Here is a 72089-nt window from a genome sequence, read left to right on the forward strand (position 1 = left end):
CATCAAGGTGGGCCCCATGGTAAGGGCTATAGTCTTGGGTGAGGCGGGGCCGCACCTAATTCGAATCCACACACAAATTTGTTAAATCAAGGAAATGTGATTTTCCACTTGCACAGAAATTGCAATTGGAAAAAGCATGCAGTCCAAAAGAACACTTGGATGGAGCCCATCAACTATAATTTCAGTAAATGGTACCAACAAGTCCCTATTTGAAACATCTCAGAGACCCATTCTACATATATCAAAGCCAATTAGCCCATGGGGAGAGGAAAATAGGACCTGACTAGTGCATTTCTAGAATAAAGGAAAAAAAATAAAAGGGTGGGGTGCAAATAGGTTGAGTTGGGTCAGGGGAAGTTTCAGGTGCAACCCATTTTACAATCGGGTCAAAACGTTGGCCTTATCGATAGTGGATTTGTTAGGTTTTGTCCAATTGAATAAAAAAATAAAAAATAAATCCAAATAAGAGCGCTTTTTTAAAGAGTAATTGATGTCATTTTTAAAGATTACAACAACTCCATTATAATAGCGATCTAGACTGTTGTATCAGTGGATCTCATCATAGATTGGCCATGACCCCTATGGCAAAAGAATGGATGGCTACAATCTTCATGTTTTAAGACATTTGTGCAATCCATTGTGTTGGACATTGGATGTGAATCATCTATCATTTGGAGCCCGCCTTTGAATGGATCGTCCATCATGTGAGCCAAACCTTTAAAGTGGGCTGTCCATCATGCAAGGATCATCTTGGATGTGGACCATTCATCATTAGGGGTTGACCTTTGACGTGGATCGTCCATTATTTGGGGCCACTTTAATGTAGGTCATCCATCGTGTGGGGCCCACCATCAACCTTTATGTGGGGCCCTCAATGTCCACTACCCATCACATGGAATCCACTTGATTTCCACCATCCATTGTGTGGGAACAATGTGGATCATCCATCATGTTGGGCCATTGTGGATATGGGCCATCCATCATGCGAGACCTTGGATGTGGACCGTCCATTAGGTGAGGCCCACTTGATGTGGATTGTCCATCATGAGGGGCCACACTTTGATGTTGGCCATCCATCATGTGAGGTCCACTTTGTCCATTATGTGAGCCCCACCTTCAATATGAATCATTCATCCCTTTGATGTCCGCTGTCCATCACGTGGGCCCACCTTTGATGTCCATCATCCATCATGTGGGTCTTACCTTGGATGTGGACTGTTGATCAAGTGGGCCCCACTTAACGTGGATGGTCCATCATGCTGGGGCTGCACTTTGATGTGGGCCATCGATCTCATGGGCCCCCCTTGATGTGGACCATTCATCATGTGGGGGGCACCTTGAATATGGGTTGTTCATCATGTGGGCCCACCTTTGATGTCCACCATCCATCATATGGGCCCCACCTTTGCTATGAAATGTCCCTTGTGTGGGACCCACTTGATGTAGATAGTCAATCATCATGCGGGGCCACATTTTGACACGGGCCATCCATCATTTGGGACCCACCTTTGATGTTCACCATCCATCATGTGGGTCCTACCCTTGCTATGGATTGTCCATCATGTGGGACCCAACCTTCAATATGGATCATTCATCATGCAGGCCCACCTTTGATGTCAACCTTCCATCATGTGGTCCCACCTTCAATGTCCACCATCCATCGTGTGGGTCCCACCTTTGATGTGAACTATCCATTGGGTGAGGGGCCCACTTAATGTGGATTGTCCTTCATGTGGGGCCCACCTTGATGTGGAACATTCATCATGTAGAGCCCTACCTTTAATATGGGTTGTTCATCATATGGGCCCTCCTTAGAGAGATTGTAAAGAGGAGGGCAAGATGTGAATTACTAAAACAGTTTAAGGACAAGTCAAAAAAGTAGTAAAAATTGTCTATTGCTCATGCCAAATAAGCTCTTAAAGAAAAAGAGTCACTTATTTTTTAATATCTTTTTTGCTAGTTTCTAAAAAAATAAATGAGAAAATTGGAGCTTTATCAAACAGTATTTTCAAAATAAGAGCTTATTTTTTTAAGAATAAGCAAATAAGCTCTTGTTACTGGAAATGCTAAACAGCCCCTTAAAACAAGGTCTAGGTCAGGTCAGGATGTTAACCTTGATAAGTTCTAGACCTAATTGATCTAGTAACTTGGGTCAAACTTTCGACCCATACTGGCTCAATGGGTTGAATCTTTAGATCTCAATCACACTTATTGCAGGTGGGGTCCAATGACCTGATCGGTCATCTTCACCCATTTCCACTTTTAAAAGTGACTGCAAGGTTTCAATGATGTCATCAAACCAGTTGCCTCTTGTGAGATATAGAAACCTAATCATGTAGCACTTGCGCTCCACACACCACACCCACTGGCAATAGTTTTCAGCAGGCTGCTGTTGAAATAAAATGGTCCAGATAGCCGTTACAAACTAGGCAAATCAATGGGGAAGACTAACACCAAGACCGCCGGAATCACGCACATACATACACATTTGAGGTTAACTTGAGCCCGCATGCAGCTCCACAGAAACCGACCTGGCATGTGTGGATCGCTTGGGCCTTGGAACCACAGCCTGCTGCATAGCAAGAGTCAGTGCCAAATCTCCTTCTTGGCAATTTCATAACCCAAGATTTTTCTTAAGATTTCCAGCTTTTGACATTTTACCCCACAATGATTTTGCAAAAGTCTTGCTGAAATTAAATAAAATATTGAAAAAAATTTACTCTAAATTACCCAAAAAAATAAAATAAAATTTGAATATAAAGTATATACTAAATTATTTTTACTTCTAAATAAATTTTCCAATAAAATTGCACAAAATTAACTGCCTAGATTTTGAAACTCTCCCAACATTATTGTGATAAGCAGTAATATTGTGAGATTTTCAAAACCTCAGCAATATCTGTCACAATGGGTAGACTTTGTAATGAAGCTCAAAATAAAGAATCACAGCATTAACATAGGACAAACAAGAAAGACGCAAGCATTTCCACATTTGAAAGCTAAAAACATGTTTATCAACCCAACGGATAATGATCCATGTCAGTGAAGTCTTCAAAGGTCCCAGCATTTGCATGATTTGAGCATTCAAACCCGAAAAGAAAATATGGCATCCATTTGAGCTCTCCCCCATAAAGAAGAGTTCCAAAATCACAGTTCATGAAGTGGTCATGTTTTCCATACTTTCTTCCACCAAGAAAAGATTCCAAAAACAGAGTGAAAAAGAAGAGGAAACCACATACACAACTTCTATGATTGTATGGATCACTCCACTGATTTAACTGTCATAGCCACCATCAATATCTGCTGCACTCCGTTTCTTGCTGTCCTGCTCTGAGGGGTTCCCATTTAATTCCTCTGGGTGCTGGTTGTGGTGGCGATCATTTGCATGGTGCTGATGGTGTCGATGGTGGTGTCCATGCCGATGATGACACCTCTTATGCTTTCTTGGTTTGCTTGAGTCCTCATGGTTGTCGTCTGATGACTTACCTAGGGACCTGCTCCTCTGCTTATGCCTGTGATCCTCAGAATCTGATGATGTGAAGTCTTCCGCGCTTGATCTGTGGTGGTGATGGTGGTGGTGGTGGTGGTGATGATGTTTGTGGTGCTTCATGTGATTTTTCCTTGGGATTTCACCATCTTCATCGCTTGAGGACTCCAATGAGCTAGAATCTGTTCTCGATGAATGGCGGCGTCTTTGTCTCCGCCTGTGGCTGCGCTTCTTCCTCCGGTGATCTTCCTCCGACCCACTTCCATATTCATCACCGCTGCTATCACCACTTGAGCTGGAGCCCCATTTCTTCGATTTCCACCTAGATTTTCTCCTTTCACTGTCATCAGAGTTGTCGGAGGGGGCATGCTTCCTGTGTCTCTTGTGGGTCCTTTTTGTCGCCTTTCTCCTCTCATCACTGCTGTCACTATCACTATCAGATTCTGATGTGGACTTCTTCTTTTGCTTTGCAGCTCTAAGCCTTCTCTCTTTAGCTTCAGCATCAGCTTTTGCCTTGGCAGCAGCTTCAAGTTTCTGTTCCCATTTCAGGGGGGCCTCTTTCTTCTCAAGAGCTCTCTTCTTCTTCTCCTCGACCAACTGCATGAACTTCTTGCTATCCATTCGGTGATAAAAACCAACTTAATACCTGCTTTTGGGTAAGATGATGCCAGGAAGTGCATCTCACAGAAGAGAAGAAACAATGTTAGCTCTTCTATCATCAATTTCCCTCCCTGCCATAGTAACAAAAAAGACATACATGCAAGATACACGATGCAACTTTTCACACATTTCTACGCCTTTCGAAAATTTGTTCCACTTTTGCCCATGAAAATATTTGATACTTTTCAAGGGCAAAGTGCTTTTGAAATGGGTGGTAGGAAGCTAGCCTACAAGCAGTTGTAGGTGATGATAAGTTCTCTTCGTCAGCACATTCACCATTTGCATATCGTGTTTCCCTAAGTGGTTACAGGACATTAAGCATCCAAACAAGTCCTATTTGTGGCAACAATGTGGATTCAAATATGAATGGAGCCTTCAATAAGGAATACTGCAAATCTATTGGGTTGACAAAGTGTTCAATTACTTCAACTTATTGGGCCTCCCATAAAGGCTGAGAGACTGAGTGAATATGGATGAAAACTCAGTAATAAAGTCATCCACATTTCATTTTTATGCCTGGAACATGGTTATCTACCATTCCTTAGTTGGATAGATCTCAAAGGAGCATTAGTTTATTTAACCTGTCACAATTTATGATTATCCATGGGATTATAGTCAACATCAATGCAATTGAGAAGAAGTGGCAAGGTAATTACATATGCTTCCCCCCTCAGAACATGGTCAAAAGAAACGAGCAAGAGCCATATCAAAACTAACTACATTAACAGTGAAAGTCACCATGGTTCTGGGTTATCAGATGATGGCCACAAAATAGCATTCTATCTCCTTCCACAATGATCGGAGCAGCAAAATCTACTTTGAAGATTCTTAACCCTTCTCTTATCACTCGGATTTGAACTTCCCATGGATACCACGCCTGAAAAGATCAATTTTGATCTCATCATGATAATTTCTAGCTACTTCCCAACCCCAAACTTGCCCATGTTAGCCATGAAACTAACATCAAATTAATTTTCTGGCATCTGGTGGAGACTTTATCCACTTTAAACTTGGCTTTTAACTTCTTCCTTTGGAATTTGGCTAATCATAGAGTTAAAGAGTCTATGACACTTAGGGTGGAGATTGATTCACCTAAATTGGTTGATGCATCTTAGGGTAGAGAATAGATTGATGCATGCTTTCCTCAATTGGTGGGCTTTGCCTCACATTCCAAGAGATGAAGTAGATCCTCCTCTCCTAATATGTGGGTTGGACTCAAAAGTGTCACTTGAAACATGCAAGGGTATGTGTGTTTTAATTTGAACCTATAAACTTCTCCTAGAAAATTTTTAACCCTTGAAAGCAGCCAGCTACGCCTCATTGCTCTCAAAGAGTCATAGATCCAAGACCCAAGGATCACCACTCGTGAAAAGAATAATACCTATGAATCCAGTAAAAGAATTTCTTTATGTTTTAAACTTTCACAGTACAAAAAAGAACAATTTCTTTTACAGTTACATCATGCTAAAACCTCAATTAAGTACATGCCATGTACTTTGCAATCATAAACTATTTGATAGCAGTTTCCATCTTCAATGACATGTTTCCTTCCAACCTTTCGAAAAAAAAAAAGAGGACATGTTTCCTTCCAATTTTTCATTTACAGAACATGCTAGAAAGGAATGCGAGGCAAACAAGTTCCTAGTACCCTATCATTGATGATTAGGAGATTGATTCTGCTTTCTTACCTTATGCAAAAGTTTGAAATATGTGAACCGGACCCGCCTTAAAGCCCAAAGAGAAATCTCTCCTTTCTTCCCAATTCAAATCTGGTAAGTCATGCCAATAAAGAATACAAGAAAAGAAGATTAGGTAAAATGCATAATAGTAGATAGCATCATGAAGAGAGTACAAACTAAGAACATAGCTCAACAACAACCGAAACATAAAACACAATTGGTAGACCCTTGAGTATGGACACAACAGAGTAGGAAAATGTGCACTGTAAACCCTACAAACCAAAATGGATGATCAAAAGAATAGACTGAATAAAATAAATGCTCGCATTACTGAGGGATGACAGTCTTAGAAAAGTTAATCGATGCTACGAGTGTAGAAACCTACAATTTCTTTTGAAAGGTAATGAAATATTATTAGAAAAAAGCCAAAAGGAACCAACCATAAACAACAACCACACCCTATTTGAAAAAGGGGAGATAAGAAGCCCACTCTAGCATGTCAGACTTAGCCCGCCAAAAGACCCCTGTGGCTTAGCCGCCTTGATCCCAAAAGCACTGGTTGTTCCTTTACCCCTAGATAGCCCATGACCGACCAGTCAACAAAGACAACCTACATAAAACCTTGCCACTTTTCCCAACACCTCTGTCATGCCGGGCTAAGAATAAAGCCTCAATGGTTCCTAGCAGCACCCATGATGTATTAAAAAGGCCAAAAAACTCTCCCACAACGAGTAGGCAAATGGGCAGTGGATGAACAAGTGGTTTACCAACTCCACGCTGCGCAAGCACATGGAGCACATGCTATGAATGATCCTCAACTTTTCTGAAGAATATCAATAAGGAGAACACTGTTCCAACCAACTAGCCATGCAAAGGCCACGACCTTAGGAGGAGCATCACAGTGCCACATGGAGGCTTTCAGGCTTGAGAGTGCACTTGACAAATAGAGAGCTTCCCATAGAAGAACCTGACCGAAGAAGTCTTTGGTAACGAAGATATCTATATCATCGACATAGATAGGAGCACTGCTGCCTCTTGTGAAAAGGAAGCGGATTGTGTACTGAGTAACTCAGTACAATTAGCGTACTGAGTAAACTTTGTGAGGTTCATCATGATTTATGTATTTTATCCACTCGGTTCATCCATTTTATGGGATAATTTTAGAATTCTAGATCAAAAATGAAGTATATCCAACGCTCAAATGGGCCACACCACAGGAAACAATGTGAATTGAAGATCTATCGTTGAAAAATTCTTGAGGCCACAGAAGTTTTGGATCAAGCTTATTTTTATGTTTTCCCTTCATCCATGTCTGTAAGATTGTTTGAACAGTTTGGATGACAAATAAACATCACCGTGGGGCCTAACAAGGTTTCAACGGTGGAAATCATTATTCCCACTGTTTCCTGTAGTATGATATGCTTGATCTTTGGATATTCTTCAATTTTGGGCTCAACGCCTTAAATTATATGGAAAAACGGATGGACGGCGTGGATAGACTACATACATTCACGGTGGGGCCAACTGAGTTTACTCAGTACGATAAGAGCGTACTGAGCAATCCGATTTCTTGTGAAAAACTCTCCAAACCATTTTTTTGTTTGATTCTTCTCTAATCTAAACACATTGTGGGTGGATTTTGGTCCATCCTTTGCAATCTTTTGGGAGTAAGAGAGATTTCAAATCGGAATCAAGGTTTTTGCAGATTTGGGGTCGGTTTTCATTCAGTGAGTGATTTTGCATTTTTATCCATTTTTTTTTTTTTGTTTAAATCATACAAAATCAGTGCCAAAAGGTTAGAAATTCCTGATTCTCCATGTTTTGCATGGAAAATCAAGGATTTCAACCTTCAATTTCGAGATTTGAAGGTAGGTGGTTTGATTTGAGGAAAAATTTGAAAATTTCCCAATTTCTCCCAAATTGGTTGCAATCATACACTCAAAAGACAAAATCTAACATGAATTAGGCTCAATCTACTGATTCATGATTTTTTGGAAAAAAAAATTTTAATTAAATTTTTTTTTTGAAATTCCGTTTCTAGTGGCAGTCAATTGAGTCCAATTTCACAGTATGTAGGAATGTTTAATGAAATCATCATTACATACACACTAATTTCAAAATTTAAGGGTAAGTGGTCCAATTTGGGGGAAATTGGAAAAATTAAAAAATTCCCTAATTTCTCCCAAATTGGTTGCAATCTTACACTCCAAACACGAAATCAAACATGTATAAGGCTTGATTTACTGATTCATGCATTTTTTATTTTTCGAAAAAAATAATTTTTTAATATAAAAAGAAAAAAATATTAAAAATATTTTGGCCGAAATTTCTACTTTCTTCTTTTGCTTTTGATTATTTTGGTTGTGTTTCCATAAATGTCTTTTTACATTTATAAATGTTATGAATTCACTTTGACTATAGTAACGTCAGTTCAGTCAGACAACGCATAGCTTAGGACCCTATACAAAGTAAACCTATTATGTGCACTTCATTTTTGTGATGTTATGATTTAAAAGTGTGTATTAATGATTTTATATATATATATATAAACAATCCTTGAAGTTTTATTGAAAAATTCAACCAATTTCCCAATGTTCCTCAAAAAGTGAGATATATTACCCGATACAAGTGTTTCCTCGGGACATATGGGACCATTACAAGTGTTTCCCAAGGGTGTGATATGTAACGCGATATTGATACTGTAAACACTACCATTGACAAAAGGGAGATAGTGAAAACATATGAGAAGATATCAAAGTTGAAATGAGTTTACACTTTAAAGTACAAGTTTAAAAATAACGATATACAAGGGGTGATTTCAAGCCCCAAAGCCAAGTCAAAGAAACGCCAATCTAAATCTCCACCATATATAACAAGAGTAGCCAGGGGCAAAATTTTGTACCCACTTACTCCTCTTAGTTGCTAAAAGGATATGGGAAAGGCTTTAAACAAAAGTAGATGGCATTTAAGTAAAGTTAACTAGATGAAGCCTGTCTGGTAACCAAAGGTATCAGTTAAAGAGACTTCTCCACAAAGAGTTTGTTTTGCCTGTGTCACAACTCAGGCATGTGTTGCACCCATTGGGGTCCATATGATGACATGTTCTAATGGTTGGAACCATTCGTGCTTTGGATGCTAGTCTATAGGCGTCCATTCAAGGTGTACCAACGAAGAAAGCGCCAACCACAAGTGCCGTCCTTGTGGATAGGAGAATATTGAGGAGCTGAAGACCTTTCACATGTGATTGGACATATAGAAGACCCCACTTAGGGAAGACACATGTGAAGGAAGATTGGAGAAAGAGGACCGAGCGCCCAAACTTTCCCGTACTTATGTTATTTGCACGTTTTTGACTTAGTTAGCGGTCTTTTAGTAATCTTATATCTTTATTTGCTTATCCTAGGGGTATTTTAGTAATTTTATGTCTTTATGTGCTTATTTAAGTGGGGTAAAGCCCTAAACACGAATTTCAACTATTGATGAATGAAAAGCAAACCCGTTGGTTGCCTCCTTCCTCTCTTCTCTCTAATGGTGCTTCTTGATCTTCTTCTTCTAATTTCTTCTTGTGCCCCTCCAACTTCCTCAAGGTAATAACTTTCTTTCTTCTATTTTTTTGTTTTGGCTAATTCCTCTTCGATCAAAATCTTGAGAACCGATCTAAACCCTAAATCCCCAAATTCTCAAATCCCTAATCCGAGAAACTTCTTGGTTCTTCGGACTAGTGATCTTCATTGATCGATTGGGTGTGACCATGCAAGATCGGGAGGTCTCATCCTGACGGATCCAACCTAAGTAGTAATTGAATTCCATACTCCATGGTTGTAGTGATGGCCCGCTCCATTGCATGTTTCCTTTATGATTTTCTCGGTTATGATGATTATTGTTAGAATTTTAGATCATTTATTCCTTTTATTTCCATATGATGACATGTTCTAATGGTTGGAACCATTCGTGCTTTGGATGCTAGTCTATAGGCGTCCATGGGGAAAAAATTACATTGAATGGATGATTCTGCCATCAATTTGTCAATCGATGCAAGATCATTTTCAAAAGTTGAAATTCAATTCCAAGAGTCATAGGTCTAAATCATTATTGAAGCATTATTTTTGAAGTGCTCGTTATAGTATCAGCATGTGAAGTCCAGTCAGGCGACACATTTCGTGATCCCAAGTACCGACAAATGTAAAACAAACTCACAAGTGACTCTCCACTCCTCTCTCCCACATCTTGCAAACAACTTCCTCTTGGTCTCGCTCCACGTGCACTGTATGCAAGGTTTTGAATGTCAGTTACGTTATGGCTGTACCAGCCTGTTATGTGACTGTATCACTCACCCTCGTTACATGATACAGGGGTGAACCGAGGTACCTTAGAAAAAGCCTGTAACAGCCCTGTATTGGCCGATACAGGGCTGTGAGCCTGTAACATTTTAAGGTCCGTAAGCCTGTAATGGTCACGTATGTCCTGAGGAAACACTTGTAGTGGAAATAACAAACCACCTTTGCCTTTTGGAGGAAAGAATTTATAGGGAGAAAACCACTGCCTGTCCTTCTGCCAATCACAGGAATGATGCAACTTATAACCTTTATGAGTTTGGATGCTAGGAATCATAAAAGGGTCCCAGGAATGACTTTTCTGGAAAAATCTCTGTAAAAAGATTCTCCTTGCCTTGTTTTGGTGATAGGAAAGAGAATCAATGGGGTCGATATTGTGTTTGACTTGAGGAAATAGAATTGATGGTTGAAACCTTCAAGTTGAAAAAAAAAAAAAAACCAGAAGCCATCAGTAAGTTTAAGGCTTCACTTAAACGAGCAAGACACCTAAAAAAAAAAAACATTTTATAGCCAAATTTGCATTGAAGGGAAAGCCTCTTAGTAATTTACAACTTCCATCGAAACTGTTTACCCAAACACAAAAGTCACTTTTTGGTGTAAGTTGTTTACAACTTAAAAGTTATAGGCATCCAAACGACCCCTATGTTTCACAATTGTCCATTGATTAGTCTCAATGTTAACAATTTATTCACTTGTGCACCCAAACATGGCCTAAACATGAGCTTCTCCCATAAAATCCATAAAAAGTACGAGTTCAAGTCCTAAAAACCCTAAGGGCCTGTTTGGATGCCTGTAAGTTGGGTTAGTGGCCAGTGACTTCCAGGGAAGTCACTTGCAGGAGGTGTTTGGGGGATGAAATTCACCTGTAAGTCATGACCTGTAAGTCACTTATAGGCAAAACTGCCAAGAAACTTCCAGGGCTTGGGGGTGAGAAGTCACTTCCTTGTAAGTGACTTACAGGCCAACGGTCTAATTTTTTAAGGGGGGGGGACACACCTCCATTACAACAAGCTTCGGCCATTGAAGTTCCAGTAAGCTCTCTCTCTCTCTCTCTCTCTCTCTCTCTCTCATATTAGGGCCACCGTGTGCCCTCTCTCTTACCCTCTCTCCCTCTCTGCAGTTAGGGTTACAAGTCATTCAGTGATGTAGTGATAGTGGGGCCCACCTTAATGTATTTTTGGTATATCCATCTATTTTGCCAGCTCATTTTAGGGCATGGGTCCAAACACGAAGCAAATCCAAATCTCAAGTGGGCCACACCACAAAAATGGTGATTGAACATCGATCATTAAAAACTTCCTAGAGCCCACCATAATGTTTATTTTCCATCCAACTTGTTGATAAGGTCACACATACCTGGACAAAGGGTAAACACGAATATCAGCTTGATCCAAAAATTTTGTAGCCCACATGAAGTTTTATTGGTGGCCATTCAATCACTGCTATTTTCTGCGGTGTGGCCCACCTAAGATTTGGATTTGCTTCATTTTTTGGCCCAAGCCCTAAAATAAGCTGGCAAAACTGATGGACGGCGTGGATTTGGAACTTGGCCTTCTTTCTTGTAGCCATTGGTTTTCCAATCTATGGATGATATGCTTAGGAGCATATCATCAAAGGGATTGTTTACAACCATAAGCAATCAACTATGGTTCCTCCAAATGGATGTTTGGAATTCTTGATTAGACCTATTATTTCCATAAACAATCTTTACCATCCATTTTCTGCCAATTTTTTGGCTATTGACTGGATGGGTACAATCATTTGACCAGTGCGATTTTTTCTAGGTGGTTCATTAATTGTGGGCTGAACTTGATTGAAAGGTTCAAATCAAATGATTAAATTTTCCATGTGTCCCTATGCAACCTTTTGTTCTTGAAGCAATTGATCTTGTCTCATTTTACATGCCTTTTACATAGCCCCATCTAAGTGGGCCCCACCAGGTCAATAGTCTAGATCAGGGAGCCATGAATTCTGGTAGTAGCATCTGCCCATGTAATCTAGCACTATTGTACAATGTTTCTCCTCTTTTGAATCCGTGGGCCCATTTTTATGACCCATTTGATGATTGGTTTAGCCTAATAATTGGTTTAAATATTCATCTAGACGGGCTTAACAAAATAACATATTTGGTGCCAAGATTTCTTATGTGATTATAACATTTTGGAACGATTTCCTACTCCAAGCTTTGCTTAGTGTGAATATACAACTTTTTACCTGCAACTAACTTACGGGTTACCCAAACACAAAAACCAACTTACTTGTAGGTGACTTACAACTTACATCCAAATAGGATAACCTGTAAGTGACTTTCACCTGTAACTTACCTGTAAGTCACAACTTAAAGAATTTACGCATCCAAACTGGCCCTAGAACAAAATCTCAAACGCAAAAAGAAAGCCCAAACACAATATTCTGCCATTAAAGAAGTCCCAATACTACAATCTCAATCAAGGCAATCTCAACCCTTGAAAGCCCTAGATCAAATAAACAGTAAAAAAGAATCAAAGAGAAGGAATCCTATCTCTTACCACTTAAAAAACCCTAATCTCGAGATTTCACCATAAAAAAGACTTATAACTCACGGAATCGATACATAAAAGGAAATCTCAAGCCCTAAAAACCTTGAGAAAAAATCTAGAACATAGAAATCTTAGCTTCAAGAGATAGAAGCAGGGCATGATCTGGCAACAAAGAGTCCATGATTTATGAAAAACCCATGCACTGGTACAGTTTTAACGCCATAAAACCCTAGATCGCAAAAAAAGAAAAAAGAAAAAAAGGAATAAAAGAAGATCTTACAGTGATTCGCAGCCGAAGATGCCAGAAAAAAAGTCCTAAATGCAAGATTTCTAAGAAAGACATACGAAGGGAGAGAGAAAGACAGGGAATTTGATTTCGTCGAACCCTGAGAGTTACAGAAACCCTAGAAAATGAAAGGGAGAAGGAGAGAAGGAAAATACCTGCGCGAGAGAGAGGGCCAGAAAGACAGATCCGCTCAACACGCTTTATTGCGTTTCTCCTCATGCTTAAATATGGCTGAAATGGGCCGGGCTGGACATGGGCCGAGTAGGCCATCGGATACTTATGAGCCCGCCCCATGAAAACATGGAGGCCCAGAAAAGTGTCGAATACCGGCCCGACCCAGTTCATCGGCCAACGCCCAACGCAACAGTAGCAGCACAAACGTCACTTTGAGACAAGCATACGACTATTGGCATGATCAACGAGGTAGCAGCCCTTTGCGCTGCCGCCGTCCTAACTCGAGGTAAGGCAACAGAGTAGGCAGTCCGCCGCTCGGAGCAACGGAAGGAAGAGATGGGGCTGGAGCCCGGCCAATGGCATCATCCGCATCTGAAAGCACGCACGGGTGCTGCGAGCCAGGGTTTAGGGTTTAGGTTTCTCTACCGAGGATAAAGGTATCATTTAAACCATTCGATACGTAGGGTTGCCAGTTGGGCAGGTTGGGTCGGCTCAAGGGTCAACCCGAGCCCAACTCCAACCTCAAGCGGACCCAACCTGCAACCTTACCTGACCCAAATTCCAATCACCGGTGACTGACCAAACCCAACCTGAATTCCTTTGTGCACAACCTTAAGCCGACCCGACCTGACCCACGACCTAACTCAGCCTGAATTTGCTCAACTCGAATCCAACCCTATGGTGTGAGTGTGTGGGGGTGTGTGTGCGTGTGTTAAAAAAAATTAAAAAAATCCAACCCTATTTCAAATTAGGTTAGACTTTTCCCACCCTAAGCTGATCAGATGACCCTAGCAACCCTACCGAACTCGTGCAGATTGACGCAAACCAAGTTGCAGCTTATTAATACATATCGCTATCTTCTACGAGGAAAATGACTATATCAATCCCAAAATGGCTAGATGCAAGGCAGGTCCGTATTAGTGGTGAATGATACGATACCTGGTGCACCGATTTTAAACCTTCATCAGGACTCAAAGATCATGCCCAAACCCAGCCCAAGCGTGGTGGGTCTTTATGCAAGACAAAATGTAGCCTGGAATAAGTTAGTTACCGGACCTCAAAGGTCACACCAACTAGCTACGCTTCTGGCTGCAAAGTGGGCTAGATGAAAGTTAAGCGGGAGGGTAGCCCAACGTCTTCCTTTTGTTGAAGCTAAAGGTTTATTACGTGGGCTTGATGATTTTTGAGGTCCAATAAGCAATTCACCAGGCCTTGTTTGAATCATTTGTTAGCATTGGCGTGCTTCCCACACGAAAAAAAGGACGGCCAAGGGTTGCTGAATGGGGAGCGTACTAGGTGTGGCCCTGGCCTCACCCAAACACGTTGATGCCTTGATCATGGAGCCCGCTGTGATGTATGTATTGTGTATTCATGCTGTTCGTGTTGGGGGACCGCGAAAGTACATAGAGCTGAAATTAAGAGAGTAATCCAATTGCACTAAGCAAACACATAGATAACACAGTAATTTAACGTGGAAAAACTCTTTTGGGAAAAAAATTATGGCACAAAGCGACAGATGATCACTATGAAAGTAGAAATTATAAAGAGAGAGATTATCTGATTCGAACAACCTCGAATCTCACCCTTACTATACCATTTGAAACCCTTGGACGAATTAGAAACCTTATAAATACCTCTCAATCTTGTTTACACCCATATTTATAAGCTATAGAAGAATCCCACACAAAATTAGAAATAAATCCAGCAAAATCACAACTCTGCGAAAATTTGCGTGGATACTGTCGATGGCATTGAACGGTCTTCGATGTCATCGAAACTAATCCTTCGATGGCATTGAAGCCATATCGATGACATCAAAATAACACCTCAATTGTCCAGAGACAAAACATGATTTTTAAAAAATTCTCGATTGCATCGAGTCATGTTCAATAGCATCGAAAGAATGCCTCTGTAGGGACCACCTTGATGAGTATATCCGCCGAATTTACGCAGGCGTGAATTTTCTCTAGAGTTACGCCTCATTCCTCAAGCACCTGTTAGATAAAATTGTGACGAACATCAATGTGTTTAGTATGTGAATGATAAATAGAGCTTTTAACCAAATTAATAGTGTTCTCACTGTCATAATTAACTATAATGCTTTTTGTCACTTTGTGTCATATTTTTTTCCCGTAAGAGTTTTTTCACGTTAACTTCGAAGTGTTTGCGTTGTGCTTGCTTGGTGTGATTTGATTATTTCAGTTGATTCATCTATGTGTGCTTCCACTGTCCCCCAACATGCTGGTCTCACAGCTTTAATGGGGTGTTTTATGTTTGCAACCAGACCTAAAGGATTTAAGCTTGTGGGAACTTCGGTGGATTTGTTGAATATAATCTTTGTTGTATTAAAGAAAAAAGAAATTTGTTAAGTGTTGCAAGGAAATATGGGGCATGTTATCAGGAAAGATGGGCTACTTGATAAGTCATCATACAACTAGTTTTAAGTGATCCATTATCATAGTAACAATATATTAGAACACAACAGAAATATTCAAACCAAATAACTAGTACAGCTAATTATTTAACTAGGACTGGCTGCTTCTCACTCACTGGGAGAAGTCTCTCCATTATACAGGCCCTTAAAACACGGTACTATCACAGTAGCATGTGCCGTTTAAGAGAAGGATCAAACCCTAAGACACCTTATTAAAATTCCCAAGAATACTTCTTGAGAAGATAAGCTAAGCTTTAGATATATAGCTAACGACACCGTTCATTTGCAATAGATAAAATGCAAGCATCATGCAATTTGAGGATCTGCTTTCCGCTTGAGAATGACGAATAAGGATGGCAACAGGACATTTGCATTCTTAAACAAGTGGGAATTCTCCATGATCTTTTTCTCGCCTCTTTGGTAAACCTCATCAACAACTTCGTGGCCAAAATGCTTTCTGACCATGTCTTCTGTCGCTGCCCTTCCGTGCATTGCCAACATCTTCGGGTCTATAGCCACGTCGCTACTGCGGTCAGAATCATCTCGTACAAGTTCTAATTTCTCAATGCTGAAATATCCATTGCTTTCAACCAGCTTTTGATACTCTTTGGCAGTAGGGGTAAATATTGGTAAGTTGAAGGAGTCTACTTTGGCTTCCTCAATTGTACCCTACAAAATAAAACAAAAATCCATGTTTTAATACCCATAGATGACCTTAACCTATTTTTAATAATAATAATAATAATATCAACAACGGTAATAACATATCCGATCACCTTAGCTGCCATATCCATGAGCACAGATCCTAACACACCACCGATCACACCAATGGGAGATTTAGCTTCAGCAACTTTATCATCCCTGCCAAGAATTATAAGACCCATTATCCCTCCACTCACCATCTCTTGTGCTCTCGCGCTGAGGAAGGCCTCGACATCCCTTCCAAAATGCCTTGAAAAAGCCTCAAAAACCTCCCTAGGCCCTCCCAAACAAATAACCCGTCCCTTATTCCATGCCGGAGAATTTCTATCTAGCACCTCTTTTGGCACCTTAGAGAGCCAATGAAGTGCATAAGAAGAGTAGGCAAAATGCAGAGAGGCCTTGGGAAACAGTCTGCCATAGAATGACCCAGGAACGCCTGTGGCGAAGTATGGCCTATTTGGAGGGAGGGATGCAAAGAGGGTGTTGAAATCGTTGGATGAGTGATCGCTAAAGAACACTTGAAATTCAGGCATACAAGAACTAAGGCCTAACGATGCACATTTGTGCTCTAGAGCTTTTACAATCGTTTGCACCGCTAAGAAAGTGTTGGGTCCAACAGAACAGCCTAAGTCTGTTATGTTAAATGTCCCAACTGAAGGGAACGTATCAATTTCAAGCTTTTCAGCTACAGCTTCTTCTATCATCGTCTTCACTAGATTCGCCCCGTCTCTCTGCATCAAATGAAAAACAAGTCAACCAACACTCAGTACCATTATCATCTATGTTTTTACCTGAACATTGAGAATTGTCCATCTTTCGGTTGCTATTATAAATGGTTCTTTATCTCAAAACAACACTAAATATGTGGACCTGACTTTTGATTTTACTTAAAGTCGAATACAAGCTATTGAGAATTTTCTTGTCAATGGTCAACACTCAGCTGCACATAGTACTAGAGCTGGGCATAGAGTTGAGTCCGACCGAGTTATGGCCGACACTACTTGATCCGGTTTTGAAATAGACCTGACCTGAACTCGACCCGACTTGGTACTGAGTTCAGCATGCTTGACCCGATCTGAGTCGGAGTCTGACCTGGACCAATCCAGACCGAGTTCGACCGCTCACAAGTACTAAGTTGGGTTGGGTGCTACGGGTATCCATGGGCTGAAATCACAACTCAAAACCTAAGTGCGCTTACCAAAATTGCAGCCTTTCCATCAGCTACATGGCATGTCAGATCTGGAATATCTTAGTGTGTGTGCATATGTCATGGCATCTCAGATCGGAACGTCATATCTTTGTGTGTGTGTGTGTGCATGTGTGTGTATATAATCTGGTAACATATGGTCTTAGCAAAGATAAGAATAAAATTAGCGACCTGAAGCAAGGAATTATTAGCATAGCTGTTTGTGCCATGACCGCCAGTCATGGACACGGCCTCGAATTGTTGCTGCATAGCTTTCTCGTCCCTTTGATTTTGTGCAGAAAACTTTCTGACGTGGAAGCAATATGTGCAGATGTACTCTATATATAACGAAGGAATGGATGGTTCGGTCCACTAAAATTAAATGCGATACAGGTTCTAACAGTGAGGAGGCTCTCATGATACACGGAGTGCCATGTTCCAACGATATATAGGTAATGTTGCACGTATTACCTGCTGGCATTAATGAGATTTTTAGCTACTGACTTGACACAGTTCAACTGATGATGTGGATGCTTAATATATAGGAAACGTTTTTATTTTCTTTCCTCTCGTGCATGATGCTCTCTTTATGGGGAGTGTTGTCTATATAATGCAAATGCATGTATGGTGGATATTTGTTTTGATGAATGCAAGAAGCCTTTCATAAAAAAAAGGTAAAGGTGTGAAAAGTGTTTTCCACATGAACCCATCCTAATTTGAGCAGTGGTTGTAGTTATTTTATGTGGGGTACAATGTTCAGTGATCCAAATCATAGATGCTATGAGTTGCACTGTAAATGCCTCATGGCCAAAGCTCTTTTATATAAAAAATCTTAAACCTTATAATAGGAAATCAATAAAGAAATGGCTAATAATGAAAATACAGATACAATTCCCATCCAACTAGTAATAACTAAGGGACTGTTTGGCATCTCTACTAATAAGAGTTTATTAGTTTATTCTAAAAGAGTAGGCTCTGATATTAAAAATATACTGCTTGATAAGGTTCTAAGTTTATCACTTAATTTTTTAGAAACCAGTAAAAAAGCTCTTTAAAAATAAGTGATAAAGAGGTTACCTGTTTTTTAAGAGCTTATTAGCTTAAGTGAACATTTTTGGTTTATTTTTAAACAAGTTTGTCCTTAAAGTTTTTAAGTGATTCCATATTGCATGCCCTCTTCTCTGCTTTTTACAATCTTTCTAAGATGGGCCCACATGATGATTGATCGATATTGTAGGTGGGCCCCCACATGATGAATGGTCCACATTAAGGCACCTAAATACGGCACGGTGACATCAAATGTGGCCCCCACATGATAGATGACCCATATCAAAATATGACCCAACATGATGGACAATCCACATCAGGTGGGCCCCACCTGATGGACCATCCACATCAAAGGTGAGACCCACATGATGGATGGTGGACATTGAAGGTGGGAACACATGATGGAAGGTTTACATCAAAGGTGGGCCCACATGACGAACGATCCATATTGAAGGTTGGGCCCCACATGATGGACAATCCACATCAAAGGTGGGCCCCACATGATGGATGGGGGACATCAAAGGTGGGTCCCACATGATGGATGGCCCACATCAAAATGTGGAGTATCCATATTAAGTGGGCCCCACATAATGGACAATCCATAGCAAAGTGGGACCCATATGATGGATGGTGGACATCAAATGTGGGATCCCATGATGAACAACCCATATTGAAGGTGGGGACCCACATGATGAATGACCCACATTAATTAAGGTGGGCCCACATAATGTACGGTTCACATCAAAGGTGGGTCCCACATGATGGATGACCTACATCAAAGTGTGGCCTAACATGATGGACCATCCACATCAAGTGGGTGGGCCCACATGATGAACGAACCATATTAAAAGTGGGGCCCTACATAATGAATGGTCTACATCAAGGTGGGCCCACATAAGGGACGGAGTGGGACTCTCATGATGGATGGCCCACATCAAAGTGTGACCCCTAATGATGGACAAGCCACATCAAGTGGGCCCCACCTAATGGACAGTCCACATCTAAGGTCTTACATGATAGAGACGACACATATCCAATGTGGCCGAACATGATGGATGATCCTCATAGAAGGTGCACCCCACATGATGGATGGTGGACATCAAAAGTGGGCCTCACATGATGGCATGCCACTTCGAAGGTGGGGCCCACATAATGCACTCATCAAATGTGGACTCCACATGATGGGTAGTGGAAATTAAGGGATCCCACATAAAGGAGCATTGTTGGTGGGCCCCACATAATGGGCAGTCCATGTCAAAGGTCAGCCCCTAATGATGAATTGTGCACATCCAACACAGGTCTCCCATTATGGATGGCCCACTTTGAAGGTTTTGCTCACATGATGGACGGTCCACATAAAAGGGGGCTCCGTATCATGGACAATCGACATCCAATGTTCAACATAATAGATGGCCCAAATGTTTTAAAATATAAAGATTGTAGCTATCTATTCTTTTGCCATTTGAGACACAGTCGATCCACCAAAACAAGTTTATATTGCTATTATAATAGAGTGGTTGTAATTTTTAAAATTGAGACATCAAATGCCTTAAGAAAAGTTCTTACTTGAACGTTTTACTAAACATGCTTATTTTAAATAAGATTTATTTTTACTTTTAAAAAAGTGATTTGACTAAATGAGTTTATTTAAAACAAGAGCTGAAACAAAAAGAGCTTGTTAGAACAATTCTTATTTGAAAGCTCTTGTTGGATTAAAGTAGATATGTCAAACGAGCCCTAAATTAATGTTTTATAGTTTGGATGTTCCAATCTCTAAGATATTCAAGGAATGGGCCGTCAGGGGTGATCTCATCACATTAACATTTTAGATCATTAAACCATGGTTTCTACTAATTAACACAAACTGAAAGCTTGAAAGCAATATACCATCTTTTTACCCTGCCATTTACATGGGGTTGGGAATTTTCACGTTTTTGCTTAATAAGATTTGGCAAGCATCCACATTTAAAAGATTGAAACACCATGCCATCTTTTTGCCCAGCCATGACATAGGTGGGTTAGTTGGTTTTTGCTTGAAATGATTTGTCAATTGTCCACATTCATTGTAACATTCTATTTAGGACTCGAGATCTATACTCTCATGCTTAGTGTGATGGTCCATACTCATTTACTTAGAAACTGTCCACATGGCACATATTTACCTCCAATCAAATATCCATATATTGTGGGTCCATAATAAATAATAAATAGACGAGAGATGAGGAAAGATTTTCTATATATGCATGGATGATTTCTCTTGAAAAGATTTTCCAACCACCCCCTTATAATGTACATCTTTAGCCTTAAAAAAAAAGTATGACCTTGACAAATGGACAGTTGGAAAAGGATTTCAGGGCACATCGCCTTAACCTGTAAAGGTGCTGATTTTTACATAATGAATTAATGAATTAATTATTTTTTAAAATCATTTTTCCTTGAAATGATTTTTTCTTTTTTTTCTTTTTTCCTTGAAATGATTTGACAACCTTCCACCTTCAATGGACACATGTGGCATGGACAACTCGAAAAGATAGGAGAAAAAGGATTTAGGCCAGATACATGAAGTGACCATAAATGGATAGCTTGAAGTTCCCACACGTGGAACTTCTGTGGGATTAACTGCATCGCATGTAGTGCCAAAGGCACCCATATCTGCCATGGTGGCCAATGTGCAGTTTGGATTAAGTTGTCGGCAGGCACGTGTAATGACAATGGTTGAATGGACCAATGACCATGCCAAATGCATGACTTAAGTACGCACAATAATTAATTAACACTCAAAGAAATTGGTGCACCTGTATTTTCCACCATTCAACCCATCACCAGGTGGGCTACATCTTTTCACTAAATACACCTAAATATTTATGCAAAAACATAATAATAATTTCTAGCATGTGCTTGTAAAAGAGTAAAATAAGTGAGTAATTTCACATTAATTTTCGAGATTGCATGCAGTGAAATCGCATGTTTGAGTAGTGAGTAAAATCATTAGGGCCCACCGTACGTGTCTTATCCATGTGGTCTATCTATTTTACCAGCTTATTTTATTGTATGAACCAAAAAATGAGGCAGATTCTAAGCTTATGGTGGACCATGACATAGGAAACAATGGTCCTAATGATGTCTATTGTTGACTGATGAAACTTTCCTAAGGCCCACAATGATATTTAATTGTGTCCAACCTGCTCGATGAAATTTTCCTAAGGCTCACAATGATGTTTACTTACCATCCAACTTGCTTATAAGGTCTCATAAGGTGTGCTGACATGGATAAAGGTAAATCAAAAATATTAGCTTGATCCAAAACTTCTGTGACCCCCAAGAACTTAATTTTCAACATTAGGGTTTCGGTTCTCACTGTTTCCTGTGGTGTGGTCTGCATGAGCTTTAGTTCCGCCTTATTTTTGGGCTTTATGCCCAAAATGAGCTAGTGGAATGGATGGACGGTGTGGATAAGACGCACATATCATGGTGGGCCCTACAAATTTTGGGCACTACATAGTACCTCGCCTTTTCTCTCCTCGGTTTTTTAGTCCGAATACATTCAAACAGGCTAGCTGTCAATGTGTACATAGGAGTGGTTGCCAAAAGTACACTGGTAAGAAATCATTATTTATTTACAACGAATTACTATGGTAATTAAAAAAATCAAATAGACCCTAAGTAGCGGCCCCATTGAGCCTAGTTAGGGTTGGGCCAAGGTTAGCTTTGGCCCAACCCAAGAGCCCTATGCCTTAGCCTTCAACCCTAATGGGCTAAAGAGCTCGGCCAAAGCACTCGCCCAGCCCTATTCTTAACAAGCTATAGAGGCTCTAGCCTAAGCGAGCTCCCTTAGGGCAATGTAGGGCTAGGGTCGAGCTGAATCAGAGTCAATCCTATAAGTTAAACTAGAAATTAAAAGGTAATGTGGATGCCACTTAATCCAAATGAAATTAGGTGCACGAAAAGGTTCCTATTGACCTTTTATTTTTCTTCTCTTTGTATCCAAAGGTAAAAGCATATCACCTGTAATTTTGTCTCAAGAAAGAGACTTCTACACGTAATGGAGGGCAGCCCATTCATGCATAGTTTTAGTCATTTGAAAAAATTAATTGCGTGAGATATTTTGCCACTACTTGCTTGCATTATATAGATGCTAATCTTAATGATGAAGACATTTTTTTTTTCTCTTGTATATGGTTATGTTTGTTCATTTCTCTTAAATGCTGAAACATCAAAAAAACTTTGGGAAAGAACGTCTTTACTCTATTTGGAAGATGACTGCAGGTTTTAAAAGTATTTTCCATGTGCATCGTACCATTTTCTTACCTTGCCATGGGCACAGGTGTGTTGGTTCGTTTCTGCTGGAAAGGATTTGTCAATTGTCAACATTGAGTGCGATGTTCTCTTATAGTACGTAAGTGAGATAAGTTGTCTCTCATGCTGCTAGTGTGAGGGTCCATATTCATGCACTTAGATCTGTCTACATGATATGTATCTACCTGGGCCCATAATAGATGGGTCAGAGATGAAAAAGGGACCTTAATTTATAATTAAAAAAACTATTCAACTCAAAATAATAAAATTCAGAAGTCACCATCTATATTTTTTTTTCTAACTTTATTTTACCACTTTTATCAATTTTCACTTATACGCGTTACCTATTTTTTGCTAATGGTGAAACTAGTTATTATCAGTTGCAACCGTCCAATTTCTCTGGACGACGTCTAGCCCAACTTAATGATGCATGGACAAGAAACAGGATACAAAGGATCATACCATTCGGGAGAGTGGGCAACCTTATTAAAGGTTTAGATATATTGAAAGTGGCTTCTCATATTATTTTTAATTCTTCATCCTACCTATAATAATAAGAATCATCAGATGGTCAGATTTCAGCAAATAAATGTCATTGAATCAAAGGCTAGGATTGGATAAAGGGAATTAAGGGAAGAATGCTGTGAGATCTAACAACATCCTTTGTCGAATCAGTGGGGCTTCAGGCAGTGGACATTCATGGGATAACGGTTAGGATGAGAAACATTCAGATTGTGAAGTGGCTTTGGCCATGTAAAGGTTTGGTCAAGTTGAATGTTGGCGGCTCATCCAGGGTAATATGGGAGAAGGAGGTGAGGATCATTTCATCACAACTATAATGTTGCAGAGGCAAAGGTAGTGCTGAATGGCATTCAACTCTGCATCTTAGGATCCGAAATTTGATTATAGAGTCAGATTAAAAGTAGTAATAGATGCCTTACCAAAATGCATGCCTTCTACCATTCCATGAAGCATTTGGTACAAAATTAAAGAAATAAAGAAAGAACTATATGGGAACTCTTACAAAATCACTCACACCTATAGAGAAAATAATGCATGCAGGGAAGGGAATGAGGAGGAAGATTAATCTCCAAGGTTATCTTAAGTAGGCAGAACCTGAATCCACAAAATAAAAAAGAAAATTCAAAATTTTATTATTCAATACTCCTCGAACTTTCTGATTATATCACTTAGAAAAAAAGAAGAAACAAAACTCTAATTAGGAGTCTTAGTTTGACTAAAATAGAATTTATCCAAAATAATGAATTTTAATAAAGATAAAAAGTCCTAAATTAATCATGCCGAATGATTCCTAGTATGATTACAAAGAATTTCTAAAAGACTAGCATGTACTAAAACTCGAAAGTGAAGGAGATATGCCAAAATTAAAAATTACTAAAAATAGTAAGTTGGCTCGTTACAAATAAGATTGATAGGCCTACATCCCGTAACAATACCTGGATTAAAAGTTATGTCCAATTTATGGTTCACACTTTGAACATCAATTTCTTGCTATCTAGAATGAATTTCTTTGAACTGGATGCGCCTGATGCACAGTTACATCATGCCCTATGTAGGTCTAGGCCCAAATTTGATGGACTACATTTGCTTTCATTTGGGCTTTTTTCGATCCAGTTTTGTCAAGAATATTTGTATAGCCTGCTTTACATTTGCTTTTGTAGCATTTTGTATTTCTTTGATCCACACACACACACACACATATATAAAATAGGCGGACATTTGTTTTTTTTTTCCTTGGTTGATTTAACCTGCCTGAACAGATGTATAAAGTTTTACTTAAACCTAATAAAATTACTGGTGGTGTGCTTCCACCTTTTGAAAAGATGCTAGGATTGTTCCGTTAGCTAGATATTCGAACTGTGACTTAGTGACGGTGGGTTCCACCAGTTGATCGGTTTATCTTGAGTTAGAGACAGTGGTTTCCATAAAATCTGAGTGCCTGTGGATCAAGTGTCTTACACCGGAGCTATGATGGACCAAAATGTAACACTTGTGCACCGTCCTTGACACTATGTACCTACGTGGGTTACTTTCTCCAACGTGGGAAGACTTGACGTGCATGAAATCCGATTGTACATTTGTAGGTATAATTCCTTTGTGTTTTCATGTATGATAAAAAAAAATTAGATTGATTCAACACTCAAGTGGGTCACCCAAAATAATTATACCTAAGACCTCTAAATTCATGTGGCATGTCCCATCTATTATATATATTTTTTTCTTTCAGGAAACAGATTTTTCATTCCACGTGTAAAGCTTTACAAAGACCTCCAAATTCATGTAGCATGTCCCAATAATTTTTTTTTTTAAGAAAATGATTTTTCATTTCCGAAGAGATTTCTAAACAGGCTAAATTCAGATTCATGTAGCATGTGCCAATAATTTTTTTTTTTTAAGAAAATGATTTTTCATTTCCGAAGAGATTTCTAAACAGGCTAAATTCAGATTCATGTAGCATGTCCCAATAATTTTTTTTTTTAAGAAAATGATTTTTCATTTCCGAAGAGATTTCTAAACAGGCTAAATTCAGGTAGGCCCACCGACAAAAAAGGTATAGGCTTGCCTTTCCTGTAATCAAAGCAAACAAACTAGCCTTTCCTCAAGCTACACAACCCCACTTTATCCACGAAGAAGAGCCCCCGAATGATGGGGGGAGCTCTCCCGATGATTGGAACTGCCGATGAACCTTATCGTCACTCCCCCATCAAGCTAGACCATCCACTATGGAGTTAGCCTCCCAAGGATTGTGGGAGATGCGAACCTCCATTCTACGCAAGAGATACTCGATCCACATAGACCATGAACAAGGAGATTGCTTAGAGAGGACTCTCACCATCGACTTAAGAGTCACTCGCCACCTTCACTTTGGTGAAGCCGAATCCCGCACACATAGAGAGACACTATCAAGGACCCCCCCGGATCTCTGCCTAGTCGAAGCCGTACCTTGAGGAGAAAGCAAATAGAAATTCACCCGAGCCACAAAGGGCTTGAATTACCTATTGCCGATCCATTTACGTTTATCTTAACCTGGCTATGCTATGGTCTAGTGCACTTGACCACGTGAACTTTCCTCGTATTGGACGCTGGCCCTTCAATCCCAAAGCTCTAAGTGCTTCTGACTTGGACAACTACACTCCCTTGGGAAGACGTAGGAGAGGACTGATTAGGCTGATCCAGCGGTGGACCCTAGAGATCACCCTGGAGTCACAGATCATGGATCGTTCAAAGCGGGCGTCGGTCCTAGGCTCCTAGCCATCCAGAGTTCCCAAAAATGAAGGTGGGGATGATCCCCCTTAAGAGGAGCAAACGGTTAGCAGTTGTAGCTGCTGCCCACCATCTGGTTGCCCTACTGACCGCCAAGGTGGAAATAGATTTGTGGATATTAAAGAGCAACCCAAAACTTCCTCATACCTTCATTGCTGTGTCTCCCCAGGAGAATAAGTGGTCAAACGTCTCAATATGGGACGTTTGATCTGAAGCGATGCAGACCCCTGTCTTGGATTTTAGCGTCCACCGGGATTGCCCTGTGGATGACCTTCCAAGTTAGGAGCGAAAGCTTTGGCGGGAGATTTGCGTGCCACACCCAAAGCGACAAGGCTTTCTTCTCGCTAGAAGTTTTTATGGTTTGACAAGCCAACCTGATGTCGAATTCACCTGAAGCAGAGCCTGTCCAGATACATTTGTTCTCCATGCTAGAGGTACAAATCCCCTCATCTAATATGTGATCGAGGACCACTTGAGGGAGGGGATGTTGCACGACATCTTGCAAACGCAAGCCATTAGGCCCAATTAACTCTTGAACTATTGCTGATTGGAACTTAGTGTTCTTATAGGCGTCATGCTCATCGTGTTCGTGTTTTAAAAAATATTATCTTCTTAGAGCATATTTCGTTTCATGCTCCACTCTCACTTGCTCCAAGTAATACTTCTCCTAGTTCTACATGCTTCTCTTAGTTTCCAGATATACCCGATGCTTCACCTGTGATTCTAGCTCCTTTGCAGGTTTCTTCACAACAAGAGAGAATTATTCCCCTCTCCTCATCCCCCTCCTGTTACTCAATATGTATCCGATCTTTCTATTCCCGATGTATGTCGTTCTACTAGTCCATCGCATCCTCTAGACAGACAAAATCTATTTTATATTTTCGGGTCTCGAGTCCATTTTAATTTGTTCCTACATCATATTATTAGGCATATGCATACCAATGTTGGTAGGATGTAATAACAAACGAGTTACATATATTTGAAAGAGTTTGATGAGATCATAGCCACTTTATATTTTCAAAATGTGTCTGAGGACATAGTCAGGCTGAAACTCTTTCCTTTTTCCTTGAAGGAGAAGGCTAAGACGTGGTTACATTCACTGCGTCTTAGATCCATTGGCACATGGAATGATATGCAGAGGGAATTTATAAAGAAATTTTTTCCACATCATAAAACGATTACCTTTAGAAAAGCAATCATGAACTTTACCCAAAAGGAGGATGAAACATTTTACCAATGTTGGGAAAGGTTCAAGGATTTGATCAGTTCATGCCCACAACACGGCTTTAAAACGTAGCGCATTACAAATTTTTTCTATGATGGACTGACATCTTCCATGCGCCAAATGGTCGAGACAATGTGTAATGGAGAATTCATTAATAAAAATGTCGACGAGGTATGTGATTACCTCGATAGTCTTGCTGAAAAAACACAATCATGGGACTATTACCTAAAATCGAACACCACGTCTAGGCCGACTTAATCTAAGGAGAAAGGTGGATTGTATCTCTTGAAAGAAGAGGATGATCTCAAGTATAAAGTGACTACACTTATAAGGAAATTTGAGGCCATGGAAGGAAAGAAGGATAAGGTTAATGAAAGTGTTTGCGGCATCTGTGATTGCAACATTCATACAATTGAAAATTGTCCTACAATACCCGCCTTTCGAGAAGTGTTGAATGAACAATCCAATGCCGTAAATACTTATCAAAGTCTTTTCAATGGACCAACCTCTAATACGTACAATTCTGGTTGAAAAAGTCATCTAAACTTTAGTTGGAGAAATGGACAAACTGCTACCCCTCAAAGTTTCTTCAATCAAAATCCAAATCAGGGGAAACCTCAAGAAGAACCGGTTCAAAATTTCATGCAAGAGCTGACTCAGGCAATGCAAGATTTTATGCAAAAGATGGATTCACATATGACGGTTATAAAAAAGGGGATGCTTCCTGCACAACCGCTCCCCAATCCTAAACTGCAATATGAGATAAGTAATCTCAGCTCTTCAAATCAAATGGAGCATGCTAAATCTATCACCACTCTTAGGAGTGGGAAGATCATTGCTAAAACCCTTCCGGTTAGGTCCGAAAAGCCTCAAGAACCAGAAGAGGACAACAATGATGAATCTAGTGAGGCCCCATAAAAATTAGAACCGGAACTTCTAGAAAAGTCAGTTGCTCCATTTCTCCAACGGTTGGTCGCACCAAAACCTCTCTCTAACTATCAGGATATCCTAAAGGTGTTGAAACAAGTGAAAGTCAACATTCCTCTACTTGATGTCGTAAAACAAATACTTTCATATGCCAAATTCCTAAAAGACTTATGCACGACCAAACGACGACAGAATATTCAAAAGAAGATCTTCTTGACCAAGAAAGTGAGTGCCATCCTAAAGCAAGACGTGCCACAGAAATTCAAAGATTCCGGTAGCCCAACCATATCGTGTGTAATCAGGGACCATCGAATTGATCACGCACTTCTTGACTTAGGAGCGAGCGTCAATCTGATTCCCTACTCGGTATACAGACAGTTAGGTTTGGAGGAATTAAAACCCACCATAACCACACTATAACTTACCGATCGCTTTGTTCGTGTACCAAGAGAAATAATTGAGGATGTGTTGGTCCAAGTTGATAGATTTTACTACCCTATAGATTTTATCATCCTGGACACCGAACCCATCAATAACATGAACACTCAGATTCCTGTCATTCTTGGTCACCCATTCCTTGCCACTTCAAACGCAATTATCAATTGCAGGAATGGTGTCATGACTATGTCTTTTGGGAATATGACATTGGAGTCAAACATCTTTTTCAATAACGGCAGGAACTTAGAGGATGATGACGATTTCCATGATATTAACATGATTGACTCTTTAGTGGAAGATACGACACCTCTGACCTTATCCTCTGACCCTCTAGAGACGTGCCTGGCCCACTCCCATGATTTTGATGATGACATGATTAGGGAGACATGTGTCTTGCTTGATACTGCACCGGTGCTTGAAGTTAACCGGTGGAGGCCACAATTTGAAGAGTTGCCCCAAACTGATGTAGTACCTCTACGTCTAACCTCAAGCCACCGAAGCTTGACCTAAAATCTTTGCCCTCTGATTTAAAATATGTCTATTTAGGTCAAGATAAGACATAGCCGGTGGTGATCTCTGCCCACCTGGAGAAACAACAGGAGAGTATGCTCATATCTACTCTTATTGAGCATAAGGGAGCCCTTGGATGGACGATAACAGACCTCAAGGGAATCGACCCCTCGATTTGTACTCACCGCATATATCTTGAGGATAATGCGAAGATCGCTCGGCAATCACAACGTAAATTAAATCCAAACATAAGGGAAGTGGTTAAGGTCGAGGTTCTTAAACTATTGGATGTGGGTATCATATACCCCATATCCAATAGTCAATGGGTGAGTCCAACTCAGGTAGTTCCTAAGAAGTCCGGGATCACCATCGTAGCCAATGCCAATAATGAACTCGTGCCAACTAGAGTCACTACTGGTTGGAGAATGTATATTGACTACAGGAAGCTGAATACCGTCACGAGGAAGGACCACTTTCCTTTGCTCTTCATTGATCAAATCTTGGAAAGGTTAGATGGTCATTCCTATTACTGTTTCTTTGACGGGTATTCAGGCTACAATCAGATTGAAATCGCCCCTGAGGATCAGGAAAAGACCACATTTACATGTCTCTACGGCACCTTCACCTACAGAAGGATGCCATTCGGATTATGTAATGCCCCTGCCACCTTTCAACGATGTATGATGAGTATCTTTTCTGACATGGTGGGAAAATATCTAGAGGTCTTCATGGATGATTTCTCTGTTTTTGGTTCATCTTTCAGCAAGTGTTTAGAAAGTCTTAAATGCGTGCTGAAAATATGTGAAGAGAAGAACTTGGTACTTAATTGGGAGAAGTGCCATTTCATGGTTCATAAGGGAATTGTCCTTGGACATATTATCTCGTCCAAATGAATCGAGGTGGATAAGGCAAAAATTGATCTTATCTCTAACCTACCTCCACCCAAGAACATACGGGACGTGCAATCCTTCTTAGGACACGCTGGGTTTTACAGAAGATTCATAAAGGACTTTAGTCTCATCTCTCGTCCTTTATGTAATCTACTTCAAAAGGATGCACCATACGAGTGGACTGAGCCATGTCAGGAAGCTTTCACTAAGCTTAAGGGCATGTTAACTAGTGCACCCATCATACAACCACCCGACTGGAGCCTTCCTTTCGAGCTTATGTGCGACGCTTTTGATTATGCTCTTGGAGCGGTTCTAGGTCAGAGAAAAAATAAGAGGCCTTACATCATTCATTATGTAAGTAAGACTCTAAATCCTGCCCAAGTGAATTACTCGACTACGGAAAATGAACTCTTAGCTGTAGTGTTTGCCTTGGACAAATTTAGGTCTTACCTGATCGGATCCAAGATCATTATCTACACAGATCATGCGGCACTCAAGTATCTTCTTTCTAAGAATGATTTTAAGCCCCGCCTGATAAGATGGATCCTTCTACTCAAAGAATTTGATTTGGAAATTAAAGATAAAAAGGGAGTAGAGAACGTAGTGGCTGATCACCTTTCTCGCCTTAATACCTTTGATTCCCTTGAGGCGACCCATATCAATGATATGTTCCTTGATGAACAACTGTTCAGAGTCTCCCATTCACCTTGGTTCGCTGATATTGCTAATTATCTTACCACAGGTTCCATACCGACACATTGGACTGCGCAAGATAAGAAGAAATTCTTTACCAAGGTACGCAACTTTTTCTGGGACGATCCATATTTATTTAAATATTACCCAGACCAAATCTTAAGGAGATGTGTGCCAGACGTTGAGCATCAGAGTGTCATCTCTTTTTGTCATTCACAGGCCTGTAGTGGTCACTTTTCTGCCAAAAAGACCACAACCAAGATTTTGCAGTGTGACTTTTACTGGCCCACTATGTTCAGGGATACTCATGAGTTTTGCAAAGCTTGTAAGTATTGTCAGAAATTGGGAGCGTTGTCCCGTCGAAATATGATGCTCTTGAATCCCATTCTTATCATCGAGGCATTTGATTGCTGGGGCATTGATTTCATGGGACCATTCCCCCAATCTTTTGGAAATTTATATATTTTGCTCGCTGTAGACTATGTCACTAAATGGGTTGAAGCGATTCCGTGTCGGAATAATGACCATCGCACGGTCATTAAATTCCTAAAAGAGAACATCCTTTCCCGATTCGGAACGCCTCGAGCTATCATTAGTGATGGGGGCTCACACTTTTTTAATAAACCATTCGAAAGCTTAATGAAGAAATACGGTATCTCTCATAAGGTGAGCACCCCATATCACCCACAGACAAGTTGACAAGTTGAGATTTTTAATAAGGAGATTAAACACATTTTGGAGAAAACGGTTAACCTTGACCGTAAGGATTGGTCAATCCGATTGACCGATGCCTTATGGCTTACCGTACTGTATTTAAAACCCCTACTGGAATGTCTCCCTTTAGACTTGTTTATGGGAAGGCCTGCCACTTACCTGTGGAGTTGGAACATAAAGCCTACTGGGCGATCAAAAAATTGAATTTCAATCTTGACAACGCTGGCTCGCTACGCAAACTTCAGTTGAATGAACTCGAAGAAATCCGGAACGACGCATACGAGAACTCGAGAATTTACAAGGACAAGATGAAGGCGTTTCATGACCAACATATTCTACGAAAATCATTCACGCCTGGTCAGAAAGTCCTTTTGTATAATTCTTGATTACATCTCTTTCCAGGTAAGCTTCGATCTCGTTGGACTGACCCTTACATTGTGGTCACTGCATATCCTCATGGGGCCGTTGAGATAAGAGATTCTGACAATAGCAAGGAATTTAAAGTAAATGGACATCGCTTAAAGCCATTTGTCGAGAAATTTGATTCAGAGGACATGTCCATACCTCTGACCGATCCTGTTTATCAGGATTGATCTCCTAGTCTGATAGAGGTATAGGTAGGTTTCCTATTTTCATAGGACTAGGGTAGTTTGCTTTATGCTGTTCTAGGTTAATTTGCTTTCTATATTGTTTAGGATAGTTTTCTTTTGTTGGTTTCTCTCTTGTGCTGACTTGCTTTCATGCTGAGATCCTTGTGTAAAAACTTCTTAAATCCCTCGTTCAGGTACAATCTTCCCATCACTTCTCATTTACTTTCATTGTCTCATGTACATTGCTAGCATATCTTTTACATTGAGGACAATGTAGATTTTAGGTTGGGGGTAAGAGATTAGGTTTCCTAATCAGTATTTTCTTGGTCTTGAGCAAAAATTGTGAAAATTTTTTAAAATTTTTCTGAAATTTCTTGTGAATTTGAAGTGATTTTGACAGCCATCTAGGGCACTTAGAATTTCAAGATACGTGATGTTGGTAATTTCTTACTCTTAGATTCAGTATCTGTTAGATTTCACAGTTAAGTTTGAATTGTTAATCTAGAATTAGAAGTTTTAAATATTGATTGAGTCATGATTTCACAAAACACATCTCGCTTGCACATTAAAGGTTCAGTTCGATATTAAAGGATTAACTTGGTGATCACTAAGCTTGAAAGGAACCAACCTGAGAAATTGAAAGGATTGAGTGAATGGTCTACGCCATAGGTTTGCTCCCTATAGGTATAGATTTAATTCCCCATGAATGATATGTGAAAAAAGTTGGGTGTACAGTCTTCACCATAGGTGCCCCCTATAGGTGAGGATTTGATTCCCCTTCTTGGCATTACTTTTAATAGAAAAATCAAAAGCTAAAAAAAAATAAAAAATAAAAATGAAAAGATGATCTGTGAGGCAAGTTTTGGTTATCATGAATTATCTTGTTGGTTACCAATGATATCCTGAAATAAAGAAGTGAATTTTAAGGATGATAAGCCGAGATTGCACTATACACCCATGGAACTCAATGTTTAGAATTTTTCTAATTACAATTGTTAATACTTTGATCTTAATTATGAAGTTTATCATGCGCCTGAGTCCAGGAGGAAGTAATACCCAACATTTATGAATCTTAGAATTCTCGCATCTGGATTATTTTGCGAAATTCGCTCGAGTTTATACAAATTGTCATCTAAATCTCAATTTATTTTTTGCATACTTTGCTTGGGACTAGCAAAATACTGGTTGGGGGTTGTGTTGAGGGTCAAATATTACATATCAGACCCCAGTTATTGCCTGTATTTATGAACATAATACTGTTTAATGGTCTGTTTTAATCGTGTTTATGTTGCAAGGTGGATTTATAAGCATGGACTGAAAATAGGATGTTAAAAGCATGGATTTAACGCCCATGAGTCACCAAGGCAAGGGACGGACCCCAGGGGACCAAGATCGACAAATTTACACGTCAGAGACCTGAGAAAATCGAGAAACTGAAGCTCTAGTGGCCTGAAATTGATACAGAATACAAGATCACAGGGTTCTCACCATTCGTTCAGCTCGAAACTTCATATATGGTCTAAAGACCTTAAATAAGCCGTACACGTCAAATTTCAGTAGTTGGATACCAGTGAAAGTGGTCCAACGGTTAGATCAGCCCATGAATTACTGATCTGAGGCCCGCCTGATATTCAGATATGCTTCAAACTCGGGCTTTATCCACTAGATGATATGAGAAAAGACATGGACGGAACGGATTTCTCACGACCATCATGATGGTGGCCCATGAGCATCGCGTGTATAGAGAGTGTATGTGCACTCAACGTGCACCGGATGGAGAAACCCGGTCAAAGTCGGTATTGACCAACTCCTTACGTAAAACGACAATTGCCGTTACAGCGGAGTTTTGCACCATTCGTCGGTTGATGTTGTGGGCCCCGCCCATTGTCCATATGGATAATCCAAACCATTCATCAGATTCGTAAAGTTCTGCTCACCAAGTCATAGGTGACGATTTTTGAGGAAACAAGGAGGATGAGATCGCAGTCATCCAAAAGGAAGACGGACGGTGGAATGAAATCATCCATGGGCTACCAAGAAGCTGATCTAAAATAGGTCATGTCTGACCGATTTTTCGAGAGGAAGCTAATGAACAGACTAGATTTCCTCATCGACGTTGATCATGGGCCCCTCCAATCAAACAGCCATACGCAGTAATGTGCGAAGGCTCTGTTCTGCACATGACCGAGAAAACTGGGTATCTCGGCATGATCAACGATCAAATCTGCAACTAGGAAGCTGATCTGGACCGTTCAGATGGCAGCAACGCAGATCACGACCCTTCGTATGAAGATAGAATGGACGTTGACGGTATCTTCCTTGAAAAAATGGATCAAATGCAAGGAGTTGTGCGTTTCTCCTCTACGCAGAACAGAGGTAGTTTCTAAAAAAGAAAAAAGAAAAAAATACGTCTCCAGCCAGCTGTCTACGGACTGCTCCTTGTGCGTATGCACCATCCGACTGACCTTCCATCTATTTTAAAGGGAAGAAAGAAAAGAAAAAAAGGGAATCCAATCTCAGTTTGGGCTTGGACGAATGCAAGGGAAAGAGAGAGAGAAGATAGAGAGTAGTTGCTGTTTTTGTGTTCTTTTGTTTTTGGAGAGTTTCAGCTGCATTATGTCAGGCTAAACCTCTTAGCTAGGGCTAAGAGGTGAAGCTTGTGGTATGATAGGAACGATTCTATGGTTTTGATTCATGGTATGGCTTTGATTCATGTTAGACTAAGTTGATGTTGATTTAGTTTGATTAATAGGAATGCTTCTAGTTTTTAATGGATTGTTGTGACTGAAATTACAATAGATCTGCAATAGCTTTAAGCATGTTCTTGGCATTATAGGGTTTATGAATTTGGGAACCCTGTTGTTCACCATCGTCTCCCGGGCATGGTTGGATGACGGAACTCTTCCTGCCATTCATACATCACTCAGATTGGCTGTGAATTGATTTAATTCTGTTGTTTGCTTTGTCTCATGGGCATGGTTTTGTGATGGAATCCATTCTAATTTACACCCGTTTGATCTCTTGAAAACTAGATTAAGTAAAGTTAAGAATTGATTTTCAGGTAATATCTTCCAACTGGATGAAGATGGGACTCAAGGTCCAATTGAGTTCATGAATCGACCGTAGATCTCCCTGATCTCTACAAGTGGATCCTCTGAATCCCTAGTTTCTTACCTCTGAATTCTTTAAGTTTTAAGATTAATATTTCACCACTATTCCCTCAAATTCATTCGATTTAGATTTCATCTTGGTCTACTTCTAGTTCTATTTAGTTTTAGATTACGTATAGGTTTCAATCCCTTGGGATTCGACCTCGGTCTCACCGAGTTTATTACTACATCACAACCCTATACTTGGGGAGTGAATACTCTAAAATAATCTCAAAAAATGGATGGATGGTGTGGATATAGCCCACACATCATGGTGGAACCTATACAACTTGCTAACATTGAGTGAAATTAGCACGGGACCCAATGCAATTTCAATAAATTCTAATTCCAAGCTTTTCCATTTTTCCCAAACATGGAGCGGAATTGGCACACGACCAGATGAATCCCATCCCACCTAATCCCTTCTAATCCCACTGCCCAAACACGCCCTTAGAATAATTAGGAGAATAACTTGGTGAAGCTAAATATGACACTTACTATTTTTGGCCGAAAACTTTGCGCACTAGTAGACATCATAGTCATCTATAAATGGTAAGTTTACTATTTATAGTAAGTTGCAAATTCTAGGAGTTTTAGTTGTAGTTTGCTTCTGATTTCTCTCTCATTGCTTGGTATTCCTATTTAAAATGTTGTGAACTCGTTTATTTCATTCATCTATTAAATTACAAATTTATTAGAATTTATTTCTATCCTTCTTGCTTTCTTTCCTCGTGGATTCGAGAAATCTCTCTAAGAAGTCTAGATAAGCTCCATGGATTCGGAGTAGTTACCCTTGTGAAAGACGGTCATCAACCTCATCATGTTCATCTCTGTGTCAACATTCCAGATCGACCTTTTCTATTATAATAAAAATAGACCTTTACTTCTTAGCCGTCCACCATATGGTTAGGATCATTTGATCAAAGTGAACTCTAAAGAGAGATAGGCAATCAAAGGCGGGGTGCCCCTGACCGGTGGTCCATATCAATAATTGGATCATCTCTACTAATATTAATATGCACCATTCATTTTCATAGCCATTGGTGGTTGGATCATTGGGTCAAATAATTTTCATATTTTTTTGAAATAAGGCCATTGGATATTTTTCCATTTTAACTGTCCAATGCATGTACAATACTTATATAGTTAGATGACCAAATAATATTAATATTTGGTTTACGATACTTCTAAACTAGTGAAACTTATATTTTTAATTACTGACATGCGAAGTTTTCAATTTCTCAGTAATTCTGAACTGCCTGCGTGCATCCATTATCAAAGTATTTCTTTTAATATATTATGATCTTCTGAATATTTTAATAATCTAGAAGATACAGATTCCAAATGAACTTGTAATCTTTATATTAAGGGTCGAATTTTAGGATTCAACCCGTCGGCGGCCCACACTGGATTTTGATCACAACCCTGCATTTATGAACTTTTCGCCTGGAATGTACATTGAATCAATCCCAACTGCCCTTAGTTGAAATAACTAAATAAATTCTAAACAATGCTCTATAAATTTTCTTAATTAACATTTTCAAGACCAAAGTTATCATTGTTTGAGTCAGACCTTCAACATAGTTTTAAGTCCGCCATTAGACAATATTGCAACATGTTCCTTGAAAAAGTATTGGGTCCGTATCGGGTCCTTATCACTTTTTATGGGAGTTATTAAACGGTCTACCTCAACACATGTGGCTCACATTTAGAGGATATGCACCGTTCATTTCGTGCACCCCACCATGGAATCACACTTCTTGGTTGATTCAAGCCTATGATTGGAGGACGTTAATATGACATGGATGGTTAGAAATATCACAACCAACATTTAAAATTAAGTGGACAAGTATCTTCCAATAGATGGCTAGGATCATCTGGGCAATTTTATTCCCGGAGCATCACCTATCACCACAGACGGGTCCAATAGATGAACTGTCCAGATCTTATGGAGTTACGCCACGTGTACAGATAAATACTTCCAATGAGTACAACTCAGACATAAGACTCAGAACTGTATAATTTCTTATTATCACTTGAAACTATCTTGGGTGCTGGTTATCTTCTGTCATCAGCGTCTGCATCTACATCTATTTTATTGAATTTAAAAAATAAAGGGAATTCTTTCATTGCCACTTAAAAATGACGTCTATCTGTATTATTCAATCCTATGTATTAGAGGGAAAATGATATGATGAGTCAGGTGAACTAGAATATGGAAAGCCACCAATTACAGTATGCTATATAATATTAAAAGTCTTTTTTTTTAACGCGTGGTGTGCACTGACCTGGGTGGTGTGTTGACATGGGCAAAATTTTGTCAACCCCATCATGATGTATATGCTAGATCCACACCGTCTGTCCATTTTGTGAGATCATGTTAAGAGATGAACCAGAAACTGAGGCAGATCTAAACCTGAGGTGTTCTATAACACAAAGCAAAGGGGAACAATGAGGCCAACCGTTGAAAGTTTCCAAGGGCTCAGCATCATGTTTATTAGCCCACAAGAAGTTTTCAATGATAGGCGTTGAATTCCTACTTTCTGCGGTGATTCGCTTGAGGATTGGATCTACCTCACTTTTGGGGTCATGCCTTAAAATGATCTCACATAATGGATAGATGGTGTGGATATAACACATTCATCATGATGGGTCCAACAGAACTTTGCCACCTGATCCACGTCGAACGGGTTACCCATTAAAATAAATAAATAAATAAATAAAATTGACTTTTCCTTCGACTTGCCATGCAGCTTCTGATTCGTGGGTTACCCAGTACCTCACAATATGGGTTGGTATGACTTTTTGTTTTAAAAATCAATATTTTGGTAGAGATGAAAGATATATAAAACCAACAATTTACTTAAATTATGGTATGTTATATAATTAAGATTAAATAAAATGAGGTGAACTTATTTTAAACGGCAACCAAACAGCCCCAAGGTGATGCGTAGCCTTAGATCACCCCATGACAATGGATCCTATGATGGCATTCATCTTTGATTAGATTCTTCACATTAGCTTATTGATTTCTTGGTAATCTTTCAATTATAGTTTTTAAATCGTGATTGATTCTGTCATTGAATGACGTTTGTCCATGTGATTTCATTCGATTTTGGTTCCATACGTCCCCCACATCAACTGATCGCATACAGACTCGGATTCGGTAGTGACCACGTCCCTTACCCAGCTCCGTACTCGTCAGTGTGGAAAAAGCTCCGTGGCCCGGCCCATCATGATGTATGTATTTTTATGCGTGCTTTCATCACGAATAGCACTGTATGTTTTTAATCCAGTCTGTTCATCATTTTTTTTTTAAATTTTTTTTTTAAAGATACTTTTAGAGCATGGGCCTAAAAATGAGAAAGATCCAAATCTTAAGTGGACCACACTATAAGAAACAATGGTTATTGAACGCCCACAATTAAAAATTCTAGACAGCCACAAAACTTTCGGATCAAAGCTGATATTTGTGTTTTCCCTTCATCTAGGTGTGTGTGACCTAATCAATAAGTTGAATGGCAAATAAACATTAAAGTGGGCACTAGGATGTTATTAATGGTGGGCAATCAATCACCACTGTTTCCCGTGGTGTGGTTCACCTGAGATTTGGTTCAGCCTCGTTTATGTGATTATGCCATGAAATCAGATGTTAAAGTGGATGGATGGCGTGGATGAAACACATACATTATGGTCGGGTCCACACAGCTTTTCCAGCACCGACCAACATCGAGCTGGGTAATGGAAGGATCACCACCGAAGTCAAGTCCACATACAGGCAACGTACCATACCATCCGGCTGGAGCAAAAATAAGGTTGATCAACTCATCATGCGGTCCTGAACACGGAAATCAATGGAACAAAAAAAACAAAAAAAACAAAAAAACAAACAAACAAACAGACTGAGGATTGGATTACAGGCATAGAGAGGGAGGGACGTACATGAAAAACTATAAGGTGACTAACTACGATAACTAATGCATCCTTTGAAACCTTAAACCACTCCGTATAAATAGATGTTATCATAAAAAGGGGAGGCACTAGTGGTGCAATAGTGGGTATTTCTCCCTTTTAGGATAAAATCTATTTATAAGAAGTGTCTAAAGTTTTAAGGGATACATTACTTATGGTACTTTGCCATCCTATAGTTTTCTATGTACCTCACATCTATAAAATCCGTCAAACCTTACTTATCCATGCATGCATATATAATCCAATCCAAGAGAGAGAAGAAACGAGGTTTGATTTCAGCCTCCAACAGATCCCGGTCGGCCCCTTCTCAATGAGGGACCAACGGAACAAGGGCAGTGGAGATCGTATCGCAAAATCTCAAGAATGCATTATCCTAATGGAATAGACCGGGGTAGACCTGAATTTCGAGAGAAAGAACACCAAACCATAGTTTCTGAAGGGCAGAGAATGTTGTCAAAAAACTGACCATTGCCACCAAGGCAAACTAGAGGAGAAATAGAAAAGATAAGAGACCTAGACACAGGAAACCTGGAGGGTCTCAGGAAAATGGTGAGAATATTGCCTACACAGAGGGAAAGTCAGTCAGATCTGAGGACTTCGGATAATAGACTTTTCATGGGAAACGTCCCATTCGACTGCTTAGTGCAGGATGTGAAAGAAATATTCAGAAAATATGGAAAAGTGGTTGACATCTTCATCCCCACCATCCCAGAGATGATCAGGCCAAGGGGTTACGGCTTTGTCTGATTCTTATGAAGGGATGATGAAAGCACGGTGAAATGAGTGCTCGACAGAAAGTGTATAGATAGGAGAATCATAGAAGTGAAGGAAGCTAAGCCGAGGCCAAGCACTTAGCAAAGACAAAGGGATAAGGGTAAGGAACCGAAAAAAAAAAATCTCATTCGCAAACCAATGTCTCCTATGCTCCCAACCAAAAGCCATTTATGCTCAGATGTTGAGGAGCTTCGTTCCCTCTTTAACGCACAACTCCTTTGCTTAAGAATCATTCTCGACAACAGTCGATGAAGCTGCCGTCAAAAAAAAAAAAAAGCCCTGAAAATAGCGTTAGTGGGTTATGCACGTAGCAACTAAACATCCATTATTCAACTGATTCAAGCCATGACAGAATCGAGATTCGTAGTGTCTGCAGTGGATAGAGCGAGGCTGTCGACTGACCATTTTCTATTAGTCTTCAAATCCATATGGGAGCTTCTTGATTTTTTTGCAGCTCAAACCATCCAAAGAGAAATGAGTTTGAAAAAAGTAGAAGCATGGCAACAGAGCACTGTTTTGGGATATGAAGGAAGCTGGATCAAACCGTACAACATCCCAACACATGTTGGTTGGAATCGACGATTACCAAGCTAGGACAACATTTTAGAAGAGTTGTGGAAATTGATTCAATTTCAAGATATGGGATATTCCAGGTCTTCGAACAAACCCCAAATGTAAGGCCGCGATGTGGTAATGACTTGGTAAAATCAAGGTCGTACCCACATGAACTTATGATTGTGTGATTTATATAATACTTTAGAATTAGAAATAAAACTAAAATTACTTCTAAAATCTGATTAAAGAGTATGATGAAACGATTTAATAGAAATTAAGTACTATAGTGTCAAGGATCCACTTATAACCATCCTTAATGTTTAATTCATTTGATTCAACCAGATAACTCAACTGGAATTGAAGTCTTATCCTACTAGCTAGATAATAAGGTGGTTAAATCATCATTCATATATTAAAATAGATTTGAACTTCAATTTAATTAGTTCCTACATAAAGAATCAAAGTATTGATTGCAGGGAATTCAAAGCATTTACCATGCCCTTATTCTAAGATAGATCAATGGATTTTACAGATTAATCCCTTTTAAATTAAGTAAACAACTACTCTTAGTTTTCCTAAGTATGTAATGTGCCCAGAGTTGACAATGGATCAAAGTAAAATAAAAATATATAAACTAATTACTTGAATCAAAATAAAATTTAGCATTAAGAATAACTACAAGCTTCACCTCTTAGCTCTAGCTAAGAGATTAGTCAATTAAAGATATGATTCAACTAAAACTCGAAAGGAAAAAAAAAAAAAAAAACTGAAGAAAAACCAAAGGATTTGAGAAGAATAAGGACTCCTTAGAAACTCCACAACTCCTTAATTTATCTCTTATATCTTAATTCATTTATAGGAAAGTTAGAAGGATTCATTTTAATAGGAAAAATTTACACTGACTTAAATCAACTTCAGATTTAGACACTTTTGTTACGCATTGGTTTCACTGAATGTACATTTCAGTCACACTGAATATTACTTTAGTTGCACTGAATTAATCTCTCAATTGCAGGAAACTTTCTTCAATATTCATCTAATGTTTCTGTCTCCTGTAGGTTGCACTAAACCTTCCTTTGGTAGTACTGAACATGGATTCGATCACACCGAAGTATTGAGCCGAATTATCTTTGAAAATTATAATTTCTTGCTGGACTATTATGTGCACATTCGGTCAGACCGAACTAACCGTAGGTGAGACCGAAATCTCCACCTCACATTACCAATTCCTGCCCGGTTCATAGTTAAGTTGCCTCAAAGCATTTTGGAGAGTTCTTCTCTCCTTTTATACAACATACTTCTATTAATTTTGCTATCTTAATAGATCAAATCATCTATCATAGTATTTTTTACCCGAAAGGTGTGTAAAAGTCCACGGTAAGTGCAAGTAAGTTTTTCCTTGATGTTATCAAGGATGTGCATGATTCTCTAAGGGGAAGCTGACTTTAGGTGAATTCGGACTATTTTTAAACTAGATTAAATGATTATATTTTACAAACACAAGAAATCGCAATGCTTTAGGCTGTCCAAAATAACCTAAGTTTCTACTACCGTATGACCATATAATGTTGATGATATGTAATTTATGCATTCATTGTGCATTACTGTTGCTTTGTGCCATGGTTTTTTTTCTCAAAATGATTTTTTCACGTTAAATTCGGAGTCTTTGTGATTGTGCTTGATTTTTGCTATTGGATTACTCGGTTTGATTCATCTCTATGTGCTTCCACGGTCCCTCAATATAATCTTTGTTAATCTTTTGTTTATTTTGTACATGTGTAGCCCATCGAACAATCATATTAACCTAGATTTTAAGAGTTGGCATTGTCTTTACTTGGATTATATGTGTTAAGCCAACAATTAATGGTGATTTAGAACAATTTTTTTTAAAAGAAAAATTCTATCTTATAATTGTTTTGATTTGGAAGAATCTATTTTCTACTAGTCCCTCCTCAGGTCTTTCCAGATATGATTGTCTATAAAGACGTGAAGGTATTGGTTGTGAATTTTGTTAACATAACCTTATCAATTTTGCCTTAAGCTGTGACAACCAAGGCATGTTTGGATATAATGTCGTTTGTCACGACAGGAAGGTACCCGCAATTGTCATTTTGCCAACTTTTAGAGAAATAAGATTTATTACCTAGAACATTTTGGGGTTTGAAACTGGAGATTGCGAGTGTGATTTAAAATACTGCGAAATCTAGGTTTAGAATCAAAGTGAGAATTTCATCCCTAATTCTTGGTTTTGTCGGCACCTTCAAGTAAGTTGAAAAGCCCTTAGTTGATTTAAGTTTTATGTGAACTTGATTGTCACTGAATATATAATTCGGGTGATACCCAGTCTAACCCTTGAGTCCTGACCAGTTTTCAAAATATTGGTTTAAATATATGCCGCCTCATTAACATTAGTGTTTGGGGCCACATCCAAACACTACACCTTTTTTTATTTTCTTTCTTTCTCTTATTTATTTTTTTATTTTTTATAACTTTTATGGAGTATTGGTGCCCATGTCCCACTGGAAGTAACCCTCAATACAAGGCAATGTTTTGAGGGAGGGGCTTTATAGTGGGATGCGGACTTCTTACAATATAGAGGCCGGGCAACAAAAAGCTTTATAAGACAATAATGATCTGCGACACATCTATTCCATTCATCACTAGTGTTATCTCAAATAAAATCAAGCTAATTCAAAATTCAAGATGGTTATACCACATGGATAGTAGGGATGAAAATGACTACTACTGAAATCTTCATGGGGCCACTAAAATTTTTATATGACATCTAATCCATTGAAAAAGTGAGTTCCACTAAACTAAAGGGAAAAACCAAATATCTGCATGGTCCAAATTTTTAGTAGGCTCTAAATAAGTTTTTAAGTAGGGTGTATCGTCATCACTTCTTGTAGCGTTTAATTTGGGCTTATGTGATAAACGATCTAGTACAAATGATTGACTGAGTAGATGAAACACATGCACGTTACTAAGAACCTCATAAAGTTTTTTTTTCTTGATGCAAACACTACTATGAAATTTGCCCATCATTATTAGAAATAGAAGAAAAAGAAGAAAACAAAGAAGAACATTACTAGTAAAATAGGTTTTTTTTTTTTTATTTACATATCTCACATAAAAGTCAACTTCGTAAATCTCTATTAAGAGAGAGAGAGAGAGTTTTTATGTATACATTAACTTAAAAAACATGTTTACAACATATTTCGATCTTTCAACACGTGCTGACGATTTCATACATAGATTTTTTTTTTTATGTATTTCAAAATTTGAAAGTGAACTTTTAAGCTAAGAATTTTTACTTAGAATAGATTGTAGGAGTATAAAATATGTTTTAAAAAATGATGTGAAAAATCTCGCAAGCAAAATTTTTTTCGCAAGATGGCAAGGTATTTTATTAGGTTTTTTCTTTACTTCAAAATTAAATTTATTAAATGAGAATCTAACAGTTTACCCGATTTCCTTTCCAAAGAATTTATACAAGACAAATATATCTAAAAAGTTAAAACCTACAAACAAAGATGATTATGAATTACCCAAAACCCCTCCCCATAGAGAATTTATACAATGCAAGTATAATTAATATATACTATTTTATAATATATTTATATAAAATAAATATATAATATATATAAATAATATATATCACACAATATATTTATAATATATTTATTATAATCTCACATTATATCTATTTGTTTTAACATAGATAATCTATTCAGAATATTGTTAAGGTTTAATTTATTTATAAATATAAATAAATATCATTACAATTATATTAATATATTAATAGATATATAATATATTATTATATTATATTTATTAATTATTATAAATATATTTTATAATTAGTATTATATATTTATAATAAAAATATCCTTATATTATATATATAGAATATTGTTAAGGTTTATATTTATTTATAAATATTAATAAATATTATATATAATTATATATTATATATTATTATATTTTAATATAATATAAAATATACTATACTTAATTAACCATATATCCAGTTATATAGTGCAACGAATCCACAGTTATTTTAAATGAATATATATCCATTTATATTATATTTATTGTCATATAAATTTTTAATATAATTTATATTGTAATGTTATCACATCTAATATATTTAATATATTTATAGATATTAAATGTATATTATATATAATAATATACCTATTATATGTCTATATTAGAAAAACTTAATATATGTAAATGATATATTTTAATTATAACATAATTAATATATATTTATTAAATATATCAAATCGATATATTTAAGTATATAAAAGACTAAATATAAAGATATTTTTATGGTATCATAATATTAATATCATTGTGAAATTGGCTATCAAAATATCATCACTTAAAATAATATTCTTCACTATTAATAAGATATAATATTAAATATACCCTTATAACAGGATTAAGGGTATATTTAACAATATATCCTTTACAACACACATGATATCCAAACTCGGACAATCATTGGATATCATTCTTTATAATATTATTTAAAGGGATATATTAAAAATATAATGATTATTTAATAACGTCCTTAAATCAAAATATTCTTAAACATACATAATCTTTTAGGTATATTCAGAACATCTACATGCGTATATACAAATGAGATGATAGCGATGACCCATGTTTAAGAGTCATGTTATATCTATTTGTTTTAACATACATAATATATCCTTATTATAATTCTACAATCACTTCTTGAGAGGTTCATATATTATGATTTATAGAATGTATTTTAGTATCTATCATAATAATAAATATGGATCATTCAGAATTATACTCATTCATAGTTTTTCACCTATTAAGAATTTTAAATACATATAAGAATCACATTTTAAAATATTAACGGTGGACGTTCAATGATCATTGTTTCCTATGGTATGGTCTACCTGAGATTTGTATCTTCTATATTTTTCGACTCATGCCCTAAAATAAGTTGGCAAAATAAATGAACGGAGTATACACACAACGCATACATTTAAGTAGACCCACATTTAGCATACCACCGACATCACTGGATCTGAGATCGAAGCTAAGTCGCATCCCCTAAATAGGTCAGAGTTTACCATTCGAGAGTGCATGAATCACGCTATGCCAGACAATGATATGATTGATCGAATCAAAAGCCGATTCCAATCTCCCCTCTCTATGTGCAACATCCACTTGTCGTTATTGCATGAGAAATTATCTGATACTCTGTCACTATACGTTACTTGATATACAAGCAGATAAAAATACTAACACATGTGACATATATTAATACAAATAAAACTGACTGAATTGTGTAACCCACTAGTTTTAACTTACAGTTTAAAAATTAGATTGGTTGAACAATTCTAACCGTTGATTCATGTACACTCGTTTATTTTAAATAAGACACGTTGAGTATTTTTCATTTTTCACCCTCCAAGATAAAATAATAATATTTTATTCATATTAAATTTAAATGGTTAACATTAATTTGAAAATTTTATTTTAAATTACATGTGTTCCATATACTTAATTTATCAATAATTTTTAACTGCATATGTATCATTCATTACATTCTACTAGAGTACCAAGTATTTCGCTTATTATATATATAAATGTAAAAATCCTCTTCTGCATGCATTGTAATTTAAGTAAGAAGAACCCAACATAAGAAAAATGTCAAATCTTCATTTGAAACTATTCTTCGTTCTCGTTCTTGTCCTCACCTTATCTCAATCCCCTACCACAAACGCTACAGGTACAGAGCTGATTCAGAATACTTGCAAAAAGACCACCTACAACAAGCTATGCGTGAGGTATCTTGAAACCAATAAAGAAAGCTACAATGCAGATGTCGCCGGCCTCGCAAGGATCATTTTGGAGAAAGCGCTCTCGACCGCCAAAAACCTATGGTCACAGACATCCGATATGTTGAAGAAAACGACAAATGAATATAAGTTAAAGAGTGTATGCTTCAACACATGCCACGAACAGTATGGGGATACAGTAGATAAGATCATGGTAGCAATACAAGCAGTTGAAGCCCATGATTACAATCTTGCCAAGTTATATGCAGGATACGGATCAAATGCTGCGAAGATTTGCCAAGAAGAATTCGAAAAAATTAATCAGAAATCGCCTTTATTCAAGAGGAATAAAAATCTGATACGGCTTTCTACTATCGCTGTAGAACTTGTCTCTCTTCTTTAGATTGTGTTTCATGATTAATGAGTTTGGTTTTGTTTATGATTTCAAATATTTCAAGAAAATTGATATAATTAAGCATATATAACTTCTTCTTTTCTTTTTCTTTTTTTGTTATTAATGTTGTTGTTGTTACTATTGTTCTTATTTGTTATACAATAAAAATAAATTTACAAAAAATATTATATTAAATTATAATATTTGCATTATATAATTAATATTATTCCTATTGATATAAATATTTTTATATATCAATAACATATATATATTATAAAATATATTATACTATATAATATAATAATATATTAAATTTATATTACATATTTATTAATATAATTATAATAATATTTATTTATATTTATAAATAAATATAAACCTTAACAATATTCTGAATAGATTATGTATGTTAAAACAAATAAATACTTTCTCAAAAACATTGTATTTAGTATATATTTTAAAATATAATACCATGCATTTAATATATATTATGTGAGAAAGTATTTATTTGTTTCAACATACAAAATCTATCCAAAATATTTAATATATAATATATTATAAATATTATATAGTGCTATATATATAATATAATATATTATAATTATATAAATATATTATATTAATTTATATATATATATATATATATATATATATATATATTATAATATCTCTCATCCCTTATTTGTAATATATTATATATAAAAAACATATTATTTATAATTTAATATATATATTTAAAATAATTTATAATATATTTCTATTAAATTATAATATAAATATTATCAGTTATTTATGATATAATATATTTTATAATATTATAATAAAGAATTATTTACCACATAAGTGTCACCTATCTTCTAAAAAATCTGATCCATACAAAAGGTGGGCATCATCACGAAGATCACATGTGAGAAAACCAAACAGATATATTTATTAAGTTGGCTACACTGTTGAAACTGTATACCAATGAAATTAATGGGGACAAAACTCATATGTAATGCTTACCTAATAAGTAGATTGTTCCAATTTTTATTTCATATGATCTTCAACGGTATAACCTAAGTTTTTACAGCTCAAATTTTCCGCTAACTAGACTCACTAGCGAAAGATAAAAACGTCGTATGTTAAAATTAACATGCAAGGTCACATGTGAACATTTATAGAGGTTAGTTGTGTATTCGCTCACGTTATCATGAGCAGGTGCCTTTGCGAGACACATCCTAATAGTAAAATATTTTGTGAGATCTGGACCATTGATTATATAGGAAATAAAATTTATAATGTATTATAAGAAAGATTTCTATGCTGATTCTTTGGATATAAACGTCCACAATTTTTTAACGGTCCATTCTCTTCATACAATTATAGCTTCCTAATGAGTAGAATAATCTAACTTTTTTTTGGGCCAGGGAATACTCATCCTTCTTCTTACTCAATTAGAGTACTAGATATTTCACACCTACAACATGTTAGCGCATGTGCCGCGAATCCCGCATCCATCTCATGTTATCTGAGTATATACGTAGGCAACTTGCGCGACCGAGATAGAAGAGATTCGTACGAGTACGACACACAAACGCAAGATCTAGGCCCTATAGACGGAGAAATAAATGGCTATATGGGGCACATGCCAAGTGGACAGTGAGAGAAAAGATCAACAGTTTATATTCAAATTATACATATTGAACACCTGAGTGATCACTGTCATGCCCCAAACTCGGAAACCGGGCTCACAAAATTTCCGATCGCCGAATCCGGCGCCGACAGCCTCCGTAGAACCCCATTCTTGGCTCCCAGCGCCCATTCGCCAGGTTCCGATCCTGGGATGCTACAAGGAGGATTTTTAACATCAGTTTGATTCGTAATCAGCATAACCAAGGGCATAACCCACAAACAACAACCAAAAACTCCATCACATTTCCACTATAATAAAAAACTTTACAAGTACAATGAGCATAAGAAAAATACAATGAAGATGAACAAAACTCCAAAAATGATCTGCCACGCGCCTAAGCCTCAGCGCTGCTGCGATCCAACGTCACCTACACGCAACAGTTGTGCATAAGCTTATAGAAAGCTTAGAGGGTGGTGAAAGTATATGCTCAAGGTGGTAATACAACTATACAGTATCAGAGTAATGCGGAACAACCTGATGAATGTCAAGAATACCATAGCCGTACCAAGGCCATGCGGTACAAAGAATGATGTCGGCCATACCAAGGCCATGCAATGCGAAATGCAACTCAAGCACACAAATCCTCATCTAAATCCACATATCGATATAACTCAAAATCTGGAATATCACTGAGGTCTAGTACACTCCAAGCCAGATTGCCGCCCCATCGCACGCAATAAGGTGAGTGAAAAAGACCTCACTATCCGCCTGCCAATATCGGGCTTGGCTCGTCAATAGCGGACCCATTCCTCGAGCTGGTCAGACTCAGCCTAGCATTGCCCCCTACTCTCGGGCGGGTAAGGCCGTACCCCCTTCCAACCGACCACGACACAGTGGAAAGCGCAACCATCTGGTAATCGGCACTCAGCGCTCATGCACCCACTCGGTCTAGACGTTGGAGCAACCTCCTGGTACCATAAGGGTTTAGGAACTTTCACCTAGGGATATCTATCGCACCCTATGTAGAACAGTATTTCCGGTATCCAATCCTGCCAACCACGATACGTCTGTGGAGGCTATGGCCCTGATGTCGCTAGGGCGTACAGTAACCATATCACACAATGCGAATGCATGAATCACACTATTCAGTCATGCAGTAATCCTGCGCGTATCGTGCGCTCATGTAGGGCAACACCCCCTGTACGGGAGCCCCTAAACAATCTGCCCGAAGGCATATGCGATGATCAGTCATTTCTCATATCAAGCATACGTATGATGCATATGGTCATGAATCATGGAACTAAACATGCTATATAGGATAAATGATAATTATAACAAAGATGGGCCTAGACGGCCTACACATTAAACGTACGAGCCTAACAATGGGCCTTAGGGAAAGTCATAATGCGGACATTTAACCACATTATATTTGCAATGTGGACGTCAAACCACCATTGCTCCCAAGGCATAGCCCGACGTAAACATCATTACATAACCCATGTTGGGATCACACATTGCAATGGACCTTAGGTACATCCCATTGGGCCGTAAATACATCAAATGGGCCAAATCACATGGGCCTTATATTCATTAAGTGGGCCACATCAATGGGCCGCACCAATGGGCCTTATGCACATCGCAATGGGCTATAACCCATGGGCCTTAGAATGCATCAAATGGGCCTAATCTTATGGGTCGTATGTGTATCAAATGGGCCTCGCCAATTAGGCCCCATATGTACATCAAATGGGCCTAAACTCATAGGCCCCAAAACATTTTTAATGGGTCATAACCCATGGGCCCCTAATACATCTATGGGCCTCGACCCATGGGCCTTACATCTATATCCAGGTGGGCCTCAATCACAGGCCCCAGGCCACAAGCAAACTGAGGTGGGCCTCCCACCAATATTATATTAAATATGATATAATATATAATATATATATATATACATAATACATATGATATTATATATGATATAATATTATATATATATATATATAAATATACACACGCGCACACACACGCACGCACCCACCCACACACGCACGCACACACATCCCAGTGGGCTCCACCGTCCGGCTGGACGGTGGCTTTAAAACACACACACACCACTGTGGGCTCCATGTGGGGCCCACCATAATGTTTAGATGTCATCCAACCCGCTGATAAGGTCACATGGGCCCAGTTGAAGGGTGAAAACAAATCTCACCCTGATCCAAAACTTCTGTGGACCCCAAAAGGATTTCAAAGGTAGAAGTCTAATCCCACTGTTTCCTACGGTGTGGGCCACCTGAGTCTTGGATCAAGCTGATTTTTGGGGTGGGCCCACGTCAGGTAGTGGCCCACCCTATGAACGGTTTAGATAGCATATAAACATCAAGGTGGGGCCCACAGCTTCAGCCGTGGGTGGCTGCTGTGTTATCTCTTTTTTTTTTTAATTTTTTTAGAAAATCCATGGATTTTACATGTGGGGTCCATATTCAGTGAATCCACTCCGTCCAGTAGCCCTCTATGGCTCAAGACAAGCAAACCAAGCCCAATATTGGGCATATTTCAACGTATAAAAGGTTTAGGGAAGGTTTTAATGGTGCAAACCACCATTTGCTACGGTATGGCCCACCAGGACCTCGAGTTGGCACCATATCTTGGTTCAACGCCTGAAATGAGGTCAAGAAAGGAATGGACGGCGTGGATTGAATACATGCATCAAGATGGAGCCTACACAAGTGGACCACCTCATTGGCTTGAAACCAAGCTAATTTTTTTGCATTTTTCCCAAAAACGTCCAGCGTCCCTGGATGCTGGACCCTTGTAAATACATTAGAGGTGGGCCCTGCTTAGGTGGGCCACCTCATTGAGGATGGTGTGGATACTAAGCACAAAGTGGGCCCCACTTGTAGATGGCTTGAGTAGGATGTATGCTTCAGGGTGGGATCCATCCAAGTGGGCCATACAAGCATGATATAATCACACATAAAAAAAATGAAATAGAGAGAGAGAGATAGAGAGAGATAGAGTGGGACCCGCGTGATGGAGGGACCCCGGCACTATGGGCCCTCCCTTGCACTAAATCATACATCAAGTGGGTCCCATTACATGTGGATCCATGAAATCGAAATCCAACGGTGGAGATCCCTTCTCCACTAAAATAGACGATCTAGATGACCCTAAGCATGCAAGGAAATAAACATCATGATGGGGTCCATGGAGAATGGCCCCATCATGGAATGATCATGATGATCCAAGTGGGCCATCAGCCACATCTTAGGGTCCAAAGTGAGATCCAAACCATTGATCGGTTGGTCTCACTTGGCCCATCATAAAAATATCAAAATCTACCCTATCAAAACACCCACCACTTGATCCTCTTGCTCCCTTGGCTTCCTTAGCTCCTTGTGCTTCTCTTTGATGGAGGAAGATGAGAAATGGATGGTTGAGATGAGAGATCTAAGGATGGAAAGGTAGGACACACATGAGCATTTTTCTCACCATGGGAGGGCTTGGAGAAGTTCATACGTATGGTGCTCTCTTGCTTGGATTGGATTTGAAAAAATGAATAAGAGAGAGAATTGTAAAGGGAGAGAGAGAGGGAGTGATGGGTGATGGAGTGATGGATGGGAGAGAGAGGGATGGGTGTGTAAGAGGCTTTTTGACTTTTTTGGCAAAAGGTGTAAGAGAGGTATGGGTTTGTGTAAGAACTTTTTGACTTTGGGGGTTGCTTGGGAAAGGGTGAAAGTTGATGTGTACTTGACATGATGGGATTGATTGATGTGACACCTTGTAGAGATTCCCTGGAAATTCGCACGTGCGGCGTTTCCTCGCACCGAACGCTGGCCCACATCTCCCAACCAGAGCATCGCATTAGCGCGCGAGTCGCGGCATCGGAACCGCGGCGACGACGCGGTCGCTAGGGTACAAGCCCTGGGTTGAGTCGACTCGGGTTGACGTCACGAGAATCCAGGTCACGCGCAAATACCGATTAAGGGTCGAAGGTTGCCGGAATTCGACCGGGAAGACCGCGGAAGCCTATGGAACGGTACGGTCTAAGATACGGGGCTTACAATCACAACCGTTGATTGGATGGAGACCTACTCTGATAGACCATGGTGTAAGAATCCAAGAATCCCAACATTGTGGAATCCTTTAAACCCCACCATAGCATGTAACGGATACTTAAATTTGATGTGGTAGACAGTTGAGCTAGATTCCACGGAAAGCAAGGATCATCTAGTAGGTGGGGCATTTTTTTAAAATCTTTTTTCAAACACTCAATTTCCACACACATGTACAAGTTCTATTTGTCACATTTGTTGGCCTATCTTAGATGGGGCCTACCAAAAAAGTATATTGGGCAATAATCCTAGCCATTCATTGAACGATTTTTGAGAATATGAATCGAGCCCAACCAACAATGAACAATCATTTGTCGTAAGTGAAATCAGCAGCTATGATCACTTGATCAATGCATCTTTCAAATGTTGAACATCCATAGTTGAGCCCACCAGATGAACAGTTCAGGTTTGCTTGTGTGGTGCGGGTAAGGAAATGAGTGTTTGTTGTATGCTGGCTTAGACCAAGATGCATTTGGTGGACGCAGATTGCATCATGTCTTTGTGAGGACGACTCATGGATGAAGATTGACAGGTGCGTTGTTGATGTAGAGCGGGTCGCAGACAATTTCATGGCCAAGATGGATTGGAAGGCCCGGTCGGTGATAGAAGTGATCCGGACCATCGAACCTTAGATTGGGCGTATCTCACAATCCGGAATGAGTTATCGGGCATAAAATATATGATTTTGGGGTAGAATGAGCTACTTTAGCCACCCAACCCTGCTATGCTGGGTTGCGCAAGCCGGATTTGTGAAATACCCCCAGATCGATAGGTGTTTTCCTATTTTAATTCTGTTTTTACTATAAATAGTAAGTTTTAGTTTGAATATAACTCTTCATCCGTTGGGCTTTAGGAGTTACGACCAACGTGAAAAAAACTTAGAATAATTAGGAAAATATCTTGGCGAAGCCAAATAGGACACTTACTATTTTTGGCTAAAAACCATGCGCACTAGTAGACATCACAACCATCTATAAATAGTAAGTCGTGAATTCTAGGAGTTTTAGTTATAGTTTGCTTCTGATTTCTCTCCCATTGCTTGGTATCCCTATTTAAAGGGTTGTGACTCGTTTATTTCATTCATTAATCAATTTCAAATTTTATAGAATTTATTTTCTATTTTGCTTGGTTTCTTTCTCTTGGATTTGAGAAGCCTCTGTGAGGAGTCCAGAGAAATTTCATGGATTCAAAATAGTTATTCTCTTGAAGAAGATGGTGCTCGACCTCATCATGTTCATCCATACGTTAATTGGTATCAGAGCAAGGATTCCTCTAGGGCCGATGGCAAACAACGAAGACATGAGCCAAAGTCCTGTGGATAGTGATTCAGAGATTCATTAACTTGTGGGAAGAATGGAAACTTTCCACTGGGAGAGTTAGTTGACCATGCAAGGGTTGCAGGCAACCCTCGACCATCTTGCGGATACGCTACTTCCGCCCCGAGCCCTAGGCGATGCTCCACTGCCTATGGTTGCTTCACCACCCATGGTTACTGTACGATACAACCCTGATTTCCGTAGAGCACTACCAGTGACAAACCGTAGGGTTACACCAGATGATTCAAGTTCTAGCGACGAGAACCTTAATGAAGGCTTTGCCCGATGACTAATCCATGGAGGCAATTATCTAGATCGTGCTGAAAAAGACTATTGATGTAAGGATGAACTTCCTAGTTTTAATGGTTTATTACGCATATAAGATTTTCTTGATTAACTAGCCAAAGTAAAAAGATATTTTGATTACATAGATGTGCCAAATCATAAAAAGGTAAAATTAGTAGCGCTTAAACTAAAATCTAGTGCTTCTACATGGTGGGAGCAATTGCAACTCTCACGAGCCCGCTAAAACAAGGCGCTCATCTCATCATCGCCACGGATGAGATGTCTTCTTTGATCACGATTTCTCCCCAGTGATTATGAGCAAATATTATTCCAGCAATACCAGAATTTTTGATAAGAAAATCAAACTGTCATAGATTACACTGAAGAATTCTAGCGGTTGGCAACACGAAACGATCTGTCAGAATCTGAGTCACAAAATGTGGCACGATTTATAGAAGGGTTACGATCGACAATTCAGGATCGAGTTCAGATGCAACCAATTAGGACTGTAGATGAAGCGGTTCAGTTGGCAGGTAGGAAAAAAATACAGCTTGCAAGAGTCTTGAATCGGTCTTATCCTTCAACCTGACCCCCATAACGGGTCCTACGTAGGATTCAGTACTAGCACGAGAAAAATAACTAGTAGGAGAACATCCTCAACCTCCCACAACCGCAAACTATGGTACAGGAAGTGGCTCATCTAGGCTTCAACGTGTAGCACCCACAACAGTGGGCTCGAGTAGGATTCCAAATCCTTACGTTTGGTCAAGGTCGAACAATTGTTACCGTTGTGGTCAACCGGGCCACTTATCAAACACCTGTCCTCAACGTCCCTTAGCACACTTGGCTATAAATAAGGGCACTGAAGGTAAGGCAGTATAAGAAAACTCTAGCTTTAATGAACATGAACAAGCTACTGAGGAAATAACAGATAGCGATGAATTGACGGGCGAGGATCATGACGAATCTCTAGTTGTGAGGCGATTACTATATACCCTAGAATTACATCCATAGTGACACAATATATTCTGTACGTGGTGCACTGTCAATGAAAAGGTTTGTGATGTGATCATAGACAGTAGCAGTGGCGAGAACATCATTTCGAGAGTGATGGTAGACAAGTTGCAACACCAACGACAAAACATCTTTCCCCGTACTCAATTGACTAGATAAAAAAGGTAAACGAGACCAAGGTAATTGAACAATGTACTATCTCATTTTCAATTCGTAAAAATTATAAGGATCAAATACTTTAGGACATGGTCGACATGGAAGCATGTCATATGTTACTCGATCGACCCTTGCAGTCAGACCATGATGTGACCCATCAAGGACGAGACAATGTCTACATATTCGTCAAGCATAGTTGAAAAAAAATCCTTGCCCCTATAACACTAGAGAACCATACTGAAGCCTCTAAAGTGGAGGGGAGTTCCTTCTTGACCATTCGAAATTTCATGGGGGAATCTAAGAAAATCTGCGAGATATACGACGTAATGGTGAAGGGCAAAGAATCGAAACCCTCAAACATTCCTCCAAGTTTAAGACTATTGCTAAACGAATTCAGAGAAGTTTGACCTGAAGATTTACCTGATGGATTGCCCCCTATGAGGGACATTCAACATCACATGACCCCGTCCTTGGGGCTAGCCTACCCAACCACCCTCATTATCGGATGAGTTTGAAGGAGTGTGAGATACTTCAAGGGCAAGTAGAGGAATTGATCAGTAAGAGTCTCTTGAGAGAAAGAATAAAAGCCCATGTGCCGTACCAGCATTATTAACGTTAAAAAAAGAAAGGAGCTAGCGCATGTATGTTGATAGCCAGGTAATCAACAAAATTACCATCAAATATCAGTTCCCAATACCGTGGTTGAACGACATGCTCGATATGCTAGAAGGGGCCAAGGTGTTGTCTAAACTAGACCTGAGGAGCTGGTACTATTAGATTCGTATCCAACCCGGTGATGAATAGAAAATGGTATTTAAGACCAAGGAATGGTTGTATGAGTGGCTGGTCATGCCCTTCGATATATTAAACGCACTATGTACTTTTATGCGTTTGATGAATCAAGTTCTAAAATCGTTCACTGGCCGATTTGTGGTAGTATATTTTGATGACATACTGGTATGTAGGCAGGATGAGATGGAGCACAGGAAACATCTCAAGCAGGTGTTGCAGGTCATACAAATTAACAAGTTGTATATCAACTTGAAGAAATGTAGCTTTTTAACGGACAACCTGTTGTTTCTAAGATTTGTTGTAACGTCCACGGGCATCCATGTGGACGATGAAAATGTATGAGCCATTAGAGAATGGCCAATCCCAACAAACATTTATGAGATGAAGAGTTTTCATGGATTGACGACCTTCTATTGTCGATTTGTATGAAATTTTATTACAATAGTCAAGCCTATTATAGATTGCATGAAAAAAGGACAGTTTCAGTGGACCGATGAAGCTGAAAAGAGCTTTCATGAGATCAAGCATCGTTTGTCCACAATACCAGTCTTGGTGCTTCCTAATTTCGATAAGTTGTTTGAGGTTGAGTGTGACGCTTCATATGTCGAAATCGGAGGAGTATTATCATAGAAAGGCAGGCCGATAGCCTTCTACAACGAGAAGCTAAGTAAAGCCCAAAAGAAGTAGTCGATGTATGAGCTTAAGTTGTACGCAGTTGTTCAGGTGCTGTAACATTGGTAGCATTATCTGATTTAAAGAGAATTTATTATGTACATTGACCATCAAACATTAAAGTTTATTAATAATAGTCAAACTAACGTGAATTGTGTGCATGCTAGATGGGTTGCATTTTTATAGGAATTTATGTTCATTTTGAAGAACAAGTCAGGGTAGCAAAACAAGATGGCTAATACACGTAGCCGTCATGCATCACTACTTGTTACGATGAACAATGAGGTGGTTGGTTTTGACTGTCTTAAGGATCGAGCTGTATGCTGAGGATGAGGACTTCAAAGATTCTTTGATGAAGTGCCAAGAAGGTCACCCCAATGTCCTTCATATACATGATGATTTCCTCTTTAAATGAGTCAATTATGCATCCCCCAAAGTTCTCTGAGAGACGAGATTATTCAGTAGCTACATGGAGGTGGACTCGGCGGACACCTTGGGAGAGACAAGATGCGAGCTCTTGTGGAAGAGTGGTATTACTGGCCGCAAGTGGTACATGATGTGGGAAAAGCCTTATAACATTTTCATGTTTGTCAGACCTCCAAGGGACAATATTAGAATACGGGCCTCTACACTCCATTACCTGTGCTTGACGGTCCTTGGGAAGATTTATCTATAAACTTCGTGCTTGGTCTCCCGCGAACACAACGCGGCATGAATTCGGTGTTCGTGGTGGTAGATTGTTTCTCCGAAATGACATACTTTATCCCATGTAAAAAGACCCTCGCTGCAACACACGTGGTGAATTTATTCTTCAGGGAGGTCATACGGCTACACGAGGTCCCCAAGACCATTATTTCTGATCGTGACACAAAGTTCATTAGTCACTTTTAGCAGACTTTGTGGACTCGATTCGATATACGACTTCAATTCAACAGCGCCTACCACCCACAGACTGATGGGCAGACCGAAGTTGTGAATCGCACGTTAGGAAACCTCTTTCGCTATATTTCAGGAGAAAAATTAAAGCAATGGAATTTGACATTGTCTCAAGTAGAGTTTGCATTCAACAACATGGTGAACCGCTCAACAGGAAAATCACCATTCCAGATTATCTACGGACGAGTGTCTCGCCATACACTTGACTTGGTCCCTCTACCCAAGCTTCCAGGCATGAGCATTACAGCAGAACATATGGCAGACAGGATCATGGGCATCCATGCGTAGACCAAGCTACATGCCTCGAATGAGAAGTATAAGGAACAAGCGGATAAGCATCAGCGACAAAAAGTATTTAAGGTGGGTGATCGCATTATGGTCCATCTGCGTAACAAGAGATTTCTGACCGGGACGTACAACAAGTTGAAGAATAAGAAGATTGGACCCGTACCAATCATCCGAAAAATCAATGACAATGCTTATATTATTGATCTTCCAAATGACATAGCGATCTCACGGACTTTCAACGTCACGGACCTGACCGAGTATCATGAACCAGAGCAGGACGAGAGCTCGAGGACAGCTTCTTTTGAACTAGAGGGTATTGATGTAGAGCAAGTCGCGAACAGTTTCATGGCCAAGATGGATCAGAAAAGGCCCGGTCGACGACAGAAGCGATGCAGACCGTCGGACCTTAGATTGGGCGTATCCACAATACGGAATGAATTATCAGGCATAAAATATATGATTTTGGGGTAAAACGAGCTACTTTAGCCACCCAAGCACACAACGCCGGGTTACGCAAGCCGGATTTGCAAAATACCCCCGGATCGATGGTCGTTTCCCTATTTTAATTTCATTTTTACTATAAATAGTAAGTTTTAGTTTGATTATAACTCTTCATCCATCGGGCTTTAGGACTTGCGCCCAACGTGAAAAGAGCTTAGAATAATTTGTTGAACAGTTTGGCGAAGCCAAATAGGACACTTACTATTTTTGGCTGAAAACCTTATGCACTAGTAGACATCATAACCGTCTATAAATAGTAAGTTTACTATTTATAGTAAGTTGCGAATTCTAGGAGTTTTAGTTGTAGTTTGCTTCTGATTTGTCTCTCATTGCTTGGTATCCATATTTAAAGGGTTGTGAACTCATTTATTTCATTCATTAATCAATTTTGAATTTTATACAATTTATTTTCTATTTTGTTTGCTTTCTTTCTCGTTGATTCGAGAAACCTCTGTGAGGAGTCCAGAGAAATTCTGTGGATTTGGAATAATTATCCTCTTGAGGAAGATGGTGCTCGACCTCATCACGTTCATCCCTGCATCAGTTGTTGACGTGAGCAAAGTTATATAGTCATACCATATCATGAAGTATGTGTTGTTAACGTGAGCAAAGTTCATCCATTTTACAAGATCATTTTAGGGTATGAGCTCAAAAATAAGTATAAGTAGATTCAAAGCTCAAATAAATCATACTAAGAAAACACTTGAACGTTTAAAGCATATTTGATTTTCCAAAGCAATGGTAAATGCATTGCAAATATGTAATAATTACTTCCCAGGGTAATTACCTAATCGTTCCGAGGGTTGACAAGCAATGGTTGAAATTGAGCCATGAATTCAGCAATTAAATTCAATCTGAACTTTTTATTGACCTAATTCTCAATGGAGGAGAATTATGATGATTGGAAAGGATTCCATCTTGCCCAGGAGACGATGGTGAACAACAGGATTTACCGATCTCACAATCTCAAAAAAGGAAAAAAAATATCCAAAGTTATCACAGCATTTATTGTAATTTGAGTCACAATAAATCATATAAAACTAAAAATACTCCTTTAGTTTCAAACTAGAAATCAATGAGGTTTAACAAGAATAAGAATCAAAGCAAAAAAAAAATCATCCCAACACGCTACAAGCTTCACCTCTTAGCCCTAGCTAAGAGGTTTAGCCAACCATAGATATGATTGGATCTAAAACCCTAAAAGAAAGCATTAAAAATAGAAAAGGAAATAAGAAAAACTCTTCGGAGACTACTCTACCCTTTGGCTTTGCTCTTTATAACATAATTCATCTCTAAAAGTCCTTGGAAAACCCATATTTATAGCCTTGTCCGTCTAATTTCAAAGAACCGCCTCAAATTTACGCACTCCGCGTAACTCGGCGTAACGCCTTCGATCTCATCGAACGTAACTTGAATCTGGAAGTCGCGCCTTTTTGCACTGTATAATGTTTTTCACTCTGCGTAACTCTTCATGTTATCGAACATACCTTCGATGTCATCGAACTGCCTTTGATGTCATCGAAGGGTGTTCGAGTAATCAAAAATGTGTCCAGAGTGTTCCAACAAGTTGCTCCAGAAATCTCCAAAAATCACGATGTTATCGAACTGTTTTCGATGTCATCGAGCAGGTCTTCGAGTAATCAAATAGGGCTTTGATGTCATTGAAAACTGTATTCAATTTGTTCAGCAACCAACTTGATTTTTATGTATTTTTTCGATGTCATCGAACACTGGCTTCGATGTCATCGAACAGTGGTTGATGACATAGACAGTATAAATTTCTACATTTTGCACTTTCAACTTCCTTCCTTCTTCACTTGGTTTCCTTGGATATTAGGGTCTTAAAATCTTCAATCTTAATCTCCTAAGATTCATCCATTGCCTTGGTGATTCTTGAGCATCAAATCCATGCTTTTAACATTCTTTTCAATCTAAACTCTCAAATTCACCTCGCAATGCAAACATGTATAAAATATACCAATTAAGCATTATCATATTCATAAAATGGAAGAGTATAGTTTAGACTCATGAGTAGTTGGAGCAATCACAGTTTTTTAGACTCTTAAGTAGTTGAAGTTGAGGGTCTTATACAAATGGTCTCTGTAACTCTCAGGAATTCACTGAACCACTGCAGCCGAGGAGTTCACAAACCGTGATCCATTAGAGGGGCCCAGTGAAGCTACTGGGGTAGTGAACTCGGTGGGTTTTACGAGCAAGTTTCGCTGCAGTAACTCTCTAGAGTTCACGGGGCGCACAAGGCTACCTGTTTAGATACCAAATCAAAGGTCGTTAATCCATCGATGTGGGGGTGGCTTATATAGAGGTCGACCCTTCCTCATAAGTTTCTATTAAAATCAAGCCAAGAAACTGGGGGGTCTTACGCATGATTGGCCTATCTATGTACAAGCCAAAGAACGCACGTTGTGGCTCACTTTTTCTTCGCTTGCAAGGTCTGACACATTCATGAGAGGGCATTTTCTCTCACCTTCCCTCATGGCGCTGTCAGAAGCTAAACTGATGGCATTGGTCTCACGAGTGGTTGGCCTCATGGGCACTCTTCGTTGACTGCATGGGTCTAAGCATGTAATTGCCTTTACAAGCTTTTTAGGGCCATTGGCTTTTTATTAATGCTCATATAATGTTTGACAAGATTTTTTTTAACACACGCACACACAACCTACACACTCATGCCTTAGTGCGATTTCACCACCTATGGATACTTGAACCCTTGACCGGGTGTTGAAACTCCTAAGAGTCTACCACCGGAGTAGGAGTAAGGATCTTATAATGTTTGACAAGTTGCGATATGATAGGTCTCATGCGTGGTTGGCCTTTGTGGGCGCTCTCTGCTGCCATAAATGATATATCACTATCGCTGATAATGCAAGGCATATGTATAGTTGGCCTCATGGGTGCTCTCCGCTGCCGTAAATGATGAATGATAGCATTTGTGTCAAGCCCCAAATTCAGAATTGGGCTCACAAAATTTTCGATCGCCGAATCCGACGCTGACAGCCTCCGTAGTATCCCATTCTCGGCTCCCGACACCCATATGTCAGATTCCGATCCTGGGGTCCTACAAGGATGATTTTCAGTGTGAATTTTTTTTGAACGATTAATCTGTTTAGGCAGTTACACATTTTGTACATGGCATCAACGCATATCGAAGAGACAAACCCGTTTGATATAACACACATAATAGGGTGCACCAGCTTAAGAGTAATGAAGGAAACAATAACAACTCCAACAACTCTTGCATGCATCCTGAAAAAGTGTTAGTCATCTATATGAGCAAACCACAGCTCATGAGTCTACTGCGTGCCGAGAGTAAAACACGGCTTATCAGGGCACTCCCGTAAAGACATCCAAAATAACCATAGGCATATTATCAACGGAGCATATTATCATATATGAACAGGTTGTCAATTAAGTATGTCATATAACTACACAGGTTATTATGAACATGACATTAATAATAGGCATGTCACTCAACAAGCAACCATGAATCAATAAAATAGCTAATCATTATGAATAAGATAATCAAATTCCATTTTCTACTATATGGCATACGATGAAAAGGCAATACAAGAGTGGGCATGTGAAATTATAATAAGTCAAATGTCATATGCTGAGGGTGCAATGCAATATGTAATTCTTGACGAGTCCACGAATATCATCAGCCTTATTCAAGTCATGTAATGCAGAAACATAATAACCTAAATGTCATATACCGAGGGTGTAATGTAACATGCAATGCAAGGGAATGACGAAGCCGGAGTGTGTAGTCGGGATGATAGTACGTGGTATCGCAAGCTGGGGGTTCATCACAAGGGACTTCTATCCAAACCAGTCTCATACCTAAATTTGGATAACCAAACTCAATGTAGTAAACTCCTGATCTTAAGTTGGTCGCGCACCCCAACCGAAATCATGGCCAATGTGAAGGAACGTATAATGATTTAGTTGCATGCCACCAGCTCGAGTGGATAGTGAATGAATGAATGAATCAATCAAATGTTGAACATGCAACTCCCACTTAGTAAGTCTACATATCAGTACAACTCATCTCTGGGATCATCACCGGGGTCTAGTACAATGCTGTCAGCCATACTAAGGCTATACAGTGCAAGGCTTACGTGGCTAGTGTCATATGCAAGATGCAATCACAACTCATGCCAGTCCTCATCTGAATCCTCATATCAGTATAGTTCCAGTCTGGACAATCACCGGGGTCTAATACATTATACATTGCATTGCCGCCCTACACTGGACGCACAACCGTGTACGCGGAAGAGACCTCACTATCCGTTTGGCTAATAGTCAACCAATATCTATCTAGCACGTCAATAACAGACTCATTTACGAGCTGGTCATACTCAGCCTAGTAATCGCCCCCTACCCTCGGCCTGGTAAGGCCACACCCCCTTCCAACAGACCACGACACAAATGGAAGACGCGACCTTCTAGTATTCGGCCCTCTTGCGCTCATGCATTCATTCAGTCTAGGCATTGGAGCATCTTTCAATACCGTATTATTTAAGAACTTTTACCCAGGGACATCCTTCGCGCCCCATGTAAAAAGAAAATTTTTGGTGTCCAATCCTGCCATCCACGATATGCCTGTGGAGGTTATGGCCCTGATATCGCTAGGGCGTACAGCAATCACAACACACAATACAAGATGCATGAGTCACACAATCCAGTCATGCATCAATCCGGTGCATACAATGCGCTCATGCAGGACAACTTCGCCTATCAGGGAGTCGCATAAATAACCTACCCAATGGCATATGCAATGGTCAATCACATCTCATAACAAATATGTAGATGATGCATATGGGCATGTATCATGATGTTATTTTATCACATACTCATAATTGGTATCAATAACCGGCCTATATACAAAGCGGGGTCCATATATGGACAGCCGATCTAAACCATAATATAAAGATCAGCCATCGACTGTGGATATACCAAAATCGACAACACGGATCCCTCCATTTACGGCGATGATGAACTCTCCTCAAATCAAGGTTGGGCTTAGGTGGCCTACCTATAATCCTAAGGATCTGGAAAGGGTTCCTTCTCCATACTATTATATAGCCCACTAGATGCCCTAGGGGACCCAAATAAGTCCTAAATGGACTCCAAGATAAAAAGAAAATAGTCCTATAAGGAACCAATGAGGGCTCAACATCTTGGGTTATCCCAATACGAATAGATGGGTCATGCACATATCAATGGGGCCCAATGATTAGAGTCAACCCACTTAGAGAAGAATGAGAATGGGCTTAACAAAGGCCTAAGGAAAGGTCACAATATGGACATTTAACCATCATTGCCCATCAATGTGGACATTTAACCAACATTGCTCCCAAGGAGTGGGCCCCATAGAGCCTAACATATAGTGGGGCTCATGGCCTCACACCAGGGCCTCATACACAACATAATGGGCCTCACACAACGGCCTAATGAAACAACCCATAACCCTCAAATGGCTGGGAATAAAATGGACTTCTCTCATGTTATGCCATACATCATTATGACCTCACCACATGGGCCTCTCATATACCACAGTGGGCCTGATCATATGAGCCTCTCAAACATTACAATGGGCCGCACATATGGGCCACACAAACATCATATTGAGCCGCACATATAGGCCACACAAACATCATATTGAGCCGCACATATAGGCCACACAAACATCATATTGGGCCTCACCATGTGGGCCACACAAATATCATATATTTATCATCATCCATACATCAAGCAAAATATAGTTATCTTGTCCACAATATCATCACAACAATCAATACGTGCATTATTATCACTTGGATATTAAGCATGGTGGTCAATTAGCACGTTTTGTCATCATGCATATAAATATATAATATCATTTCATTACCATGAGGATCATTTTCACTTCACGATTAACATAAGAAATGTCATAAGTAACACAAATAATTACTCGTCCATCATCAATACATATGCCATAATTCACCATCCATTAAATCATATCTATCATTTCAACCAACAACTCATAATCATCATTATCACATTACCTTACATGCATTATCATCTCACCCATCACTAGGTGCCCCCTACCTAATGTGACTCCCATATTGGACTTGAACTACATGCAAGGCATGGGGTCGTATAGGTCAAGTGTGAGTCCCACTTGGTGAATCAATAAGCCAACCCAAGGGCATAAATGTCCAACTACAACGCTTTCAATGGTGTGGATCTAATTCCATATCTAAGTGGGTGCCACACATTCCACCAACTAGAAATAATGCACAATCTCAAACATAAAGGATAACATGATAACATCTTTTATATCATATATCATATTGGGCCCACTAGCCACTTACACAACAAATCAAGAAAAAACCCAATAATATCTGAGAGTTATTTTTTTTTCAGAGTTTAGATGCTACATAAAATGCTTTGGGAAGGTGGTGGACCATACTAACATGGCCCTACATAAATTTTACATCAAACAGATTTTTGCACAAATGTTGGTTTCTGGACATCTTCAATTCAGACTTATGATCATGTGGGACCCACATATAGGGAAAGGAAGGGTCCATCTGGTAGCTCTATGTATGGGCTCTAAGAGGTATAAGGCGGGCCTCATTGGTTGGGTCTATACAATTTACGATGCTGGCCCAAACATAGGTACTTGGAGAAATTGTCCAGGAAATATAGTACAGAATTAGTTCTGGCCCAATTTTGAGTATGTCCCATGATCATAAGGGGCCACCTTTCAGTGTGCCGTCTGGCGCCTTTGGTGGTATTATATATGTACTTTAAAAGTATAAGCTGAGACCAACTGGTTACGTACACATAATATTTGGTATAAGGCCAAACATAGGTACTTTAATTTTCTGCACATAATTTTCTGCACAACCATGCCTGGCCACATTTTGGGATCCATGCCCCGATCATGTGTGGTCTGATTTAGCCCAAGTAAAATATTATTTATCTATTCATTGGTATAGGTTAAAGGCTCCAAGTAGTGTCCTACTCATATCTCCAGCATGTGGTCCACTACAAAGGCCCAAAGTTGGTACAAAACACAAATAAGCACACAATTTTCAGCAATGGGGTCTTTCACAACTTATGGCTCAATTTTCAAACACTCAAGGATCATTCCTAACAAAAAGATGGGACATCCCATCTCACTTATATAAGTACTAAACATCCCCGAAAGTGGGACCCTTAACTATAGAGTATGGGGCCCACTACAAGGTGTTAAAGAGGCTTACATGCAATACAATTAGGTACTTAGAAAAGTTTAGCAAACAGAAAATGCAAAGGAAATAAAATAGATTAAATGGCAAGTGGGGCCCACATGCTAGCAAAGTATAGATAAGGACACATAACAATGTACATGGGTTTCTAGATTGGATGAACTAATAAAATGTATAAATCACAAGTGATCCTACACCCCAGTAGTTCAATAAGAGAATGAATGTTATGTATAACATATATCCAACATACACATCAAGTAACACATGAAATGTATTGATCAAATGTCTATAATCAGATTCTCTGTTGGAAAATCCAAGCCAATGAATGGTTTGGGAATACATCATTCTGGCCGTAAATAGGTTTCTAACCATACAGAGCCTTGGATCCATCTGGACCATACAAAACAAATTTAAAGTTTATCCATATGGAAGTATCTATCGGTCCAGAATTTTTTAAATTTTATCATGAAAGAATCTGACCATAGGGACCATACATATGATTTTTTATATCTTAAGTAAGTTAAGAACAAATATCAAATACATCTGACCGTTGAAATCACGGATATGGCCCACACAAGAATAGTCATAACAAGCTCCTAAATACATATTCTGTATAATGCCAAGATCTCAGCCGTCCGAACTCTGATTGAGGCTTATTATGTACCGTTGAAAAACTAGTTCGATTTTCTACGAATCCAATAGAACATATATTTTTAATACATTCAATAAAGGAATTAAAAATGGGTCTTTTTTTAGCAAATCGGAATCCTGTATGTGCTACTGGACAGCAACCAAGTAAACTTGATGCTACGGATAATTGGACCGTTGGATGGATACAAAATTTTGCCCAGAGTTAAATAATATTGTGGTTTATAATACTCAAAAGTTTCAACTCCGATCTTATCAAGATTATTTTTTATGATTTTTAGAACTTGCTGTCTAGAAACAAAAACAGGATTACATGGGAATGGTGTGGACATGATGTTCATCATAGTAGACCATACTGACATGGGCCACCTTGCTGACCACCATAGCCATAAATACATGCACACAAGAACTCCACACCAGTGAGGCCCACACATATCAAGAAAATAAAAAGGAGGAAGAAAGAGGAGGATGAGGAGGATAGGAGGAGGGGTGTAGACTCACCTCAATGGATGGATGGATGGTTGGATGATGATGTAAGGTCCACTCCCTGTAGGATTGATGGTGGGCCACACTTTGGTCCCACTCTCTCTCACTCTCTCTTGAAATCTCATAATTTTTCTAAGTATAGAAAAAGAATAAGTGCAAGAGAGCTCCTACTCTTATATAGGGAATTGAGGATTGAGGTGGCAAGATGATGTGGCAAGTTTATGGGATCTTATTGGTGCTAAAAGTAAGGTGGAAGGTGGTGTATGGCATGAGTAGTGGATAGATGAGGTGGATGGTGCTAAGAATGCATCGGCCAAGGTGGAAGAAATCTAGATATGCATTGGCTAATGGATGGATAAGGGTTATGGGTTGTAGGTGATGCATGGTGGATGATGAAGTGGAGTATTGCAATTGGTTGTTTAAAGTGATGTGGCACAAATTAAGATATGCATTGGATGCATGTATAGGATGAGGTGGACATGAGCCATGATTAGTTTCTGAGGCGTGAGAAGATAGTTAATGATGGATTTGGAGAGAGAATCTAATTTTGCCTTATACTGCTTGTCTCATATGTGTTATCTCATATTTTTTGTCGTGTAGCAATTGTCCTATTGTGTGGTAATTTTCATGTTCTAAAAGTGGGCTTTAGGCCCACATGGGCCTAATTCCAATGGGTCTAACATGATAAAGGTTGCTTGTGTTACTGGATCCATAATTTGGGCTGTACATTTGATGGGTCGTATCTTAACTGAGTGTCGGATTGACACACAATTTTCACCATTGCAACCGCAACAACGACGCGGTCCACATGATAAAGGCCTCAAGATCATCCAAAACAAATCACCTGGGTGAGTTTTCTAGGTGCATTAGGGAGCAGTGTGTGTCTATCAACGGTGCGAGTTGGGACACAGGTGCATAAGCGGCGTTACAAAATACCAGGATCCCACAATTTGTAATTAAAGCAATGTATCAACTTGACAATAATATCAATTTGGCGATGATTGACGATAATAAATTGTTGATTCAGGAAGGCTTTCCTTCAAAGAATGGTAGTATGCTTGAGAATTTATCTTTTCATTCATATATGGAGAAGAATTACATGGCTGACTTGCCGCCTGTTAAGGCTTTATCATCATTCTATATGTCTTGCCCCCTTATGATTAGAATAGATTTTTCTGATAATCTTTGCAATCAAAACCTTATTAATCTTCAAGGATGATATTTTTTAATAAAGTGAGCATTGAAAGGTATTCCAATACCTTATCCATTCTGATCTATAACTCGATAAATCACATTCGAGTATATTTCAGTTATTACATATGATCCGTCCTATAAATTTATATGGTCATAGCGGATACTTGTCATATAATTATATTTAGGATAAGAAAATCGGAAAAATAATCTAGAAATCGAAGCAGTCAGCTATTCATCTATTGAGGTTCAAATTTAAATTTGAATAAGCAATGGTCGAATTGTTTTAACCCTTCATTTCTTTTGCACAAGTTGGGCCACATGAATAACTGAAGAGGCCGATTTTGGATCCATACAATCTTCATGGCGTGGGTTACATGATGAAAGGCTTAGATCTCACACATTGCCGTCATTTTCAACACGTGTGAGTGACACACCCAGATCCATAGCTCAACTGGCAGACTGAGTGGAGATACCTCGTTTCAACACTTGAGGTCTTGGTATCGATCCCTAGTGGGGGTGGCTAACATGGAGTGTGTGTGCTGTTGTATTTTGTTTTAAAATAAATATTAAAATTTTGGTTTTCAAATTTTTGGTTTCTCTCCACATTTAAAAAGTTATAGTGCTTTTGAGTTATGGGTTTTGTCTCACATCGGATTTGACAAAGAAAACTATCTTGTATATAAGATAGTCTTTTTGCCTTGGGCTTAAGCCACATTCAAGGGGCATGTGAATTTGGTCCTGTGGGGGGGCTATGCCAATAGCTCTAATATATATCATTGACCACACACGTGCACGCGCGCTGAGCCGAGCCGTATTATGCTGAGCCAGGACAGGCTAGGCATGGGCGCAGGTGCGGGTGTGGTGTGAGTATGAGTGTACTCGCGTGGGTGTGTGTGTGTGTGTATGGGTACTCGTGGGACTTTATTTGCTAAAGTATATTCGCACTTGCACCTTTTCGTTTTAAACCAGAGAGATAACCACTTTGGAGTCTATATAAAGACTACCGATTCCAGTTTCAAAAATATGAAAATATTATCTCTCTTATAAAACTCTCTCTGATACGGTTTTAAGAATTTTACTAAGTTCATCGCTGAATCAACTCAACACTTTCGGGTTAAACTGCAAGTGGTTTAAGCCCGTGTACAATGAGTGCACTGCTAGGACCGGGTCATAGTCATTGTATCCTAGAGGTTGATTGCTCTGAAAACCTGTTGCACTTGGGCGCTGTCCAAGGGGAGCAAATTCGATTTTAAGTCAAGTAACTCAGTCACGCCTCGACTCAATTCAATAAGTGCTCTTTTTCAAAAATTTTATTTTCTTTTTGGTTCTCGAGTACTAACAAGCTAACCCAAAAAAAAAAAAAAAAAACACGTGTGAGTGACGAATATCGGAAATGTGCACTCGCGCGAATGCAGTACCAGGTACTTGTCAGCACACAGGAAGGAGGAATTATCTGCCCGCACGAGCCCAGGATGCTTTCTGCATAGTATACCCGGGTTTTCAAACTTGATATGTGGGTCCATATTTCGCTAATCCAGACCATTGGTGTGTGGCATCCCACCATGGATGGACCATTCACCAAATATTCAAATTGGAAGATCCGATGCAGCATTCTTCAGACCTTTCTCATCCGAACATTGCTCTGCTTCTCTTCTTAACCATCTATTTGTAAGCCACCGCTCGAAAACCAACGGTTCTTCCATGGAGCGGCCATGATACATCAGAGTAGGAGGCAACAGGCCAACGGTTTAGGTCACCGCTACGTGGGCCCCACTTGCAAAAAATTAAAAAACCCACGTACATAATGGGAGCCTCGGGATGCGAAAAATGTTCGGGAAGAATGATCACGTACATTAGGATGTATGGTACTACCATACGTTTGATCTTTGACGAGAACACGTGGTGTTTGAGTACCATCCAATCCGTCCATTAAGTGAGTCCCCACATTTTAGTACTGAATATTAAAATCCGTCCTGATTCATAGCTCATGTGGACCACTCCAAAGGGAACAATGGAAGACATTGAGAGGGAGACGCGCACCATGGAAACTTCCAGATGGAATGTTGTGCCCACCTTGATGTGTCTATGCCATCCAACCCAGTAATCAGGTGTGCCCCACCTGGATGAAAGGGCGCCCCAAGACCGGCCATTCCAAAAATATGAAAAAATATGAATGTTGTCAGATAAGTCCCAGGTGGGCCACACATGGGTTGTTTGGTGTGTTGGTTGATTATGGTCATCGAAACTCATGCACACAGACAAGGTAAACTTGGCAAACGTATAAATCAATCCAAACCGTTGGAATTGTGGATGACCACTTTTCTTCCCTTTATATGAACATCATAGCTTTTAATTTTTTTTCGACAGAAAAGAACGTTTGAAATGGAAGAAAATTAACGTTCCAACTTAGAGCAACAAGTATACACTAATTGGATTTCATAATCTAATTGATCTGATTTTGGGATGTGGCCCATCTGCGACTTGGATGGTTTGGATTGAAATAGAAGCGCGTCAATGCATGGGATGGATGGATGGATGGTGTTACCCTGCCATAGCCAGGGAGCACCACCTCCTCTAGTGGCATATGTATACAGCTTACGCTTGCTAAAGTGGGACATGCTTGCTAGATCTAGACCGTTCATCAAGTGAGACCCACCGAGTAAATTATCTGACCCAAAACTCAAGCTGGTCAGTTCAGCAGGTAGGCCGCAGGAATGCATTTAACGATCAGTACATCTTGACCGTCTTTTTCTACATACACCTTCTAAAATGATAGACGGTCCAAATCTCATGCATGTGGTGCGAGTTAAAGAATTACCTGGCGACGAGCTGATTGGTCCACGTAAGCAAGCAACCCGAGTGGGCCAGCGAGGTTGCACTGGGTCTGGGGTACTCTTTTATTTATTTATTTATTATTTTTATCAACTTTCGTAGTGGGGCCCTTTTACTAATTTAGTAAGGGATTGGCAGAGCAGCACACGGCTGCACGTGAGCAGTATCTGCAAGTCGGACAGGATTGCAGTCCTATCCACAGCGGACGGCCAGATCTGGACACGGATTCGGCGGATGGGGAAGCCACTGATGTTGGTGTATCCGTGACTGTGGGCCTGACTGAGATGTATTTGGTTTATATCCACACCGTCCATCCGTTTTACCCGCTCATTTTACGGCATGAGCCCAGAAATGAAGCAGATCCAAACCATAGGTGGACCAAACCACTGGAAGAAGTGGTGATTGAACTTCTACCATTAAAATTTCGTCAGGGCCACAAAATTTTTGGATCAAGATGATATTTTTGCTTTCCTTTCACCCGGATTTGTGACCTTATCAGGTTGGATGAAAAATAAACATTAAGGTGGGTCCTGGGAAGCTTTTAACGGTGGGCATTCAATCACCACTGTTTCCTGTGGTGTGTTCCACCTAAGATTTGGATATGCTTCATTTTTGGGCTTACGCCTAAAATGAACTGGAAAAACAGATGCACGGCGTGGATGTAAAACAAATACATCACGCTGGGTCTCACATTCATAAATCCACCGACCTGAGTGGTTTTCTAGGTCCACCGTCCACTGTTGAATACTAGCCCCGATCCATCGAAGTCGACCTTGATCGTGGGGCCTCCTTATGTATGTGTTGTATATACATGCTGTCCATCTATTTTACCAGCTTATTTTAAAAGACGGTCCCAAAAATAAAATTGATATAAATCTCAAGTGTACCACACATTGGGGATTGAATGCTCACCGCCGAAAGCTGTTTGTGTTTTTCCTTCGCCTAGGTCCGTGTCCTCAATCCAACCTAACCTGCTTTCTTAATGAGTCCAAGAAATGGGACAGTGGACCCAGCTTAAACGGTTTAGATCCATAGGATATGGCGATTAAAGTGTTTGCACTTCAAATTTGCATTCAAATCCTATGGCGCAAATGTACTCAGTTATCGCCTCACCCCCTTTTGCTACTCTTGAACACCTTCATAGGAAGAGGATAAAGGAGACCATGGCTAATGCAGAGGACCCTCCAATGCCAAAGTCAGGCCTAGAATCTGTGTCTAATTTTATAAAGGGTTTAGGG

At 39.2% G+C, this 72089-nt stretch overlaps 3 protein-coding genes and 1 non-coding gene across 5 annotated transcripts; 1 reads left to right on the forward strand and 3 right to left on the reverse strand.

The window, feature by feature from the left end:
* Nucleotides 1-3043: 3043 nt before the first annotated feature.
* LOC131234335 (uncharacterized) lies at nt 3044-13056 on the reverse strand. Of its 2 annotated transcripts, none has more exons than XM_058231141.1 (3): nt 12960-13056; nt 5836-5916; nt 3044-4133 (listed from the first exon to the last, which is right to left on the reverse strand). In XM_058231141.1, exon 3 carries the CDS (start codon nt 4106-4108, stop codon nt 3275-3277), a length of 834 nt encoding a protein of 277 aa, XP_058087124.1. In that variant the 5' UTR covers nt 4109-4133; nt 5836-5916; nt 12960-13056; the 3' UTR covers nt 3044-3274. The 2 variants fall into 2 exon arrangements, with proteins under 2 accessions (XP_058087124.1, XP_058087123.1); XM_058231140.1 differs by having other exon boundaries at nt 3044-4167; nt 12960-13028.
* A 2696-nt stretch (nt 13057-15752) lies between these two features.
* Nucleotides 15753-17790, reverse strand: LOC131235360 (loganic acid O-methyltransferase-like). The gene is made up of 3 exons (XM_058232520.1): nt 17654-17790; nt 16350-17006; nt 15753-16242 (listed from the first exon to the last, which is right to left on the reverse strand). The coding sequence occupies exons 1-3, from the start codon at nt 17729-17731 to the stop codon at nt 15880-15882; spliced, it is 1098 nt and encodes a 365-aa protein (XP_058088503.1). The 5' UTR covers nt 17732-17790; the 3' UTR covers nt 15753-15879.
* A 9479-nt stretch (nt 17791-27269) lies between these two features.
* LOC131235836 (small nucleolar RNA R71) lies at nt 27270-27376 on the reverse strand. Its single transcript, XR_009166355.1, has one exon. It is a non-coding gene; the product is annotated as a small nucleolar RNA R71 (small nucleolar RNA).
* Nucleotides 27377-46220: 18844 nt separating this feature from the next.
* On the forward strand, nt 46221-46754 carry LOC131235656 (cell wall / vacuolar inhibitor of fructosidase 2-like). Its single transcript, XM_058232927.1, has one exon. It carries the CDS (start codon nt 46221-46223, stop codon nt 46752-46754), a length of 534 nt encoding a protein of 177 aa, XP_058088910.1.
* Nucleotides 46755-72089: the final 25335 nt, after the last annotated feature.

Source organism: Magnolia sinica, chromosome 19, assembly GCF_029962835.1.
Source record: "Magnolia sinica isolate HGM2019 chromosome 19, MsV1, whole genome shotgun sequence".
NCBI classification, from domain to species: domain Eukaryota; kingdom Viridiplantae; phylum Streptophyta; class Magnoliopsida; order Magnoliales; family Magnoliaceae; genus Magnolia; species Magnolia sinica.

Bases quoted from the DNA above. Each gene is read 5' to 3' on its own strand.
- LOC131234335 (XM_058231141.1), bottom strand. From the start codon at position 4,108: ATGGATAGCAAGAAGTTCATGCAGTTGGTCGAGGAGAAGAAGAAGAGA.
- LOC131235360 (XM_058232520.1), bottom strand. From the start codon at position 17,731: ATGCAGCAACAATTCGAGGCCGTGTCCATGACTGGCGGTCATGGCACA. The intron at 17,007-17,653 runs GTCGCTAATTTT...CATTTGATGCAG, and splicing joins CTAATAATTCCTTGCTTCAG to AGAGACGGGGCGAATCTAGT. The intron at 16,243-16,349 runs GTGATCGGATAT...TTTATTTTGTAG, and splicing joins TCATGGATATGGCAGCTAAG to GGTACAATTGAGGAAGCCAA.
- LOC131235656 (XM_058232927.1), top strand. From the start codon at position 46,221: ATGTCAAATCTTCATTTGAAACTATTCTTCGTTCTCGTTCTTGTCCTC.